The sequence below is a fragment of the Lactuca virosa genome, chromosome 6 (assembly GCF_052849685.1).
Source record: "Lactuca virosa cultivar CGN04683 chromosome 6, Lactuca_virosa_CGN04683_v6, whole genome shotgun sequence".
Lineage (NCBI taxonomy): Eukaryota > Viridiplantae > Streptophyta > Magnoliopsida > Asterales > Asteraceae > Lactuca > Lactuca virosa.
In genome coordinates, this window is record NC_136431.1 from 143,757,948 (window position 1) to 143,830,036 (window position 72,089).

At 36.6% G+C, this 72,089-nt stretch overlaps 1 protein-coding gene across 2 annotated transcripts; it reads right to left on the bottom strand.

Annotated features, from left to right (window-relative positions):
• Positions 1 to 6,707: 6,707 nt before the first annotated feature.
• Positions 6,708 to 13,032, bottom strand: LOC145120235 (type I inositol polyphosphate 5-phosphatase 2-like). Of its 2 annotated transcripts, XM_079056050.1 has the most exons (12): positions 12,912 to 13,032; positions 12,721 to 12,820; positions 12,080 to 12,175; positions 11,616 to 11,694; positions 11,397 to 11,501; positions 10,551 to 10,924; positions 10,147 to 10,378; positions 9,428 to 9,563; positions 8,315 to 8,499; positions 8,024 to 8,132; positions 7,629 to 7,777; positions 6,708 to 7,105 (listed from the first exon to the last, which is right to left on the bottom strand). In XM_079056050.1, the coding sequence occupies exons 1-12, from the start codon at positions 12,939 to 12,941 to the stop codon at positions 6,928 to 6,930; spliced, it is 1,773 nt and encodes a 590-aa protein (XP_078912176.1). In that variant the 5' UTR covers positions 12,942 to 13,032; the 3' UTR covers positions 6,708 to 6,927. The 2 variants fall into 2 exon arrangements, with proteins under 2 accessions (XP_078912176.1, XP_078912177.1); XM_079056051.1 differs by lacking the exons at positions 12,721 to 12,820; positions 12,912 to 13,032 and adding an exon at positions 12,254 to 12,676.
• Positions 13,033 to 72,089: the final 59,057 nt, after the last annotated feature.

Genomic DNA, 72,089 nt, shown 5'->3' on the forward strand with positions numbered 1-72,089 from the left:
ACATCTATCCGTACTTTCCTCAAGAACTGCCTCGACTCCACCAAGTCCCTACTACTACTGTTGATCTCATGCTAATCTCATCCTAGGCTCGCCCTAGGAAGTCGCCAACCCACTCTCCACCCTCAGCTGCATAAGAAGTCCCTGCTTTCTTCCCCTAACCAGCTTGCGAATACTATTACATATTACTCAGACTAGATAATTCTTCGAATGAGGGATCCTACCCTACAACGGTTGGACTCAAACAAGAGCTGCGAAATAGGGCTAGACCCAACCCTCTGAAATTATTTAGTCCTTGCAATATGTATATTAACATATTCATTTACTAGTTAGTGAAAGACAACTAGAACTCCTAAAAGCACATAGCAAGCAGCATTCGGACATTGAGTACACATAATCAAGTATGTACTACTCTGGCTATCATATCGACTGATCTGTACTAGCATACACTGCTAAGCTCATACTATCAGGCATAACCTAAACAGGCTATCCTACTACTGTCTACTCGGTACTAGCATGCAATTCTCATAAAGCTGGAACACATAAAGCAGGCACATAAGGCATCATTCCCAGATCCTTAGTCCTATTCTAGCATGCTGTTCTACTGAAACTGAAACTGATAATCATAACATAAACTTGTATGGGTACTTTGGGGAAAACTTACTTGAGCTCGGCCGGTCGCGCACATCACACACCTCGTTCTTTCTCGTAACTCTTTTTCCCAGTCTTTAGAAAATCGTTTCTTTATAAAAATCTTTTAATCCCTCGATTTGAGTCCAGACATCCCCCGAAGGTGTGTCCGAATCCCTCAAACCAGGGCTCTGATACCAACTTGTAACATCCCAAAATACGAGCCAAAAAAAATTTTCATTTTTGAAACATATACTTAGCAAACATTAGAAATAAAACATTCACTGATCATATCATTTCATAAAAATGTCGCGTGTCCGGAAACCATTTTATAAAAACATAATAATGTCAGAGTACAAATCCCAGAATAACTCATGATGTGGAAATCAATGTGTGTGTATGATGTGCCGCTACCGCGCCAGCTCTTTCCACTTCGACGAAGAGGTACCTGAAAACAAAACTATAAACTATAAGCACAAAGCTTAGTGAGTTCCCCCGTCATACCACCTACCATACAGTTACATAACATACATATATTGTCCGGCATATCTGGGTGCCCGACCTACCCCTTCGGTCCTCCCGACCGGATACTGTCTAGCATATCTGGGAGCTGGCCTCCCCTTCGGTCCTCTCGACCGGGTTCTGACTAGCATATCTGGGTGCTGGTCTCCCCTTCGGTCCTCTCGACCGGGTACTGTCTAACATATCTGGGAGCTGGCCTCCCCTTCGGTCCTCTCGACCGGGTACTGACTAGCATATCTGGGTGCTGGTCTCCCCTTCGGTCCTCTCGACCGGGTACTGGGGACTATTTCACCCCCTTACTACTACCACATAACACATTTATCACATAATCTATCTAGCATGGCTGGGCACGACCGCCCCTTCGACCCTATTGGCCGGTAATCTGGGGACTATCTCCCCCTACAGTCACTAGTACATAGCATCATGTCATTTTAGCACATAAACATATCACAGGTAGTAACAACCCTAGATGAATATCACAGAGACAATCATCTATCATGTAACTCCTACTGGTGGGCCGGCATTGTGGCCGTAGACCCACCGCTACTGGAAGGTAACTCACCTCAAAGTGGCTGCTAATCTGCGTGGGAACTGACTGACTTCTGCTGCTGCTGCTCCGGAAATCCTCCGGCTATAATTCCCACAAAAACACTCAGTCAAATACTGCTAACCGCCCTCAGGGTAAAATGACCATTTACCCCTAACTAAACCAAGAGTCAAAATCAAAGTCAACTTCCAGTTGACCCGACTCGCCGAGTTGGCTTGCCAACTAGCCGAGTCCCTATCCACTCGATTGACCATAATCTCGTCTCTACTCGTCGAGTTAGACATTGACTCGACGAGTTCCCTTCTAAACCGATGACCACTAGTCCTTCATCCTAGTCGCCGAGTTGTATGAACAACTCGCCGAGTCTGTTCTTGAGGCTCGCCGAGTCAGGGCATTGACTCGCCGAGTTCCTCCATGAGTGAGTCTGGCTTCCGACTCACTGAGTCACCCCCCCCCCCCATGACTCACGACTCCACTCAGCAACACGAAAAGGGGAAAACTCGAGGACTCGCGACTCGACTCGCCGAGTCGGCCACATGCCACTAATATATACTCGATTTTGCTTGGATCCGGCTCATTCCATACGTAGATCTAGGTTCCTAGGGCTTGATTAACACGTAAAGTTTCCAACTTTACGTGTAAATAAACACCAATGAAGGTTTTAGGGCTCAAAATGCACTAAAAGAGTAGATCTAGGGCTTTCATGCAATATGGCTTCATAAAGGCAGTGGATCCGAGCTCCTAGAGCTCAATCATGCCTAGATCTAAAGGTTGATCGGCTTATCACAGACCCTAGTTCATACCCAAGCTTGGAAATGGCTCAAGAAGGACTTTAATGGAGCTCTAAGGGACTATAAGCATGAGAACAGAGGGAAACTGAGTTATACCTCAAGGAAATCTCTGAAATAACACCAAGATGCCTGGCCTCCTTCCTCTCCTCTTGATCTACTCTCCTTTCTCTCTCAAAGTCTTCAAGAAATCACACCAAGCACTTCAAATTTCACAAGGAGCGATGTTAGAACGATATAGGGGGCTCTGAGGGTGAATGGGGGCGAGTTTGGGGCGCATAAGGTTGGTTTAAATAGGGTGCAAACCCTTGGAATTAGGGTTTCACCAGACAGCGGGGACTCGCCGAGTCGCCAACTTAAACGTGTTCCATGTCCCGGCTCTACTCGGCGAGTCGGGCCTACAACTCGCCGAGTCCAAGGCTAAAAATGCAAAATACTTAGATAAATTTACATACCAGGAACCAGGTGCTACAGAGCAAATAAATAGAAGTGTGCGTTAGGTGTGTTGTGTAACGAATAAACAATAAACACCTTGACTAGGTGTTTACGGCCAAACAAGGGGTATTTGGGCCGTAAACTCCCTTTTTCATGGACTCATGCATATAGCATGAGTTTACCCTCCGTTTCCCATTTTTCACTTCCAACTTCAAGAACACCAAGACTTCTCTCTCAAGTATCATATCATATTTCCGTCAAATCCGCCAAAATGTAAGTGTTTTCTTCCTAGATTCGTTCATATAACACTTTATCTAGTGTTTATACACGATTTCACCCATGAAATCTTGTCTTTTTCATAGATCTTCAAGTGTTCTTCAAAACACCAAGAACACCAAGAACACACACTAGTGTTCTTGGGCTCCAAACACTCTTTCGAGCTTCCTATAACTAAGTACACTTCTCCTATCAAGTTATTCACTTAGAATACATGTTAAACCCTTTAAGAACATCAAGATCCCCAAGAAAACATGTGTTTACGGTTTGGGGAGACCTCCCAAAACCGTAAACACCTTCAAAAGGTGTTTAAGTGCCCCTAACACCTTCCAATGCTTGTATAAGTGACTAGAACCTTGCATGCATAAGATAGAAACACCAAAACATGAAGGAAATGGACAAACATGAGTTTACGGCCGTAAACCCATGTGTTTACGACCGTAAACTCCCAAGGAGTGGTCCAAGGACCGTAAACTCCAAAGAAGGGTCATTTCGAGCCCTAGTCACTTCCAAAGCCCTTGATTCGAGTCTAGCTTAATTCCTTGAGTGGTTTAGGACCTTTGAACACCCAATGGCACCACTTCCATGAGTTTACGGCCGTAAACTCATGGGGAAGTGGTCCAGAAACCGTAAACACCCCTAAGGGCCACCATTTGAGGAGTAAACTCCAATGTGAGGCCATACTCTCTTTATATACAACCCTTAGTACTCCTAGCACTTGTAGCAAAGTGTTTTCATGTATTAGGATGTCTTTACTTGCATAATTAGTTATTAAATGACTAATTAGATACTTAAATGTATCACTACATGTTAAATAGGATCCGAGTGTGTGTACAAGTCCTCACTTGACACATAGCATCCTATACCATCTGTTCATCCGAATCACCCACGTCAGGTGAGTTCATACCCCTTAATCAACCTTTTAAATGATTTTAAATGCTTTTATGGGGGGGAATACAAGTTGAACTATAGGGTTATTATATCAATCACATGTGATTAATAACCGTATAGCAAATAGATTTTTGCATGTTAAATTGTTTTATCCAGCTTAAGGTTTTCAAATCTTGTTTTCAAATCTCTTTTAAAGTATGAAAATCCCTTTTTAGATCATTAAAGCTTTTCAAAAGTTTTACCAAAACTTCTTATATGCTTTTATATTGTAAAATGCATGCCTATATATGTATAGTTATATAAGTAATCTTTAAAGGACTTAGGAAGGCTAGCTCGCTTTAATTCCTTTTCTTTGTTTGGATGTGGCTTTAGGGTATCGGTTATCCGTCCGAAGGTCGTTTAAATATTAGTTATATATCATGTATACATATATGGTCATAAAAGTTCCATCAGTCATTTCACTCCCTTTGGGTAGCAAAGGCATCTAGATAACCTCTCAAGTAAACTATAATAGGTATAGTTTAGAAACCAACCATAACATTCATGAAGGAGAACTTAGTCATATCTATATTCTAAAACATATACTTTTTAGTAAAAGGAAAGGTTTATAGAATTCAAAACACGGGATACATCCTCATGACGCGGATTTCACCGTTGTCGAGCGGTAACCAGAGTCTCCTGGAGGGAGAGCGGGCATTGTGTGTATAGATCTATACGGGACAGACACTCCCACATCCTGACTGCTAGCTACAGTCCCGGCTGACCAAGCCAAGGGGTGACAAATGTCACATTCATTCCGACCCCAGCAGGTCGTCAAGTATTCGATTGTCAATCAGTATGGTTACGAGTATCTTTAGAGTTACCTTATAATTCATGGCTTAGGTAATAAGTGTCATCATGGTATTTTCTATATATAAAATTTTCATTATATATATATACCTTCCTAGTTATACACTAGGCCACATTTTAAAATCTTTAAACAGACCTACTTAGGATTAAAGGTTCTTTTAGACTTTGCGAGACGTATTTCTCATTCGATACCGTCTGGAGTCTGTATTTCATTCTTTTAGACTTTGCGAGACGTATTGCTCATTCGATACCGTCTGGAGTATGTATTTCATTCTTTTAGACTTTACGAGACGTATTGCTCATTCGATACTGTCTGGAGTCTGTATTTCATTCTTTTAGACTTTGCGAGACGTATTGTTCATTCGATACCGTCTGGAGTCCGTACTTCATTCTTTTAGACTTTTCGAGGCGTCCCGCCTGGAGTTTATGTTTTATTTACTTTTAACCAGCAGTGTTACTGTTGAGGTAAAAATATTATTTTTCCCCATTACTTTTGCTTGTGATTCGCTCACATATTCTTTAAAGTAAAAACTATATTTTGATAAAGATAGTTACCTTGGGGGAAATTACTCCTTAAACATAAAACAATAGGGTCTTGGTAGAAGACTACTTTTATTGGAAAATATAGGATTTTCTAAGAGGAATTCTAATACTCTATAACTTCTAAACCACCATCTTTTATGAGATTATTTTGAAGTAAAACACGTATTTATACCAATGTCATTAAATACTTATGAACTCACCAGCATTAAAATGTTGATACTCGCTTTCAAAATAACTTGTATTCTCAGGTCATCGATAGACAGGTACACTCCGGGAGCTTTTGCGAAGTCAGCCTTGTACCGAGCTGCATCTTATGTTATTCTCTGTATTTACTTTTGATGATGTTGTTAAATGTAACCTATGTAAAATTATTACTATTAATGCAATGGTTGTTGTACTTTGATTACTATATTGCATATGTTGTGATACTTGACATGACGTCCTCCACCCCAGAACGTTTCCGCCGTTCCGATTTTGGGGTGTGACAGATACCATGTTGATTAGTGTTTCTCGAATCGCATCCATTGCACTACATCAAGAGTATAAATATGATATAAAGAAGATAATAGGGTTATAGCTATGTGGGATAAATACAAAGGGTCATATAAGAAAAATACAAATACATTAAATAAAACGTCTAACTATATGGACTATAAGTGATTACCCTACTCAAGGTAATCATTTACTAAGAAAGTTATAGAAAATGAATTTCTACTTAAAGTTGGCAAATTATACTAATTTGTAGTTGGGCTTTCACAATTATTTCCGAAGACTCCATTGAACATGTGAAACAAAAGTAGTTAAGTTCAAGCACAAATTAGTGTAGCTTGGTAGATTCAAGACAAATTCCACAAAATCTTTCACCTGATTTTTAATAGTTTAGCCCAAAACAAGACAACATCATAAGTAGTTGAATACTTTAATGTTAAATTTAAGTTCCAAAATTGGTACAATATTTACAGAAATCTGGCGACTTTTTGTAATAATGTAAATGTCTTATTTCATGGTCCTTCGAGTTTAAATGTCAAGAATTCATGTTTAGCTTATTTTCTACTATATTTACTTGTTAAAAAAGAGGTTTGGTTATTTTTCTAGCAATTATAACTCTTAAGTTTCATCAAAGCATAATTATCACATTGAGCCGATTTACCCGCGATCAGAAACTCACGTATTGTAACTTTTAAGATTCAAAACTTTCACCATTTCAACAAAATATACCAATATAATTTTTTTTCTGTAATGTCAAGATTTTTATATAAAAGGAGTAAAGTTATGAGTTACTATATTATTACAAATACATTTCGTAATTAAGTGTAGAAGCACCTTCACATGAAATTTTTTGTAAAACCAACATCAATAATAATATCATCAATGAAAAAGAATTTAAACCTCCTTGGGATAATTTTAACTCTTCTGGGATAATTTTAACTCCTCCATGCATGATTATATTTATATTTGGATGAACGGAATAGTCAAATCAAGAGCTCGACGAATCTTTGTAGGGTCAAATACTTCAACCACAACTGAAAAAACTGATCTAACGGGCCGATGATCGGACATTTGTGAATCCAAACTATCATAACGAAGTTGTTCAATGCCTTTCCCCTTCCATAAAATACGATCACACCTGCATTTTATGAGTAAGATTCATTATGTTTTTCACTCGATAATAATATCCATTTTGAATTTTTCCAGACCTTTATGTGAATAGGAATATTATGTAATCACAACCAGCAAGATGTTGTTGTGTAGAAAGAGGGTGAAGTTTTATACTAAAATTTAGCTTATTTTTTAAATCTTATTTTATATTTATTTTAAATTTATATAAAATTTATTTTTTATTTCATAACAAACATAAAAAAAAACATACGTGGCTCCTTTATTAACAGGACGAATGGAATTTAATACCTTCAGCCATTTAGACATTGAGAAATCCACGGAAGGGTTTGCCACAATTAAAATTCAACTTTTGCTTAGGAAATTTGAAATATGATTGAACACAAATAATTTCAGTTTGTAGCTATAGAAAATGGCATAAGGATAGTCTAATTTTTTTTATTATTATTTTTAAGTTTCTCATAGCATGAGACATATTTAGCATTAAAAAAAGTTGTTTGGTTGACCTCAAAACTGTTAAAACGTTCACATACCATGCTGGTGTTCTTCTTTTCTCCCCTTCTTTAGGAATTTCACCTATATAGTGATCTGAATTGATTTCATACTTGTAAGTGGGTGGGAAGTTGATAACACCTTCCTTCCATCCCTCGAAGACACAGCCGCTTCTAAGCTCTTTGCATAGCTATCATTAACATTAAACTGTAACTATTTTGGATGACGAAGAGAACAAGGGCTTTCATGTATTTTGCACAGATTAAATACTGAAAGTGAGTCTTTGTTCCATCTTTTTAGATGTTATAGAAATTCGATATTTTGTCCCGTTACATTGCAATGCACATCAAAGGCAGTAGGTCGCCATGTTTTTTATCACTTAACAAACAAAAATGCCATATGCTATACTTTATAATCATGAATCTAATTAATTTACCTGATCATTGTATAACAGTTTCTCCCACTGCTTCAGGGCAACGAGTTTTCTGACGTCTGCATCTGCCATATTGATGCGATAATTCAAATCGCCAAACCAGAATATTTGGCTGTTTAATGGAGAAAAAACGACTTAGTATCAAAAGTATGAGCAATGAGGCTTTCTCGGTTAAGTCCTATTTTTTTTTTACAAATATACACTATTTTTTTCAATCTACATCATTTTCTAAAATATTACTTAAACCATTGTTTATCTAGACAACACTTGAAAGAAAAAAAAACATGGCCTTACTCATGAGATGGAATTGTTTTAGGTTGATCATGGTCTAATACCGATAAGAAATGAGTTCGTCTCAAGATCTCATTAACATCAGAGTTGCGCCTCCCATCATCCCCGTCCTTGTGTCCGGAGCTCAAATGAGAACAAACGAAACATATTCGTGTTTGATAAAGAGACATGCTAACGGAAATAGATCCCTGGATCCAAAACTTTTGATTACTTTCTTCTCAATAAGAAGGGTTAGATGCATAGCAATGTACACTTATTTATTTTTGTGTTATAGTATATTACTATATTACTTTCACTTCTTGGCATTACAACGTTACAACATTATACTCAAGGTTCTAAATAAAGTTAGGCGTAACTCGGCGACAATGTGAAGCCTCAAGTTTTTACGAGTTGCGGTGAACCATATCGATTGTAAGACATGACTTAAGGCGACAATTTTGTATATAATTAATATTTTTATATATATTTTCTACTATTGTTCATTCTTATATACATACACGACTTAAGGCGGTATTTTGTTAAAACTTGACGTCAAATAGAAGCCTTCAACCCATGACGAAGCTATGACGAGCTTTTAGAACCTTGATTATACTTTCATTTTTTTTCTTATTAAGACACTATGTGAGTTATCTATTAGAAAAAGACATTTTATTTTGAAAAATATACCTTTATAACATTGTATTTTTCCTTATTTTAATATAAAGACATTAAAGTGTTATAATTGTGTAGATTTTCTAAATAGCAATGAAAATAGCTTTAAATTTAAATGACATTGTTATAATTGTGTAGATTTTCTAAATTACAATGTATTAAGAGGTACACGTTGAAGTTTTTCAAATTATGACACTATACGTTGAAAATTCAAGAAGCATATGAATGTACTTTCAAATTTATTTTCTAATTAGGAGATTGAAAATTTTACCTAATTATAGGAGTGGTAATTATTTTGAATTTTTCTGCTACTACTCGATGTATTTATTAGAGTAGAATGTTGTAATAGAAGGAAAGGAAAGTAGGATGTTATAATAAAAAAATTAATTGAAGTACATTTTTATTTATTGTGCACACACAAAGACTTCTAATCATGGGTTGATTCAACAAGATGCACGAAATTACCTTATTTCCCATATAGCCCATAAGCCCGATGCCAATGGGCGTTACTTTTACATTACTGATATTCCTTCTCAACCTTCTCCGAACCCAAATCGAAAGGTATATACCAACCATCTGCTTACTCACGATTCGAACATACCTAATACATAACAAGTACTTTTGGTTTAGTTTGGTCTAGCACTATTAAGTTTAATCTGTCATATTACAAATTGATGCGTATCAAAGAGAGTTTAAATTAATTAAGATAATCATGCTTTATATATTCCGAAAAGGGAGATTGTTTCTTTTTTCATATAAAGGACAAAATAATAGGAAATACGGAAAAGCACTTACACCTTCACCATTTTACCAATTTAATCACATCACTATTTTCTATATTATAACATTGTACTCTTTAAACTGTTTCTAAAATGACCATTTTTATTGCTCAACCAATTTTGAGAAATGGTAAATACATTCCGTCATTTATTGACTTTGCCACAAAACTATTATTTTCTTTACTTTGGTTATTATGGTTAAAGTGATAAAATAGAACCGTTTATTAGCAAAATCGATATAATGGTGTATATATTTTTACAATTATATCAAAATAGGACAATGAGAAAGATGTTTTTCTTATTTATGTGTAACAATTCAATCTCTACCAAAAATAGTTGGACAACTAAATTCGATAATCCGGTGGAAATACAAAGTATTTTTTCCTACAAGGTTGAGAAACACACCTATCAATTTTTCCGCCACTTTTTGTCGGTGGATTTCCTTGTTCGACTTCTATTCTGTCCATGAGAGAATCATCTTCTTCCATCACTAGTCCGGATACATTATAGAGAGAATCAACAAGATCAGCCCTCTCTTGTTTCTCCGTCCAAAGCAAACCCACGTCGCACGAGCTATGACGCAACATTCTCAAACCCCCAAGATCAACCACATTACCTCGTGGACCGAAATTGTTAGCTGTCAAGTAGGAACAAGAATATTGTGGTTAGTTGTGCTAGCAAAAGTTAGTGTAGTATATATATTCCCTCTTAACTAGTATAAAGATACAAATACTTTGTAATTCAAATGAAGAATACAATTCAAATGATTTCGTTGTTGAAAGCTCTCTAATACTCAAAGTGTCACTTACATTCATGTGTGAACCAATCTTTACGAACTTGATCCGAGCTACTTAGCACTCTACGTAAGTTGTTACCCGAAAAACAAATATCATGTTTTCTATTTGGTGTGTATTCAGGCCAATCGAGGCCGTTGAATCCCGTTAGCCCGATCATTGAAGTAATCTCTTTCCTTTCGGGATCAGTTATTTCGGTTGACAGGAAATCCACATTGCTTTTGATCTCGGCAACAGGAGAGGTCGGGGCACTATAGCTTTTAGGTATGTATTCGAGTTCTTGTGATTTGTTAAGAGATTTTCGAATGACTGCCTCCCATTTTATAATCGGTGCTCGAGTCTCGGCTCCAAGCACATTCCCCGCGTTCAAAGGAACGACTTCTTGAAAACTGTTAACCGAAATTTTTGTTAGGGATTCTGGTTGCGAAAATTGTAACACAATAGTTTGTATTTTGTAAAAAAAAATAATAATAAAAAAAAATAAAAAAAATTTCGAACTCCTAATAAAAAAATGATATTAATTCCGATGCATCATGTGAATTAGATAACTTTTCTAATCCAAAATTCAATGTATTCTAAACATTGTCATTATCGATAACGACACAACAATATAACGTACAAATATGAAATTTGGCTACATTGGCATTGTCCTTTTCAACAATTTTATAATATTGGAAAAAACCAAAACTTGGTTATATTTTAATAAGTTGTTTCAATCAAAAGCACCGTGTGAACAAAAGATATAAATTTCATAAGAACGAAAAAAAAAACCTACAAAACTTCACAGCAACGTTACAAACTACCACTAATTAAAAACATAAGTTACCCGAAACCAAAATTACAACAATACCATTACTTTACCCGAGAATATATACGTCAGCCGGTTGGTGCATACTAAGCCAATCGTCGATATCAAGGCCATCAGGGGGAAGCTTTCCCGCAACATTCCAAGTCCCGATCATTAACCTACAAGACATGATGCATGTATGGGTGTTCCAATATAATATATATATACAAATATAAATTTTCAAGAATTGTGATTATGATGGAGAAGCAAATCTATCATATTTATAGCCAAACCTCAAATCTTTCGTTTTAATACAGTGAAGATCCTCTGATTTCCCCCTCTTGTGTTTTACCAATGGTTTTGCAGGTGTCACTACAAATATACAACCATTAAACCTGCTTAGAAAAGCCCTTAGCAACTATTAAGTACAAATTTTATTTGAAAATTCAATTACGGATGAACAACAATTTGGTCACATTAGGACCAGATTAATTAGGAACGGATTTGCAATGGATTCCAGGTGTATTGGATTAGCGAGAGGTTGGTACGGACAATCGACCCATTGGAAACGGAATTAATGACAGATGAGCAGATGGACCAATGCCAGCATTCTAATACTGAAGTAGCATTATTTTGCCTTTTGTTTTGTCATTATTTGAATATCTTATAATCTATAACATCTACTGCTTTACATTTGCTTTAGATTTTTATTTAATGATTAAAACAAATTATTTTACAAAAAAAACGACATAATTACCATTTGAAGTTTCACTCGAGCATGTAGACATGTTCCTCTCTATTCTAGTCGAATTCTCCTCGTTAAAACCCATATATTCGCGTTTATGAGAGGAACCTGCAAAACGTTCAAACCATGATAACTAAAAAGTAAGTCTCCTAGCTTTGTTACATAGGACAGAATGTGATTTGTTACCTATAACATGATTGCCACATGACATATTAAGTTGTACGACGTTTTAGAAGCATTAAAAATAATGGTACTAAGAATGATTTCAATGATATCTAAACTGGAACTTTTTTCCCATCTACTAAGGCTTAGGGGTATGTTACCATTCCACAACCGATCCACTAGGTTGTGGAAATTGTCTAACCAATCAAATGCATCGTCTCCGTCCATCTTCATAACCACTCCACAGCCGACTCACCGGTGCTTGGGGCGGTGTTCATACGGCTTATGGGCTACCACATAGGATCTCACGCATGGTTTGGAGCAGCATACCGGATAGCCTAAGATAGGACAAGGGCTCGCCTCACCCTCTCTTTTGTGAATATGACATAAATGACCTTCTCACCCTCATGAATATAGCCCTAGAAATCTTCTTAAGTCCGGATATTAAAGTCACTAGAAAAATTAAAGCTTTTTCATGATCCAAAACATACCATCATCTTCACTTTCGGTATCCATTTCGTCTTCACTAAAATCATTATTCTTTGGATGAATATTTAACCATTTTTTCATCACAATTGACGGCCAAAATGCCTACAAAAAGACGCATCCTTCAAACATAAAAATCAAAAAAATAATAAAATAATAAAATCAAGAAAAGCAATAAAGTTTTCTCGAAATATACCACAGATCGTTTCCCTCTTCGAACATGCATACTTCCAAAGAATTATCAAAGTCCCTGAAGAAAAAGATGTGAACTTTAAGAAACAGATGAATGTGAAGTTTATTTAAATGAATTCACGGTTCCAGAAGCCACGTTTATATAAATAATTGGTCCAACACAGAAACTCACAAAACTCCACTTGCAAGAAAAATCAATATTTTGGACCTCACTACAAAAACTTACATGAAACATCACAATCTTTTCAAATAACGACATAAAAACAGCCAAATAGTTCCAAGACATCATTTTCAAACACAACTTCAGATCGATGAGATAAACCAATGACTATTAAATACTCTTCGTGTTTCATTTAGAGATTTGCAGAAAACCACTAAATTAAGCTTTAAACATATTTAATCCAAGAAAAGTACAGTTTTTGTATTAAATATGTTTAATGAGATGAACAAAAACATAGATTAATATCTTACCAGTGGCGGAGCCAGGATTTTGTTGAAGGGTATGCCAAATAATCTACAAAATATGAATTAGTAGCAAAATACTTCAAATGATAACAAAATATAACAATGTATGCATTCTAAGTAAATTGTTCATTTAAGTTGCACACGGTGATCTCTTACATCATTAAAATCATCCAAAATTGAGCCTAATCTGAAACGTTTAGCGATATCTAATCTTTTTTGTTTTGCCCCCATTACTCAACGAAATTCATTAATCATAAATAATTCCAATTACAAACGTAATATTATATTCTTATTAAAAAAATAAATGTATATGTAGTGCAATAATACATATAATACAATAATACAAAAATACAAATAATTAATTAATAGCAACAACTAATAACCAAATTTATTAGGGATTGTTTTTATAACTTTGATGGTTTACGAATAAAAAAGAAAACTCAGAAGGTCATTTCCATAAATAAGATTCAAAGCATTTGAAAGATATTTAAGTATATGCTCAATATAGAGGAGCACAACAGTAAAACCCAAATATAAATATAAAAATAATAAGTATGAGCTCAAGATAGAGGATCATAATAGTGAAACTCAAATATAAAATATAAACATAATCTTCCATTGTAGTAATAATTTCAAGGGGTGGGGCATATGAAAACATTGTTACTTTTACTTAACGAAATTATATAGTATATATAAGACTTCAAATATGTGTAGGGTGGGCCAAGGCCAACCCTTGTACTCACATAACTATGCCCCTGTATCTTACTTGTGGTCCCTAATGTAGTTAATGCAAGATCACCAACCAAAACATTACTCAAATTATGATTTGGTTAGATGGAAAAATTTAGAACATGTTAAGAATGTATTAAATCAACTGGGCCAAACTCACTTGACAAAGACAAAATTGTACTTGACATAATATAATAACTACAAACAAAGGGTTATCGGCAACAACGTCGACCGTTGTATTTGTCAACAGGCTTTTCTTTGTATGATACTTAATTAAACTTCAAGGAGTGGATGACAAAAGCCTGGGCAAGGTTCATATGGAGCTCAACATGTTGTGAAAACAAGTTCTTCTCATCATTGGATTGCGGAAGAGAGAAATTCTATCGGTGTCTATTAAACTCATTTTTTTCCGCTCTCTTTTTTGTTCATCTATTCTCCATTGGCATGACCTCACTCCTTTTTTCCTTGAAATTAAATGGTAAATTAAGATACAACTTAGGTCATCTCCAATGGGAGTTTAATGAAGAGTTTAATGGTGAGTTTAATCTCATTAAACTCAAAATCCTCATTGTGGGAAAATGACTAGGATTCAATGCAATGGGAAGTTCAATCCCCATTGAACTCTACACTCTCTCTCCTCACACACACACAAATATATATATATATATATATATATATATATATATATATATATATATATTAAAATTATTTTTTATTTCAAACTTGTAATTTTTAAATTTTAATTAATGTTACTTTTAACCGTAGTTTTTAATTTGTAATTTCATGCTAATTAATTATCTAAAAAATTACAATAAGTAAAAAAAATGATAAATGATGTGGCAATCCATTAAATTGTATAGAGTTTAATGCAGTGTAGAGTTTAAAAAATAAAGTTTTATAATTAGTGGAATGTACATGTGTCAATCCATTGAACTCATAAGAGTTCAATGCATTGGAGCCTTATGTGGAGCTTAGGTGGAGCTTATATGGAGCCTAAGTGGCAATGACAAATGTAACACCATTCACTCCACTTTTATGTTAACTAGAAAGGTTACCCCCGCTACGCGGGGGCCAGAAGCTTTCAATGTTGTTTCCGAATTGATAAATATGACAGACATAGAAAGTGCAAGGATGAAAAGTCCGGGCTTTGCCCCGGACAAAAAATGTAAAAGTTTTGACTGCAAGGACCAGAAGTGTGAAAATGGCTAAAGAATTAAAGGGGTATGAATTAGCAACTTTTTAGAAAAGGGATCAAAGTTGTCAAACCGTTAAAGTTTTGTGGCCAAACTTTAAATATTAAAAGGTTCCAAAAAAGTGTAAAAATATTGATTGCAAGGACCAAAAGTATCAAAATGGGTAAAGAATAATGACCAAAGTTGCCAAAAAACATCCAAATTTAGTATTCCTAACTTCCAACAATAATACAGGGACCAATTCTGCCAAAAAAATGGGAAGTTGAATGGAACACAAACAAAAGGACATGAATAAATTAATTAAAGAAGTACAGGGACCGGATATGTAAATCAAGGGACCAAACTTGGACAAAATATCCCAAGTTTACTATTCCTTTCTTCCACAACTTTAATATATATATAATAATTAGCATATGTAGAGCATTTAGTCTTCAAATTAGCAGACAAATAACCATTTGTGATATGATTACATTTAAGCTATCAATGAACATTCAATCTCCAAATTAACACACGTTAAACCATTTATGACAGAGCTCTATGCCTTTATCCAAGTTAGAATATACATAACCTTCATGTTCCAAACTAGAAAGGTTACCCCCGCTACGCGGGGGCCAGAAGCTTTCAATGTTGTTTCTGAATTGATAAATATGACAGACATAGAAAGTGCAATGATGAAAAGTCCGGGCTTTGCCCCGGACAAAAAATGTAAAAGTTTTGACTGCAAGGACCAGAAGTGTGAAAATGGCTAAAGAATTAAAGGGGTAGGAATTAGCAACTTTTTAGAAAATGGATCAAAGTTGTCAAACCGTTAAAGTTTTGTGGTCAAACTTTAAATATTAAAAGGTTCCAAAAAAGTGTAAAAATATTGACTGCAAGGACCAAAAGTGTCAAAATGGGTAAAGAATAATGAGCAAAGTTGCCAAAAAAACATCCAAATTTAGTATTCATAACTTCCAACAATAATACAGGGACCAATTCTGCCAAAAAAATGGGAAGTTGAATGGAACACAAACAAAAGGACATGAATAAATTAATTAAAAAAGTACAGGGACCGGATATGTAAATCCAAGGACCAAACCTGGACAAAGTATGCCAACTTTACTATTCTTTTCTTCCACAACTTTAATATATATGGGGTACCCCGCTCCGCGGGGTTCGGTTACGACCAGGCTTTTAGTCTTTTAGTTTTTGGTTATGTATGTCGTATAGTCATAGGTAGTGTGTGGTTGTCGTGTTTGAGCATGGTTTTCGTCTTTTGATAATCGAATCAGTCAAGCCATATTCAAAATGAAAAGACGAAAACTATGCTGAAAACCAATTTTGAGAGAACTTTTTTTTCACAATATTAGATTTCCACTCTGCAAAACAAAGCACAAAATAACAACCTACTTTATTCAATCCATGAAATCTAGAAGCGAAAACTGAGTGTATTTATCAATCATGAGATTATAAAAAATGGAACAATGTACAATACATATTACATAATGTATAAATGTTTATAGCAAACCTACATATTGGTAGCAGTTCTCATTTCATGATCTTTCTCTCTTAATTATTAACCATACAAAAATGGAACCCCCTGTTTCCGCACCAAAGGGAGATGTGCTACCAATTGGGGTGTTATTTGCATTATTAGTGTGCCAAAAAACTGATGGAGAACAAAAGGGAGAACCGGATGACTGCTCGAATGATGTTAAAAAAAAATAGAAGCAAAGAAGATGCAATTTCATACTTCATACTGGATATTTCTCCTTGTAGGGAATTTGAAGTGCCATTTTCGATGTATAATCTAGAACAATAAATTGTAAAAAATGGAAAACTAAAACTTCACATGATATGTATATAATGGAATCTTAATATAAACGATTTTGTTGATTGAAAATATTTGTTACCTTCCTAAAAATTAAAAATGAATCATATGAGTATGAATATGGATAGCCCAAACATTTGACACGTGATGAGACCAGCCACATGAAAAAAGAAAAAAAATCAAATAATAATCTTTTTTTATATTTCATATGAAAATGTTATTATATTTTATCTAAATAAATATTGATAATGAACGACCCTCTAAAGCTTGAAATTAGAATTGATATGGGAAGATGAGCTGCAATATATGAACTACATTACTTTTACTTCCGCAAGAAAGTCATGCATATGATTCTAATTCAAAGACAATCATTTTTTTTTATGAATTTAGTCTTTGAATCTGCACCTCAATTTCACTCGGTCTTCCTATAAAAGAAAAATTAAACAAAACACAAAAGAATTTAAAAAAGCCCACTTATATTTTGAAGACAATTGCAAAATCTGTAATATGATTTATATTTTATCATAGGTGGGGTGGGATTTGTTTAACCCTTTGTAGCTTTGCTCCATTTGTGCATCAACAATGAGTAAAAAAAAATAACATCTTCAGGAGCTAAAATTTGACATTTTATGTGACCATCGTTCAACAGAAGAGTCACTTTAAATAAAGCATTGAAACTTTGTAACGTGATAGGAGCTTACTTTAATTATTTTAAGAAATTGAAAATATTATAATAATTATGGGCTGACAAATATACAGATACCAACACGCAAATTGTGGTCAATGGTTGAAAATTACACTATTATTTCAAAATTTTATAAGAAAATTACAGCTGCAAATTTTAAAAGGGATAAATTAGCTTTTACTGTGAAAACTATAAACCTTGCTATTGGTGTTTTCTTGCATCGTATTTTCAATATGACCAAAGTACCCCTTACAATCCAAACAAAGTATCAAAATCCAAACAAAGCATCAGAACATCCGTTAAGGCATTTTATTAGAAAAACTTGGGTCAAAAAATATTTCACCACGAAAGCATTAAAGGGGTACTTTGCTTACATGTCAAACAGACCTCTGAAATGCAATGAATAGGCTCCTGCCTTGCAATCAAGTACATATTTTGATTCTTCAGTTTCTTCACATAATCCGTAACACCAACAGTTTCAAATCCTCAGATCAACAATGAGCAACTCACGAATTTTAGGTCGCTTCAATAATGAAGGCGCATCCGAATCAATCTGGAAAATCAATTAAAGATTCCTATTACAGTTAACTTTAAATTTCTTGTGAAGCTATGTTTCTGAAGAATCACAAATGACTTTCTAAGCTTCAAGCCTAGCCATGAGTGAGTTACTTGCTCAGTCACAGATATATACATACACATCAAATTTGCATATGAATACACATAAGAAAAGCAAGTATTTGTTCATTATATTTACAACATCCCACTTTACTCTCTTTCTATGATGAAATGCTTGCACCTACTCTATGTCATTATATTCTTAGATACTAAAACATAACAGAGAAAAAATCAATAATTGATTGAGAAAGCATCCCCCCATCCCCCCCCCCCCCCCGGGCTAGTTAAACCTGATAAGTAATCAAGTTAAATAACATTTCAACAAAAAAAGTTTCATAATGATTAAAATGAATATAAGGGTCATTATGAAGCATAGCTTCATGCATTTCCCCAAACACCTAATATGCAACTGCAGACACACCCACATGGTATATAGAAAGCAAATGAAAATTTTTACCCACTCTTCTAATTACCGAACAGAACTGGAACCGGACATAGCATGGATTCCGGCACGAAATGTTGTCCTAATTTGATCAGAAGACCGACAAAAGAATCCAAGCCAAGAGAAACTTACATTTTGCCATTTGATATAGGAACACATAAGCATAGGCTTTCAGTCTTCAACATTGATAAGTTGAAACTCAATAAGTGACAGATTGACATCTTCCTTCACTTTAAAAGGAACTGCATCAGTAATTTCAACAGTTCCTTAAGAAATCAAATTATAGCAAAAATTGAAAACTACCAACCAATTTTACCTTGGAACACAGCGACCAATCTGAACAACAAAACAGTCTTTCGCCCCTGTCGCAGTCGATCTTCCCTTTGGAACCCTCCAATCCTTTGTTCATAAGCGAATTATCTGGAACTAAGAATTTCTTCTTCTTCGTCGTGAAGGTTTTGAATGTTCAAAATTCCCTATGGGTGCCGACAACGAAGGATGTGGTAGACCGAGAATTAGGGCTTCAAAGGTCAGATTTTTCAAAAAGAAAACCCAAATTGAGCATAGAATGAAAGGAAAATCGAACCTGGACCATGTGGTGGGCTGTGCACTACCCACCAACGCTGCTGATTTCAAAATCCTGAAAACATTCCTAAAATCAAATCCAAAACAAAGCTGTGAAATCGGAGGCTGAAATCGATTTACAACGGTGGGTAGCAAGCGGAATATGTGAGAGAAGATGGGGAAGCCGAACAAAGATTTTAGCCGATGACCAACCGATTAAGAGACCGATCGGTGGGTGACGATGGGTTAGCAACATGTCATACCTGCAATCGTGAGATGAGAAACGGAAGGGACGACTGAACGGCGTCCGACTCCACTGCGTCGTTCGAAAACGATTCCCGACCGTTCGCCAGTTGTAGCGTCTCCGTTGGTGTAGTCGGCGCCATGTCTGCCACGATTTCCAAAACGGGGCTCCGGTAACGATGAAAGAAGTGGTTTCCATGACCAAATTGGAGTGGTGGGCATAAGTAACGAAAGCAAAAGTAAAGAATAGTGGTGTAATCGAGAAGCTGAGGCAGATAAAGATAAGGCAGATTGCTAACACGTAACATGTGTCTAGTAAGAATATAAAGAATGACAAAAGACCACCAAAAGCAGAAAAAAATTGACCCTAGAGACGGATTAACACATCGAATGGAAGACAAACAAAAGTACAGGGGCCAGATATGTAAATGAAGGGACTAAACCTAGACAAAATGTGTCAAGTTTACTATTCTTTTTGTCCACAACTTTAATATATATATATATATATATATATATATATATATATATATATATATATAATAATTAAACCATTGACATATCAACGCCATCTTCATCAATCCCAAAAAAAAAAAATTTTTTGTTTTATGTCATGTGTCGGTTTTGTAATTATTTTTTATAAAATAAATATTTACACCAATAGAGCAAATTACTACAACGGACAACTACTTTAATATATATTACACATATTAGTCATTTATAATTTATAAAGTTGGTTCCAATATTATTAATAATATAATAATTGGTTATTAAAGTAATAAAATATAATTTAAAAATATAGTTTAGTAATATAAATGTAGTTCATTTATTTTAAATAAAAACGAATCTTAAAATTATAAAATAACATTAATATAATAAACGTGTTAAACATGTTTATAAAGTGGTACATTAAGTAAGTAACGTGTTAAATATAGATCTTTTTTAAGAATGTGGATCTAAATTATATATTGTTACATTTGGTGTGTGATATGTTATGGTTTTAACATGCTTATATAGTGGCAGGATAGGGTTAGGTGTGAGTTAGTATTAGACTACATTTATTTGTATTTCTCTTTGTATTCTTTGTGTAGTTTATATGTAATTCTTGTATGTATCTTTGTATTCTTTGTGGGGGTTATATGTAATTATTTGCACTATATAATGAGCATAACCACATGTCTTTTGACACGGAGATTCATTTACACATGGTATCAAGAGCCAACCTCTCCCTTTCCTCTCCCTCATTAAACTTTTGATTCCTCCTCTCCTCTTCTCTTCTTTTTGGTCTTCTTCTTCCCCTCTCACCGGAATTCCATAACCACCATCGCCTCATCATGTCAACATCCAACCCCAATGATACCACCCTTCCCATGAACACCATCCTTCACCTCATCACAATCCGCCTCTCCTCCACTAATTACCTTCTATGGGGAATCAAATAACCCCACTCCTCTCCTATCAACAACTTTTTGGCCATTTTGACGGCTCTTCTAATGCTCCGCCGTCAGCTATTACGGTTGATAACAAGACCACCGTGAACCCGGAGTTTGCGGAGTGGCAAGACGCGGACCAACACGTCCTCATTTTGCTTCAAGCATCTCTCACCGAAGAGGCATTTCTGAGGTGGTGGGTCTCTCCACCGCGCGTGCTGTTTGGACGGCCCTCGAGTCCGCCTACGGAAACTCTTCTATGGAGCGGGTTCAGAATCTTTGTGATCAACTCCGTCTCCTTTCTAAAGGTACCGCTTCTGTTTCAGATTATGGTCGTCATTTTAAGGCTATGAAATCTCTTGGTATGAGTTGAAACAGATGCTCATTAAAGAAAACTGTCCTACAGATGAGATACAAAACTAGAGCAAGAGCTCTGGAATCTTACTATATATGGGCAAGGATTATATCTCACAAACCCAACACCTACGACCATGTTAAAAAGTTGGCCATCAATCTAACAACCCAGTTAGTCGGCCAAGAAACTTTGTGCGAGAAAAAGACAAGGAGAATGCCTATGCGTCTCGACAAATCAAAATAAACAAGAACAAATACATTAACCATGACAATCGAAAATTTCAATGTAGAATTTGTAGGAATTCGATGTCACCTTTTCGAACAAAAATCTTGTGTTAAGAAAATGTTATTCGATTTCTTTTACCCAACAAAGAAGCCTTTAGAAACCATAGAGACAAACCCAGACGAAATCTGAAGATTTTGTATGGGTTTGAATTAAATAGTCTTATAATGTTTTATTTGGCTCCATTGTGCATCTCTTGTTTAAGTCTAACCGTTATAGTGCAATATCTTGCAGTCGAGAGACTGTTTAATTGTAGTGACATGTAATTAGATTCAGATAGAAGTAGTAAATTCACTGTGTGGTTGTGGAAAATGTTACAAAGGTCATTTGGAACATGACTAGATGTAAGCACGACATATCACCTACAAGCCAATGGTAAACTGAAAGACAATACGAACTGTAGAAGATATGCTCTAAACTTTGGTGATAGACTCTGGTAGCATATGGGATACTTATCTACCCATAGTTGAGTTTTCCTATAGGAATAGTTATGACATCAACATCAAGGCAGCATCTTTCGAGATTCTTTACAGACATAAATGTAAATTGTTAGTATGTTGGGAAGAAGTAGGTGATACCTAGCTAGCCAAGTAACATGCGGGTGATACACTGATTATTGGCCCCGAGATCATACATAAGACTCCAGATACTAGATAGAATCAAGGTTGTACATGATCGTCAAAAGAGATGCACTGATAAGAGAAGTAAGCGCTTAGAATTTTAAGTAAGAAATCGTGTTATATTGATAGTATCTCCTTAGAAAGGAATAATACTATTTGGAAAACAAGGCAAGCTAAAGCCACGATACATAGGACCCTTCGAAATTCTGACGAGAATTGGTCATGTAATGTATAGATTCAAATTGCCTCATGAACTCAACAATATACATGATACCTTTCATGTATCAAATCTTTTGAAGTGTTTGTCCGACGGCACACTTTCTATCCTTCTTGATAAAATATGGGTCAATTCTAAACTCCATTTCATGGAGGAACCTGTAGAAATCATGGATCAAGAGGTCAAGAGATTAAAACAGAATCATATTCCCATAGTGTGACAACCCGAAATTTTTATTCTGTACAACCACTCAATTCAATAGAAGTCAGAACAGTTTCTGCTAACTTTCAAGCTTTTTGGAATAAGTTTGAGTGTTTTTAAGTTAGTACTTCGGGAGATAACAGGAGAGAGGATGCCCTAGGGTTTATTGTGTAATAATAATGTCCCAAAACTCCAAGAGTTTAGAGTTTACGGCCTAAATAAAGGTGTCTACGGCCGTAAACCCTAAAAGGGGGTATAAATATGACACTTAGTCACTATTTACCACTTTTTCACATTTTCAAGATCCAAACTCAAATCCTCTCAAGTATCATCCAACTTTTCTTCTTGATCTTCAACTTTGTAAGTGTTTCTATCCCTAAAAAGTTGATATCTTACTTAATCTAGTGATCTTACATGATTCCATCCGTGAAATCATTCCAAAAGTGTAGATCTTCAAGTTTCACCAAGAACACCAAGAACACACACTAGTGTTCTTGGACTTTTAGCACCTTTTCAAGCTTCTACCTAGTAAGTACTTCTATCCTAGTGTATTATAAGACTTGTTACACTTCAAATCATCAAAAAAACACCCAAGAATCAAAGGATCAAAGGTGTTTACGGTCCAAGAACACCTTGGACCGTAAACCCTAACAAAGGGGCCAAAGTGGCCCTAGTCCCTTACCAAGCCTTGGAAACTAGCCTAGACCCCTTCCTTGATGTGCTTAGTACTTGAAAACATCAAAAGACCATAAACCATTTGGGTTTACGGTCGTAAACCCAAAGAGAAGTGGTCCAAGGACCGTAAACTCCCTAAAGGAGTGAAATGGTGCCCTAATCTCTTCCTAAGGCTTAAACATGAAGTAGGAATGCTTCTTATGATCTTAATGGATTCAAAACACAAAATGGTCAAAGTACCATGAGTTTACGGCCGTAAACGCATGGGTTTATGACCGTAAACTCAAGGGGTTGTGGTCACAAAACCGTACACTCCAAGAAAGTTTACCCTTGAACCCTAAACTCAATAGCAATGTCCTACAACACTTAGAAGCAATCCTTAGCACTTATAACACTTAAATAAGGTGTTTTACATGTCCTAGGATGTCTTAACTTTGTTAATTAGTTGTTTAAAGACTAATTGGATACATATATGTGTTATTATATGTTAACTAGGATCATTGTGTGTGTACAAGTCTTCACTTGACACCTAGCATCCTATACATTCCGTTCATCCAAACCACTCACTACAGGTGAGTTCATACCCCTTAACTAACCTTTTAAATGTTTTTAAATGCTTTTATGGGGGGGATACAAGTTGAACAATTCTAGTTATTATATCAATCACATGTGATTAATAACTACCAAACAAGTGGATTTCTTACTTTCAAACTGTGTTACCAAACTGTTTTACTTCAAACTGCTTTATAAACTCTTTTTCATATCAAATACTTTTATTAAACTCTTTTAACTTATATTCTGTGTATCTATGTAGATATAGTTATATAAGTAGGATTGAAAGGACTTAGGACAGATAGCTCACCTTACTTCCTGTTCCTTGTTTGGTTGTGGACTTAGGGTGTTCAGGTTATTTGTCCGAAGGTCGTTTGAATCCTAGTTATATATCATGTATATGTGTATAGATATAAAAGGTTACTTCATTCAGTTCAATACCTTTGGGTAGCAAAGGTACACAAACATGTTCATACATTCAAGCAACATTACTAGTAAACTATAATAGGTATAGTTTAGGGAGATACTAATACTATTACTAGAACAGAGAAACATACAATGAGTCAGTTCATACATGAGTCAATAACAAACAAACAATAGATACTATGATGAGAAACAAACAATAGATACTATGATGAGAAACAAACAATAGATACTATGATGAGAAACAAACAATAGAATACTATGATGAGAAACAAACAATACATGCTAGACAGGAAGAGAACACACAATACAGCTAGCACATACATATACTAGAACATTATTCCATTTATGTGAGCCACGTAACGGGGCATGGCACTACCTGTCATGACCGTTTTGTATCCAGAATCTCCTTAATTGGGGAGCGTATGAGTTTGTGTATAGATCTATACTGGATTGACTATCCTACACCTTGCTGCTCGCTACAGTGGGACTTGCAAGTCTACGGGTGCCAAATGTTATTTCTTACGATGTCTTACATCGTCGTTTTTCTATAGAGTCGATAGCAAGATACAGGCCGATCACATGGTACTTTAAATAACAATTGGTTTAAAGTAGTTAGTATAGCAGTAGTTACTTAATACAACACTACAGTACTATTTAATTTTCCCATTACATTTACTTTGTGATATTCACACAATAAACAATAATGTAAAAACTATATTTTTGGTTAATGATAGTCAGATTTGGGAAAATACACACTCTTACAAGAGACACACACACAGATACTAGATGCCTTGGTAGAAGGCTACTTTTAGTAGGAAACATAGGGTTTTCTAGGAGAGTTCAAACAATTACAAACTTATACAATTACAGACTTACAAACACTTTCATACAAACATAGACATTAATATACTTATGATCTCACCAGCTTTAAAGCTGATAAACTCTTTCAAAATAACTTGTATTCTCAGGTCACCAGTAGACATGTACCGGTGCCAGGTTTTGAGAAGATGGAGCTCATTCAAGACTCATCTATTATTTTGATGTATATTTTTGGTGTCTAACAACTTGATAGAACACACTTGTATGAAATTATATTATTAATGCAATGGATGATGTTGTTGCTTGTTTACTACTTTGCATTGTTGTGATACTGAACATGACGTCCTTCACCCCCGAACGTTTCCGCCGTTCCGGTTTTGGGGTGTGACACATAGTAATGTACGATGGAACTCGAGGCAAGGACCTGAGTTTACATGGGAAAGGAAATGTCAAATGAAGATCAAGTACCCTCAATTTTATGTTCAATACTGCTCTGGTAGAGAGCAATACAAGTTAAAATTTTGGGATGAAATTCTTTTAACAAGTGGAGAATGTGACAACTGTAGAAATTAGGTCATCGTTAAATGAACAGTGTTAACCTAATCACTATTGTAATAGACCTAATAGGTAATAAAGTTATCATTTTGTTGTTTATAGGGTATTATAATTTAAAATACATCCAAAATATCAATCAATTCTTCGATCTATATGAATCCCTAATAAGCGAACAATTTCAAACTTTCAATAACCTTGTTGTTATAAGTAGATGTATTTGATTGAAATTTAGTATTTGGATATTGGAACAATACAAGCAACATATATTGTAAAGTGTAACGTCCCATAATTCATAAGTCAAAATTTCATTTTTAAGTCAATCAAAGTCATCAAATATCCATATCAACCCAAAAAAAAGTATGTCAATGTGAAATAGTTGTCAGAGTACAATCCCAAAAATCATAAAAATGTTGAACAAGGGTGGATGTGCTACGATCAGGCCGGACCCTTCCCTTTTGATCCGGAAGTACCTGAAGCATAAACTTAAACTGTAAGCACAAAGCTTAGTGAGTTCCCCAAAATACAACACACAAAAAACACATAAATATAACAATACATGGCTGTGTCGGGTCCGTATCAACCATTGGATCCATATCAACCCCATATAATAGAAAATATTTGTGTCTGCTTTGTATCAACCCTCGGGTTCGTATCGACCCCGAGTCCATAATGACTCCGAGCCCAGATTAGCTTCATGCATAATTCATATAATCTTACCATTAATGATCACATAATCACATACATTGTACACATACAAATCAGTGGGCCACCATTGGTGCCTTCGACCCACTAGTGTGGTGAGAAGACTCACCTCAATTAAATATATTCGAAACACACATTTGAGCTGCTGCTACTATGGCTCCTCACATTGATCATAACCCAAAATCTATTCTAGTTAATAATCGGATTCTAACCCCATTAACGAATGTCCAGTTCATCCTTTAACTTACTATGGGAAAAAGAACATTTTTCCCTTCCCTTACATGAGCCAACTAGACTAGCCCATAACCCATAACGGCCCAAGGCCCAAAGATGGCCCAAAAGGTTTTCTGAGAGTATACTCGTCATACCCCTTACTAGTAACACCCAACATACAACTCGATCTCGAAAGGGTTACGGGGCCACCACTCATTATGCTCAGCGTACTCAGGAGTACACCCCACATAATCCCATGAAGTCCTAACTATCTTTTCATATCTTAATGCTTTAAGACTTAACGTCCAAGCTTCAAATCTTACCCAAATAAGCGTCTAAAATCATAAATTTGCAACCTTTATGCCTTTGCATGGCAAAAAGGATCCCAAAACCAAAACCTTAACTCATATAACCTTATAAAACTCCATAATCTTCCATGGATGAATACCAAGGACCAAACTTGCATTTTTAGGACACTAAATACTCTAAAATGCTTGAAAGGACGGCTCAAATGATCTGGAGTAGACAATAATCAAGAGGCCAAGGTTTTAGGACAAAAAGGTCATAACTTGCACCCTAACAAGATTGAGCAAGGAAAGCATCAAGATTTCAACTTTAAACCTCCTGAAGAGGCACAAGGATGAGAATAATCCAGATCCAAAAGCTTAAGTGCAAAACCACCTCTTCAAGGATCTTCCTTCACCACCAAGAACACTAAAACAAAACTCAAGAGCTTCAAAACATGCACCCAAGAATTAAGGTTTTAAGATGAGGGTTAAGAGGGATGGAGGCTGGAGGTAAGGAAAGTTTTGAGGCCATAAAGTTCTTTAAATATGGTCCAAACCCTAAAAATTAGGGTTTGAATCTTTGTGAGTACGGCCTGCGTACTCTTTCGTACGCACATCATACACAACAACCTCCTTGCCATCCACTTAATGAACTACGCTAGGTGTACCAAAAGGTACGCCCCGCGTAAGGATCATTTTTGCAACTAATTTTATATTTTAAAGTTAAAAATGAAAGATACCTGGAGCACGGGTGTTACAACTCTCCTCCACTTCAATCAAACTTCATATTCGAAGTCCGTTGCTGCAAATAATTCTGGGTAGTGCTCCATCATCTCAACCTCCGACTCACACGTCCACTACGAGGCTTTCCGGTGTTGCCACTGCACCTTTACCAGGTTCACCACTTTGTTGTGTAGAGTCTTGGTCTTCCTGTAGAGTATCACAATTTGCTTCTCCATATAGTTCAGGCGCTCATCGACCTGAATCTCATCCAAAGGAACCACCATAGAATCATCGGCTACACACCTTCACAACTGAGAGACATGGAAGGTGTTGTGGATATAAATGAGCTTATCAAGGAAATCCATCCAGTATGCAACCTTGCCTACTCGGGCGATAATCCTGAAGGGACCATTATGTTGGATTAGTGTCTAGGTCCATAACTATAATTGGTACATACTTGACCCGACCCGGCATGGTCCATTTGGGTTGCATGGCATCGAAACATTTGGATAGACCTTTTGTGAGAAGAGGATATTTGTGACATATTAATATATTATAAGTTCTAATATATTAATATGAAATCATATTATTTAATTAGTATTGATCAAGAATTAATTTGGAATTAATTTAGTGATCAAAAGAGACTAATTAAATATATGGGGATTGATTGTGTAAATCATTCATTCTTATATATGTGGGCTTATGATCCATGATTCCTTATGTTGGGTTTAACCCATGTGGTGACCCATGGATACTCCATGGAGGTTAAAACCCATGGAGCATGAGGAATGGGTAAAGTAATGGGTTACATGGTGTAACCCTAATGTGCCCACTATATAAAGACCCCACTGGTTGGTGAAATCGGCACTAGTACATACACAAGAGGGCAAGCCGATTTCTAAGAGTCAAGTATCTCTTCTCATGGTTATTCCAAATGTTGATGATGTTGTGTGAACCATTTGAGGTGTCACACTTGGGGCACTAGGCTCTTAAGCTCCATGGAATCAAGCTACAAGAAAGAGGTATGTATTCTATCTAGTTTTGTTATCCTAGTACATATGATTGTATGCTAGTTAGAGTAATACCTTGGAAAATTGATATTTGCATGTATAATAGAGAAAACATAGATGCAAGGTATTTAGGGTTGCACGTACACCTTAGGAGTGTTAGAATGCTCAAAATCCAACAGTGGTATCAGAGCCTAGGCTTGTTTTCAAGTTATACATGCTGAAATAGCTTAAAAATTGAAAATTCTGGCTTCCTGGGCACTGGACTCGCCGAGTCCACTGATGGACTCGCCCAGTTCATGAAGAAATTCATCCTACTCGTCGAGTAGGTTCATACACTCGACGAGTAGAAGCCGCTGACAGCATATTTTTGACTTTTAAGGCTGGAATTGGTCTAGAATCATTACCTTAAACTGTTTTGGACTTATAAAACCTATTTTTGATGTGGTAATGATTATGGTAAACATATTTCAAAGTTGTTATCAAAGTTTCAAGTTTTATATATGTTTATATGATTCTTGAAAATTGTTGATATGGATTGTTCATGTTTGTGAGTTTTGGTAGATCATAGGAATTATGTGCAAATTGTTTGTTAGTGTAATTCTTGATCTTAATGACATTGTATGGACTCCATAACTTGTCCTCAAGTTATGGATTACCAAGTTTTTTTGTGTCACCTTGTTTTATGAGTTAATTTAGATTAATGAAAAAATTATGTGTTAGTTGTTTTCAATCCAAATTGATCTAAAAGTAGTTCATAAAATGTGGTTTTGTAACTTGTCCTCAAGTTATATGAAAAGTCACGTTTATGAATCTTAAAACTCATAATAGTGCCATAGGTTACAAAATGAAGAGTCTTTTTCTCATAAATAATTTTATGGACTTCATAACTTGTCCTCAAGTTATGGATGTTCAAGAGTCTCTTCATTAAAGTTTTTAAAAACTTTAATTAAACTCATAAGTTATGAAAATCCAAGAGTTTTGAATAGTTTCAATACTTGCCCTCAAGTTTTGGAATTTGTAAAGCTTTGCTTATGAATGCTTTAATTCCAAATTAAACCCTAGAATTTTAAAAATTTAAAGTTCAACCCTTATACTATTATTATAATTTTAATTATATAGATATGTATAAGATAAAGTCAATCTTACCGTTAGTAAGCCTCATTCACGAAGCCGGTCTATAAGGGGGTATAAGGTTATTGCCTATAAAATGGCAGTTTAATGGGTGTCCACTCTCACCCACCGTTTCCTTGACTGGTGGAGGGTCGTTAGCTGAACGGGTAGGATAAGGACTATAATTCTCCCTTCATTAAAAGTATAATGATAAATACTAAGTAACTAAACACTTATAAATTCCCAATCTTAGTTACTTAGGAAAATGTGAAAAGGTTCTAACCCATGAAATTGCACTTTGCACCTTTGTTAAGTCGTTAGTGGAGCGTGTGTGGTTAACCGACACACTAACATGGGACTGACAATGTGTGGCAAAGGGTAACTTAATGTTTATCATAGATTGGTGGAGCGCGTGTGGTTAACTGGCACATCAGTTAGGTGATAATGTTAAGGGTACCAAGTTAATTTGCATGGTTATTCACACCTTGTTTGTGATCCTCGGCATCCCAGTCACAAAATTGAGAGGGCACAATCGAGATTCAAACATGCCATTGAAAGTGAAATGTATCTTAAAAGATCTAGGAGTTTCAAATCCAATTAAAACTTAATTATATTTCGTTTTCATGGTGGAAATTGGTAAATCGTCATTTACCTACCTTCAAATATTTTATAACTTGGATTACGACATCCCTCTTCTAGTTATAAATAGTTTGGTGGGTCCTAACCTTAATATTTAATATTGGGTGTTATATTAAGGACTTTAAATCAACTAACTTAGATTTCTCCCATTATAAATGTCTAGTTTAGACAGCTATGGTCTTCCCAAATCTTTAAGAACAAGCTTTCCTAATGAAGATGATATCACAAATGGCAATCAAGGTGAAAGATGTCACACCCCGCTAAAGCGGAAACGCAAGATATGACAGCGATAACGGTTTCATTGCAAAAGATAAAGATACATCATCATAGCAGTATTTAAAAGTTTACAACCCATAGCTTAAAAGAAACAAAGTACAAGTTTTTCCAAAACAACATTGTTCAAAATATAACTTCATAATAGCTTCAACACGATGCAGCATGCTCTATGATGATAAATCTTTACACCCACTTACTAATTATTTCCTGAAAAAGCATGTAAAACGAGCGTCAACTATGAAAATAGTTGGTGAGTTCACAAGTATATAAAATCGTGCTTGAAATAAGGTTTTTCGTAATTATAAGTACATTGCTTTAATGATAAACCAAGTTGATTGCTATTAATGAATACAAGTTTATTGCTATAACGAGAAACGAGTTTGTATATGTATGAGCAAACAATGAGTCTCAACCAAACCTATGACTGAAGCCCTATCGAGATCTATGCTTATCGTTCCATAGATGAATATGGTATCATGCACTCCAGCAATAGGGCGAGTGAGGAGTTGTCAATTCCTAATAGCGCTATCCATAATGACCATTGGCTCAAAGAGTTAATGGTTAGAGATAAGGGAAGGGCCTTAGTACGATAAGTTCTCATGTTCCGTGTTGCATAGACATACATAAAGAAACATAACAATACAATAGCAATCGTGTTTGATACAATTCATTTTAAATACAACATGCAAATAATAGTTTTTCTGGACATGCTTTTCCACCCCAAAACATAAAAACTGAAAATAGGGGAGTGCGTGAATACTCACAATGTTTCGAGTAGGTACAAGTGGTACTTCGGAATGCACCAACGTCTTACTACCGGGATCCTACGACATCAAACACACACTAGTGAGTTTCCATGTCGAAATCTAATGCTAATATACTAAATTCTACATATAGTAAAATGCCAATTTATGTTTTAGTATTTGATTTTATATTAATTGGTTACACATTTTCTGAAATAATGAAATTCTACAAATCGTGCGATTAATTACAACATTGGAATATAAATTTTCCAAATTTTTAAGTCCTTATTACATCATAAATTCACGGAAATAGCATTCAAAGGATAAAAATTATCAAACTTTTTATTTAACTGTTATTACACAATACTAAGCTGGGAAAATTATAAAAATGGATTTCCAAGCTGTTTAATTATATTTTATGATTTTTGAGCATTTATTCCAATAAAAATTAAAATAAATAGAAAACAGTTTCCAAAATTACCCAAACTTTTTATTTAACTGTTATTATACATAAATAGGCTGGGAAAAATATAAAAGATATTTTTCAGTGGGTATTTCTATTTTTCCTTGTTTTATTCCTTTAAATAATCTTTAATTGAAGAAACAATATTAAACAGTTAAAATAAATTACCAAAAATTTTTGTAACATCATTTACAGTATAAATAACCTGAGAAAAATATTAAAAGTAGTCTTCATATTATATAATCCGGTTTTGGGTATTTATGTGTATTTAAGTGTAATTAACTTTAGAAATTAAGAGAAAAATAGTTTACAGTGGAGAAAAATCCTTAAAATTTTTATGTAACCTCCTACTGTAAAACATGATGTTCTGGTAAAATTTCATGAATTTTGGATAATCAGAACTATTTTTCCTATTTTTAAACCATTATAATTACCAAAAATTGGGAAAAATAGCAAGGCATGATGAAAAATTCTGAAATTATGTTTCTGAGTCACCCACCACAGGTAAGGGCTGCGAAAATTGTTAGATACAATTTTCACACTCTCTAAAGTGGTTTTGTGATTTATTATACCGAAACAAAAAGAAAATCGGAAATCATACCAAACAGCAACAAAAATCGATGACTTTTAGTGAGGGGTCATTATTCACCATAGGGGTCATCCATGAATTTATTCCGGATTTATAGACCTCTGGAAGTATTTTAGGTGATTTATGCCCTTGTTTTCTTGCAATAATTTTAATAAATCAAAGAAATGATAAAAGCTTTTGGTATTTTACAGATTATCACATGCATGTGAGGGCTTTCAAAAGGAAAAATGTTCGAAATTTATTCAGAAGGGAAATAGGGGTATTGAACCCAAACAAGTTAAGAAATGTTGCATGCAATGGTGCATGAGATATAAATGTGGCTGAAGTTTATGAATTTATGTAGCCCATTCAGTGGGGTTTTAAGCCGCGAAATTTCAACCATCATTCACTGCATATGTTAAGTTTCTAAAGTATTTTTCCCCATATTTATGGTTGGGTTTAAGGCCATTGATAAGGCAAGGCAAAAATGGTGATCATAGAAAAATAGCTGTTTGCGCAACCATTTTGTAAAAATTGCCAAAAATCGGATATTTAATATTTTACAGTAAGACCAGTTGGGTTTGAAAGTTAACTCATGAAATTATCCCATACAAAAAGAATATCATGATTTGGTTAAGAAATGACCGAGTTATGGTCGTTCAAAGTTGAACAAAGTAATCTGGTAGATTGCATGTTTGCTTTGAGTGCATCCTTAGGGCATTTTGACAAGAACATCATGCATGCCTTTGATAAGGTCCGATTTCTAGCACATGCATGGAGTGAATGAGCATCCAAGATGTACTAGAAATGGTTTAAATGCTTTTGATCATGCAAGAACACAAAAGAAATGGAGAAGAAGATGTAATACTTGTTTTTGAAGTCACATGAACATATGTGCATCATTTTCACTCCTTGCATGGGTTTGATCCCGGATTTTCACCATTTCAAACACATGCATTGTTATGGTGAGAATCTACAAACCACAAGGGAAAAATAAAGATTTCTAGCCATGGAAAGGCATAGAATCCGAAAAGAAGAGAAAACTAAGAAGAAGAGGAAGTAGAATCATGAAACTATGGAAGAAGATGTTGTTGTTTACCTTGGTTTTGATCTTGAGGGAAGTAAGAACACTTCAAGGTCTTCTAAATCTCGAAATTTGGCAGAGGAATGGGAGGATTTTCGTGAGTTAGAGAGAGAGAGGAAGAGAGTTTGTGTGTGTTAGGAGGGTGGAGTGTGAGAGAGTGAAGAGAGAAGAGGTAGAGTGAGGGAGAAGTTCTAATGATTGAGTTTTGGGAAGAGGGAGCATGGGGAGAGGAGAATGGCTGGCTCTATCATGCATTAGGCCTCCTCTCTCCTAATTTCAAATTTTATAACATTCCCTCCAATAATTTTATAAAAACCCTAATTTTTATAAAAATATTTATTAAGCAATTCTTGATTTATTTGTAAAAATCTTGTTTTTAACTAATAAATTATGATTATTGCATGGTAATTTATATTTCTATTTCATTGGTATAATCCATAATTTGATTAATAAAATTTGATATTTGGAAGTTTATAGCCAAATTTTCTTTAAGATTTATAAATTTGGATTTTGGGCTCTTTAGGGTTTTTGGAATATTGTTTGATGTTCATCATCATAATGAAGTATAATTAGAATATTTTTTTTTAGGGTTTTATACCCTTTTTCAATTATAACAAAGCTTGAAAGTTTCATTCAAATTATAGCATTGGCATTTCCTATTGTAGTTAAGCAACTTACTAGAATCGTAAGTGTCAAGTATATTAGTCCTAGGTCTTAGATGGATCCTAGTTTATGCAAGATTTTGACCTAATTTATACTACTAGGCCATGGCATGATGTGCATGAATGGTTATTATAAAGATGCATGACTCCGAGAATGACCTGAATTGACAGTTGTCACAGTATCCCCCACTTAAAAAGAATTTCGTCCCGAAATTCATTCTATGTCATCGCTTGTCATCGCATGGGAAAAGTTGTGGATACTTTTCCTTCATGAAGTCCTCACGCTCCCAGGTGTACTCCGGCCCGCGTTTTGAGTTCCATCGAACTTTCACAATTGGAATCTTACTCCGCTTAAGTTGTTTTACCTCCCTGCCAAGGATTTCTATCGGTTCCTCAACGAAGTTTAGCTTATCATTGATCTTAATTTCCTCTAGGGGTACTATCAATGTTTCGTCGGCTAGACATTTCTTAAGGTTGGAGACGTGGAATGTGTCATGAATGGCGCTTAATTCTTGGGGCAACTGGAGTTTATAAGCTACCGGACCAATCCTTTCAATGACTTCAAAGGGTCCAACATATCTCGGGCTTAGTTTTCCTTTCTTACCAAAACGCACAAGCCCTTTCCAAGGCGACACTTTTAAAAGTACCTTGTCTCCTACTTGGAATTCTAATGGTTTACGACGATTATCCGCATAACTTTTCTGACGATCTCTAGCAGCTTTAAGCCTATCCTTGATGATAGCAATCTTGTCAGATGTTTCCTGGATAAGTTCGACTTTAGTCAACTGTCTGTCTCCGATTTCTGTCCAGCATAAGGGCGAACGACACTTGCGTCCATACAATGCTTCATATGGAGCACATTGGATACTTGTGTGGTAACTGTTATTGTAGGAAAACTCAATTAGAGGCAAATGAGTATCCCAATTTCCTTTGAACTCAATGACACACGCTCGTAGCATGTCTTCCAATGTTTGTATTATTCTCTCTGTTTGCCCATCTGTCTGAGGGTGGTAAGCTGTGCTCAAATCTATCTTGGTTCCTAGTGCCTTCTGTAACATCCACCAAAATCGAGATGTAAAACGACTATCTCTATCAGAAATGATAGATAGGGGGTAGACCGGGCAATTCCTCCGGAAACACCTCGGGATAGTTTTGAACCACTGGAATCTCCTTGAGTTGCTTAGCTTCAGGTTCTCTTTCTAGCACGTGGGCCATGAATGCAACACAATTCCTTTTCAGGTACTTGTGAACCTTCACGCTTGATACTATGTTTAAACTTCTTCCTGGCTTCTCACCGTGTATGATAAGGGTTTCTCCATTAGGGAGAGGCACTCTAATGACTTTCTCGTAACAACCAATGTCCGCTCTATTTTTGGATAACCAATCCATCCCTACTATCACATCAAAACTACCTAGCTCTATAGGAATTAGGTCAGTGCTAAAGAGTTTATCAGCTAAATTCAGAGTACAGCCAGGAATTATTTCATTAGCCCTAATTTCATACCCATCAGCAAGTTCGATAGCATAAGCATTCCTCATCTTTCTCGATTTCAAGCCAATTAACAGTCTAAATGCTAAAGAAACAAAACTCCTATCTGCTCCCGCATCGAATATTACTGATGCAAAATGGTTGTTCAGGAGAAACGTACCTGTTATCACTTCATGGTTCTGACGAGCTTCTTCTGCACCAATCACAAAGGCTACACCTCTTGGCCGTCCAATTTGATTTCCTTGGAAGTTTTGCCTGGCTTGGCCTTGTCCATTGTTACCAGGTCCATTGTTCAGTTTGGGACATGCTCTACGGAGATGATCAGTACTCCCGCACTCGTAACATGCCCTTTTTCCATCCTTATTCAGCTTACAATACTTCGGGTAATGGCCTGTCTGTTTACAGTTTTGGCACACTGGGCAAGCTCCCTTGTGATGGAAGTTACACTTATTGCACTTCGGAAGCGGCCCTGAGTACTGCTTTCGCTCCTGCACTTCTCGTTCTTGAGTTTTCACTGGTTCTTGCTCCTGGGCTCTTACCATAAAGTTTCTTGAGACTTTCTGCTTCCTCCCTGACTTGCCTCCATACTTCTTCTCTCCCTGATCTGCTGGCTTCCTCTTGCTACTAGAGCTTTCCTTTGTTAATGCTCCCATCCTTATCACATCATTGGTTAGTCGATTTTCTAGGCTTACTGCACTTTGAATAGTAGTTGGGTTTGCTGAGGTAACCATTCCCCGAATCTCTGGTGCCAGACCCCAGATGTAACGATCTATCCGTTTCTCCTCAGGAGTAACCATGTGAGGTACCAGTTTTGCTAGTTCATGAAATCGGACTGTGTACTTCTCTATTTGGGTTCCAACCATAGAATGGTTCTAGAATTCAGATTCAAGCTTCTGAAGTTCATCCTTGGGACAATACTCCTCTATCAGAAGCTTCTTTAGGTTTTCCCAAGTTAGCTGATATGCCGCTGTACGGCCTCGGGTTTGCACTAGAGTATTCCACCAGGTTAATGCCCTATCTTGGAATAGGCAAGATGCATACTCAACTTTGTTGCGCTCGAGGCATTTGCTAATGTGAAGGACCGACTCCATGCTGTCAATCCATTTCAGCAACCCGACCGCACCTTCCTTTCCATGGAACTCCTTAGGTTTACAGGCCATAAAGGACTTATAGTTGCATTCTCTTTCATTTTTTCCCCGGTTTCCTCCACTACTTCCTTGGTTAGCATTAAGTCTCGCAGTTACTTGAGTGACAATGTTTGGGATTGCTGCCATGAGTTGTTGTGCTACCACTTGAGCAACATCGGGTGTTTCGTTCTGTGGGCGCCCGCGATTAGGCCTTCCTGACATGGTTCTAAGACACAAGAGAAGAAATACGTATAAATACATAAAATAATGTATAATATTTAGTTCACTACTATTTTGAAAACCGTAAGTGTTGTCAAATTAATGGTTTGCATTAATACTAGGCATATAGATTTTAGAAAGGAAAGAAAAGAAAAATCTTTTTATTCAACTATTGACTAAATAAGTTCTAGGGTTTGACCTCATAGTAAAAGTTTTCAAACATAAAATAAACTTCTTCATTACCATTTGAAATAGTCTTAAAACCAAAACAATACATCAATCCCAAAATAAAGTTTTAATGTCTTTTCCCAAAAGATACCCAACATGGGTTTTCATTTCATGACACAATAAAATACTAAAATCAGAACCAAGTACGAATCGCTATCCCAACAAGAAACATCCACACCACAATCAGTAATAGCCCAACAAGCACATAACATGCGGTCATCATACGACCTGCCACTCGTCTAGCAGCACTAGCAGTGTCAGCAGTCTCCATCGAATGCTGAAACAGGATTTCCATCCTTGTCAACACTTCATCCAAAACTTCCCGATGCTCAGCTATCACAGCAAGACTGTGATGTAGGCCCGCTGCCATCGAATGCATCCTTCGGGACTCCTCCGGGGTCATACCTGACTGCCTGACAGGTATCCCTATAACTCGCTGAGGTGGGGGTGCTCTCGGTCCTGCCATGCTGGGTCCTACCCGACTGGTTCCTGCCGTGCCAAGTCCTGCTGTACTGGTTGCTATCCTTCCCGGGATAGGGACACTCTTCCTTGCTGTCCTCCGAATACGAAGCCCATAAAGTGGTGGTTGTGGCAACACTGATGTAGGTGATGCCTCGCGTCGTTGACTCGGGGCGTTGTCATTGCTGATCTCCACCGAGTTCCCTGTATCTTCCGTATCCTCTGATGGGTCTTCTTCTACCGAGGCGGGGGGATTACGTCGAGGGATAATAGTGACGTAGCCGGACTCATCGCTGAGGCGGTAGCGTGAGAAGATGACGATGTCGACATAGTGGACTGAGACATAGATTCAATGAGATATGAAATAAATGACAATGCATGGCTATAATATGCAATGCTTACACACACCAAAATTAACCTTTTTGAATTTTTGAAATAAAGTTTTCTCAAGAATTTTGTTGAACATATTCCCATTATAATTAGCTCAAGCTTTGTATAAATCTTTCCTTAATTAAACATAGGTGATCAGGCTATGTTTAATCGAGGTCCAATAATACAACTCTCGACCTAATTATACTAGTAATATGTTTGATGTAAAAAGAATTTCTTTGTAAGTTTTAGTTATAGGTTGTGTTTTCTTAAAAAAAAAACCGATGTTCTCTATAACTTTAGCTCTGATACCACTTCTGTCACACCCCGCTAAAGCGGAAACGCAAGATATGACAGCGATAACGGTTTCATTGCAAAAGATAAAGATACATCATCATAGCAGTATTTAAAAGTTTACAACCCATAGCTTAAAAGAAACAAAGTACAAGTTTTTCCAAAACAACATTGTTCAAAATATAACTTCATAATAGCTTCAACACGATGCAGCATGCTCTATGATGATAAATCTTTACACCCACTTACTAATTATTTCCTGAAAAAGCATGTAAAACGAGCGTCAACTATGAAAATAGTTGGTGAGTTCACAAGTATATAAAATCGTGCTTGAAATAAGGTTTTTCGTAATTACAAGTACATTGCTTTAATGATAAACCAAGTTGATTGCTATTAATGAATACAAGTTTATTGCTATAACGAGAAACGAGTTTGTATGTGTATGAGCAAACAATGAGTCTCAACCAAACCTATGACTGAAGCCCTATCGAGATCTATGCTTATCGTTCCATAGATGAATATGGTATCATGCACTCCAGCAATAGGGCGAGTGAGGAGTTGTCAATTCCTAATAGCGCTATCCATAATGACCATTGGCTCAAAGAGTTAATGGTTAGAGATAAGGGAAGGGCCTTAGTACGATAAGTTCTCATGTTCCGTGTTGCATAGACATACATAAAGAAACATAGCAATACAATAGCAATCGTGTTTGATACAATTCATTTTAAATACAACATGCAAATAATAGTTTTTCTGGACATGCTTTTCCACCCCAAAACATAAAAATTGAAAATAGGGGAGTGCGTGAATACTCACAATGTTTCGAGTAGGTACAAGTGGTACTTCGGAATGCACCAACGTCTTACTACCGGGATCCTACGACATCAAACACACACTAGTGAGTTTCCATGTCGAAATCTAATGCTAATATACTAAATTCTACATATAGTAAAATGCCAATTTATGTTTTAGCATTTGATTTTATATTAATTGGTTACACATTTTCTGAAATAATGAAATTCTACAAATCGTGCGATTAATTACAACATTGGAATATAAATTTTCCAAATTTTTAAGTCCTTATTACATCATAAATTCACGGAAATAGCATTCAAAGGATAAAAATTATCAAACTTTTTATTTAACTGTTATTACACAATACTAAGCTGGGAAAATTATAAAAATGGATTTCCAAGCTGTTTAATTATATTTTATGATTTTTGAGCATTTATTCCAATAAAAATTGAAATAAATAGAAAACAGTTTCCAAAATTACCCAAACTTTTTATTTAACTGTTATTATACATAAATAGGCTGGGAAAAATATAAAAGATATTTTTCAGTGGGTATTTCTATTTTTCCTTGTTTTATTCCTTTAAATAATCTTTAATTGAAGAAACAATATTAAACAGTTAAAATAAATTACCAAAAAATTTTGTAACATCATTTACAATATAAATAACCTGAGAAAAATATTAAAAGTGGTATTCATATTATATAATCCGGTTTTGGGTATTTATGTGTATTTAAGTGTAATTAACTTTAGAAATTAAGAGAAAAATAGTTTACAGTGGAGAAAAATCCTTAAACTTTTTATGTAACCTCCTACTGTAAAACATGATGTTCTGGTAAATGTTCATGAATTTTGGATAATCTGAACTATTTTTCCTATTTTTAAACCATTATAATTACCAAAAGTTGGGAAAAATAGCAAGGCATGATGAAAAATTCTGAAATTATGTTTCTGAGTCACCCACCACAGGTAAGGGCTGCGAAAATTGTTAGATACAATTTTCACACTCTCTAAAGTGGTTTTGTGATTTATTATACCCAAACAAAAAGAAAATCGGAAATCATACCAAACAGCAACAAAAATCGATGAAATTTAGTGAGGGGTCATTATTCACCATAGGGGTCATCCATGAATTTATTACGGATTTATAGACCTCTGGAAGTATTTTAGGTGATTTATGCCCTTGTTTTCTTGCAATAATTTTAATAAATCAAAGAAATGATAAAAGCTTTTGGTATTTTACAGATTATCACATGCATGTGAAGGCTTTCAAAAGGAAAAATGTTCGAAATTTATTCAGAAGGGAAATAGGGGTATTGAACCCAAACAAGTTAAGAAATGTTGCATGCAATGGTGCATGAGATATAAATGTGGCTGAAGTTTATGAATTTATGTAGCCCATTCAGTGGGGTTTTAAGCCGCGAAATTTCAACCATCATTCACTGCATATGTTAAGTTTCTAAAGTATTTTTCCCCAGATTTATGGTTGGGTTTAAGGCCATTGATAATGCAAGGCAAAAATGGTGATCATAGAAAAAGAGCTGTTTGCGCAACCATTTTGTAAAAATTGCCAAAAATCGGATATTTAATATTTTACATAAGACCAGTTGGGTTTGAAAGTTAACTCATGAAATTATCCCATACAAAAAGAATATCATGATTTGGTTAAGAAATGACCGAGTTATGGTCGTTCAAAGTTGAACAAAGTAATCTGGCAGATTGCATGTTTGCTTTGAGTGCATCCTTAGGGCATTTTGACAAGAACATCATGCATGCCTTTGATAAGGTCCGATTTCTAGCACATGCATGGAGTGAATGAGCATCCAAGATGTATTAGAAATGGTTTAAATGCTTTTGATCATGCAAGAAGACAAAAGAAATGGAGAAGAAGATGTAATACTTGTTTTTGAAGTCACATGAACATATGTGCATCATTTTCACTCCTTGCATGGGTTTGATCCCGGATTTTCACCATTTCAAACACATGCATTGTGTTATGGTGAGAATCTACAAACCACAAGGGAAAAATAAAGATTTCTAGCCATGGAAAGGCATAGAATCCGAAAAGAAGAGAAAACTAAGAAGAAGAGGAAGTAGAATCATGAAACTATGGAAGAAGATGTTGTTGTTTACCTTGGTTTTGATCTTGAGGGAAGTAAGAACACTTCAAGGTCTTCTAAATCTCGAAATTTGGCAGAGGAATGGGAGGATTTTCGTGAGTTAGAGAGAGAGAGAGAGGAAGAGAGTTTGTGTGTGTTAGGAGGGTGGAGTGTGAGAGAGTGAAGAGAGAAGAGGTAGAGTGAGGGAGAAGTTCTAATGATTGAGTTTTAGGAAGAGGGAGCATGGGGAGAGGAGAATGGCTGGCTCTATCATGCATTAGGCCTCCTCTCTCCTAATTTCAAATTTTATAACATTCCCTCCAATAATTTTATAAAAACCCTAATTTTTATAAAAATATTTATTAAGCAATTCTTGATTTATTTGTAAAAATCTTGTTTTTAACTAATAAATTATGATTATTGCATGATAATTTATATTTCTATTTCATTGGTATAATCCATAATTTGATTAATAAAATTTGATATTTGGAAGTTTATAGCCAAATTTTATAAAGTTTTTAAGCTTTAAGATTTATAAATTTGGATTTTGGGCTCTTTAGGGTTTTTGGAATATTGTTTGATGTTCATCATCATAATGAAGTATAATTAGAATATTTTAATTTATTTTTAGGGTTTTATACCCTTTTTCAATTATAACAAAGCTTGAAAGTTTCATTCAAATTATAGCATTGACATTTCCTATTGTAGTTAAGCAACTTACTAGAATCGTAAGTGTCAAGTATATTAGTCCTAGGTCTTAGATGGATCCTAGTTTATGCAAGATTTTGACCTAATTTATACTACTAGGCCATGGCATGATGTGCATGAATGGTTATTATAAAGATGCATGACTCCGAGAATGACCTGAATTGACAGTTGTCACAAAAGATCAATCCCTTTGTTGTACATTAATGGGACTGGAAATCATACTTCACTTCCTCCGCCTCCTCCAATAATTCTCCCTATCCCAGAAGTTTCAAAACTTGAAAAATTCTAAGTCACTCAATCCCTATTGTCAAGCAAAGACTATATGTGCTTACATCTTGGATCTATGTTTTCTCTATTATACATACAATTATGAACATCCAAGGTATTATCCTAATCTAGCATACAAAATAATAAATATAACAAGATAGAATACATACCTCTTTGATGTAGAATGTCTTCATGAAGCTTGAGTGCCTAGTGCCCCAAGTGTGACACCTCAAATGGTTCACACAACACCAAATACACTTGGAATAACTTGAGAGAAACTTGAACACTCCTTGAAATCGTCTAGCCCTCACACTCACACATTAGTGCACGATTTCTTGAGCCATGGGATTCTTTTATATGGTGGCTATTAGGGTTACACCATGTAACTCATAACTTTACCCATTCCTTATGCTCCATGGATTTTAACCTCCATGGAGTATCCATGGGTCACCCCATGGACTTAGTCCAACATAAGGAATCTTGGATCACAAGCCCACATATATAAGAATGAATGATTTACACAATCAACCCATATATTTAATTAGTCTCCTTTTGATCACTTAATTAATTCCAAATTAACTCTTGATCAATACTAATTAAATAACCTTATTAATATATTAGAACTTATAATATATTAACCAACCTTAAGTGTTATTTCTCTCATTATAGTCTATCCAAATGCATGATGCCATGCAACCCAAATGGACCATGCCGGGTCGGGTCAAGTCTTACCAATTATAGTTATGGACTTAGACATTAATCCAACAGTTAAGTCACATATTGGCAAGCCGGGAGAGTCGGGTGTCGAAGTCTCGAGGTTACTGGCTGTTGACTTGGTTCTTCAGTCACTCCCTGATGACAAATCACGACATGACCCTTATCGATCTTACCTATTTGCTTGTTGCTGCAAAATCAGCAATGATTTGGAGCACTGGTAAAACAAATTAGACTGGAAGATCTACTTCCCAAACCTATTTGGACATTGACAATGGTGACATTGGAAGTCCAGAAAAGCTTTCTCTTCCTAATGGAATGGGATCGGCCATGGTCAAATCGTTTGACTCAATGGTAAAGAGAAAGGCTAATTCTGGACAATCAAGTGTACCATTTCCAAAGAGTCCATATGTTTCTTTTGCCAAGAGAAGGGGCATTGGTTGCGAAGCTACCGAATTTACCTGAAAGTTTATAAGGATGGTAAAAGTCAAAAAGGTTTGACTTTGCTTCAGGTTAAAGTCCTTTATATAACTCTATGAAGTCTCTTTTGGAGATTCTTAATACATGATGTAATGTAATTACATTTTGATGTTTTGAAGAATCAAAGGAAACCTAAAGAAAGAGTATGCTGATTCTGATCGCGAGGATGGATTTCGATCGCAAGGTTCAGTGATCAGAATTTTGAGCTGCTACTTAAGAGTTATGATATATTGCTTAGGAATAGACAAGAACATGTTTTTCATATGTATTTGCATTGTAAGGATAAGTTTTTTTTTTCCGCAAGTTTTAAAATAAAAGAAAAAAGTTTTGATTTGATTTATTTAAAGTATCCTTTCAATGGCATTTGTGAAAAAAATTGTTGTTTATATGTTTCCATTGATAAGCAATATCGGAAAATGGATTTGATTCTTTCATTTGTGGTAGTGTCATAATTTACCAAATAAGGAAAGATTCTCATCACCCAAGTTTCGGTTGGATAGAAACTTGGAATCATGCAATAGTATGATGAGTGAGAATTTTCATTTTTGGGAAATTAAGACTAATTCCTTGTTCACATGTGTGTGAGTCAAGTGAAGGACTGAAGGATTGGGTACACTAGGTCGTGCGCTGGTCAGGTCCACCACAAAGGTCGATAAGATTATTCGTCATGATTTACTAAAGTTTAGTAAATATGGTTATACTTACAAGTTTAAGTGTAATTCTGAAACATTGGAAAAGTTTCAATGTATGGTAGAACGGATAAGAAGAATCAAATTAGGCAGAAAGATAAAAGTTTCTCCAATCTGAAGAGATGGGAGAGTACTTGAGTATCTTGTTTTATGATTATCTTGGTGATTATAAAACCATATCACAATTGATCCTCTAAAGACATCTTAGTGCATTTGTTTGGCTAAGGCGAGGAATCATGAATTGTTGAAATGGTTAAATCAAAAGATAAATCATACTTCGTTCCAAAAATCAAGTCTTAGAGTCATATTCTAAGATTGTAACTTGAGTGACATAATCGTTAGAAAGTTTATAACACTTATCAAATGTAGAGTAAGATGTTTCCTCTTCTTGTACATTTGAAGTTGGTTAGTTGTGATGTTTTGGATAAAACAAAGACCAACTAAGACCAATTGGATGAAGTGTTTAACTTGATAAGAATCTGCACTAACTCTTGAATATTTGTTTTGTCAAGGAATGGTTCTTGACAAAGGGAATCTTATATGTCAAGAGGACAGTGGGAGTCTTAAAAGATATTGAGATACTTTCAAGAACTAATCAAGAGTATTGTTAATCACTAGCCCACGACTTGAGGTTTGTAACCTATCGTGTTGACATATTCTTATTTATGTGTCTATTCCAGTTAAAAGTTGACTTTGCATATGAGTTGTATGAGTTCTCAATTGGTTGCATAACAACCTGGAAGCAAGGGTAGGCCCTTGGGCTGCCGGGTGGCAAGAAATTAAGATTGAACAAGTTCAGTCCATATGAGTTTGGATTTGTCACTAACCTTGTCGTATGATTATGGTTTTGACAAATTCACATGGATAGGAACACATGCACCATAAAAATCTAAGTGTCATTAGGTTTCTCTCCGATTCATGAAAATGATGGTGAGGAAACGCTTTCACTAAGTAGATTTTAAGTAGATAGCAATTGTGATATTTGCATTCTCAAAGTCATTAGTGGAGCGCGTGTGGTTAACCGGTACACTAACATGGACTTGTGAGAATGGCAAAAGGTCTAAACATTATGATTACGACATCCCTCTTCATAATTGTTTAGACACACATGTGAGCTATCTAAGGAAAGGTGTATCATTTTGATAAAGTTTTATCAAATCATCTCGTATCGGAAATCTAAACTTTGGTAAGATAGTCAATAAAAGTATTGATTTCTAGAACTCCAGTTGATTTCTGAGTACATGTCAAAGCTAGTGGGAGCATAAGTGTTATGCTAATAATCATCATGCAAGTGGGAGTATGATAATTATATTAAGTGTTTCAAGTTAGCAATGTTAATTATAGAAAACAAAAGTTTCAATTCGCTTTGAAAAGTTGTTTTGCTATAATTAAGGGAGAGGATTTATACTTCATTCCAATTCTAAAAGCTTAGATTGAGATTTTAATCAACTTTAGTCAAGGATATATATATATATGAATGTTATGTTGGAATGGTTCAACATAAGGAAATTCTATATATGTTGCATTCACAAAACTCGATTATGATTACGGCATCCCTCTTCATAGTTCGAATTTTGAGAACATGGCAAATAAAATTTTTATAGCATGAATCGGGTCCCATATGCTTCGGGTATAGGATCGATAACATGTGCTATAATATTTATCCATTCTAAATTTTCCAAATGCCTAGGGCATTAATAAGGAAAAAGGAATAGAACTGGATTTGACTAAAATGATTCAGCAATTGTCGAGGACAATTTGAGGTTTACCAAAGATTGGTTGCTCATGGACAATTGGAAATATAGAGATAGGACCATATTGACATATTCTGAAAGGAGACAACTCTTGTTCAGAAGTGATAGTCAAAATGGGAATATGGAATTTTCTCCATAGGTGGTAGTTATTCTTTGGATCTGTGTAAGAATAGAGAACTTAATGCAAGAAGGGTGTTCAAAGGAATGTACTTTGAATGTGAGACTTTGTTTCCATGGAATTACTCTCCATTGGAATACTTTGTAATGTCTGTTGCCAAGTCTTTGTGACTTGTGTGCATATTCATTGCAAGGGGATCATTGCATTTAAGTTTAGAATCTAATAGATTATAGTAAATGGCAAGAGTTTGGTATTCTTACATTACAATAAGGATTGGGATTGTGAAATGAGCATCATTGAAATATTGTCAATCGATCTGTTTCACAAAGTAAGGATCATTAGACAAACATAGTGTGCATACTCGGAGTATGGAATAGCTATTGTTTGGACAAACATAGTGTGCATGCTTGGAGTATGGCATGACTATTGTTTTATTCAAGTATCAAGTTGATAAATCCAAACATTATACAAAGAATAATGAGTAATCAAGATGGTGCTTAGATAAAAGGTGTTTTATTTACACTCAAAGTGTTGGGGCCATATAGGATTAGTATTATTCTTGTGTTTCACTTTGCATGTTTTGACTTCCAGAATAACTAGGTCATTCTTCCCGAATGACTAAGTTATTCAAACCATCCACAGTCGGTCATATGTTGGAAGTAGATATGAATCAAGACTGTCGTGAAGCTGGTTTGTAGATGTCCAAGGTAGTGGACATAGCAAGAGTTGCTGCAACATTCATGAGTGCTCATAAGTTCTGAGTATTGGATTAAACCCACACTTATTTGACTCACTTCATGGATTTTTATCACGAGTGAATCATGAGACGATAATATCTTATATTCTTCAAACCTAGAGATATGAGTTGTTGACTATGAGTTGGTTATACATTGATTGCACGAAAACACATTGGTAACTCGATGTTATAAAACGTGCCTTTGTGTATGATTCAAAAAGTAGTTAGTACAAACATATGAGTCAAATTTTATCCATTCCTTTTACCCTTAAAGGGATAAAAGTGATATTTGTGGGCCCCTCGATGATTTAGTGATGACACCCTAAGTGCTTGGCCAAGCCTGGACTGATTTGATTTGTTCAATTAGTCGGTCGTCATAAATTAAAAATCGTGAAACAACAAATGGACAGAGAGAATTATTATAATCCATGTCTCAGTCCATATGATTTCTAGAATGGAGGAATATATGATCACTTATCTAATGGACGTGTCATTGATTTGTTCAGAGTTCGACAGCGGCTTTTAAGAGCTACGATTGCTAGTTGGGTTATGAAGTCATACTTTCAATAATAGTTATTAGACTTATCCAAGTGGGAGACTGTTGGATTAGTGTCTAAGTCCATAATTATAATTGGTACATACTTGACCCGACCCGGCATGGTACATTTAGGTTGCATGGCATCGGAACATTTGGATAGACCTTTTGTGAGAAGAGGATATTTGTGACATATTAATATATTATAAGTTCTAATATATTAATATGAAATCATATTATTTAATTAGTATTGATCAAGAATTAATTAGTATTTAATTAGTATTGATCAAATATGGGTAGGTGTGGAAGGTAGTATGGGCCCGTACTACTGAAAGCACAGGACCCATACGCGTATCAAGGAAGTCACAACCCCTAGGGTTTTGGTTGGGAGATAGTTTCCAGGCTATTATGAGGAATGTCTAATGCCTTCTTGATGAATTTCAGTATGTTGGTTACGAGGCGTGTCGTGACTGGACCGGATCGGGATCAAGACAGGGTGAGCAGGAGGCCCCAGTGGCACCTGAGATTATCGGCCATGGGGAGCCAGTGTTGACAGAGGATCAGGTCAGGGAGATCATCCGCGAGGAGGTGGTCGAGATTGTCCGGGGTCAGATCCCGGAGTTGTTTGGGACTATTAAGTCCGCTATGAGGGAGTACTTCGATGATCGTTATGCAGCTCTTACTGAGATGGCTGCCATGGCAGCTACAACGACTGTAACAGCCACAGGGGGAGGAGCCGGTCGGGGCTTCCAGTACCGGGACTTCGATAATACGAAGCCCCCTACCTTTGACGGAGTTAAGTTTGCGATTGTTTCGATGAGGTGGTTGTCGGACGTGGAGGGATGTTTCTTCACGTGTTCGTGCCCTGCTGAGCAGAGGGTGAGGTGTGCTCTGAACCTTTTGAGGCTCGGGGCGAAGGATTGGTGGAGGTTGACTACGGGATCATATTCTGACACGCAGCGGGCTGTGGTTACTTGGGATCAGTTCCGAGACATGTTCAGTACTCGTTATGTTCAGCGGGTAGAGCGGGAGAGATTGGCTCAGGAGTTTTTCGAGCTTAGACAGGATTCAGAGTCGGTGACGGAGATCACCAGGATGTTTACGGAGAGGGTGATGTTCTGCCCTGAGTTTGCTTCGGAGCAGGCTCAGATGACCCGGTATCTGAGCATGCTCAAGAGGGACATCAGACGGTTTGTGTCCACACAGAGATGTGATACTTTGTTGGAGTTGCAGGATGTCGCCAAGTGACACGAGTTAGAGATTGAGCTCCAGCTGAGGGAGCAGAGGCAGGCCCCGGTGCAGTCACAGCCTGCGCCGAAACGGATGAGGGCTGTTGATTATCGTCAGGAAAGTCAGAGGAGTCGCACTTGTGGGAAGTGTAGTAAGGTACATGATGGAGTTTTTCGATTTTCTTCTGGGTGCCACAAGTGTGGCAAGGAGGGCCATATAGCCAGGGATTGTAGGCAGCAGGCTCCAGCTTCCGGAGTCCGACTTTGTTATCATTGTGATCAGATGGGCCATATGAAGGCCCTGTGTCCTTTCTTGGCTGCCAGGCCAGTGCAGGTCCCAGCACCAGCCACTTTGAGACTTACTGACGGGGGTCAGGGTCCAGCAGAGCCACCGAAGGCTCCAGGGCGTGCTTATCAGCTTGTGGCCAAGGAGATCGGGACAGCGACAGAGGTGACAGCCGGTATGTCTTTTCGTCCTATATCTTGTTCATGTTACTATGAGTTTTTTGTTTCCTGCATAGGTTATTAGGGCATGGTAGATGATAGTGAGAACTTATTATTGAGAAATTATAGAGGGGTAGTATCTGTTGATGCATTCAAGAGAGAGGAAGGTTATGATCCAGAGATTCGGAATCATCAGCGGGAACTCGGAGCCCTTGAACTTCGTTGTCTCGAGTTGGGACGATTGAGTCACGTACCAGCTTCGCCGCCAGTAGACAGTAGTTAGTGCCCTAAGTGGGGGATAATTGGAAATTCTCGGATGGGGCGTGGTTTGGAAGGATGTCGCCTGACGCAGTTGGGATGTCGGTTACGGGAAGGGGTGCGATGAGGCATTCTAGTTATGGTAAGAACCCTGTATGTATGGTGGATCTTTGAGCGAGCAGTGAGGATACTGTTGGGTTTTGAGCATTCTAACACTCCTATGGTGTACATGCAACCCTATAAACCTTGGATCTATGTTTTCTCTATTATACATGCAAATATTAACTATTCCAAGGTTTCATCCTAACTAGCATATTATGAAGCACCTATACTACAAAGTTCTAGTTAGATGACATACCTTTTGATGTAGCTTGATGTCTTCAAGCTTTAAGAGCTTAGCCCCAATAGTGTGGAAGCCTCAAATGGAATCACAAATCACCAAAACACCTTGGAAGAACTTGAGAGAATATATATGCACACTAAAATCGGCCCACTCTTATTTTCACACACTTGTGCCAATTTTGTGAGCCAAGGACCCCTTTATATATTATGGAGGATTAGGGTTACATCCATGTAAACCCTAATACCCATGACCTTTCATTTATATAGGATCCATGGGTTAAAAGCTCCATGGACCATCCATGAAAGCTTAGCCCAACCTAAATGAACTTGGCCCATTCCATATATATATAAGAGTCCATATTTAATTAGTTCTTTTTGATCACTTAATTAATTCTAAATTAATTCTTGATCAATACTAATTAAATAATATGATTCCACACTAATATATTAGAACTTATAATATATTAATATAAATCATAAATATACTATTCTCAAAAGACTATCCATATAAATTGTGCCGGTGAAGTGCAACCCAAATGGACCATGCCGGGTCGGGTCAAGTACATACCAAATATAGTTATGGACTTAGACATTAATCCAACAGTCTCCCACTTGGATAAGTCTAAAACTATTATTGAGTATGACTTCAAAACCTAACTGGCAATCGTAGCTCTTAAAGCCGCTGTTGAACTCTGACCTTGTCAATGACTTGTCCATTAGATAAGGGATCATATATTCCTCCATTCTAGATATCATATGGACTGAGACATGGATTATAATCATTCTCTCTGTCCATTTGTTGTTTCCCGATTTTTGATTTATGATGACTGACTGATTGAAAAAATCAAATCAGTCCTGGCTTGGCCAAACACTCACATGTGTCATCGCTAAATCATCGAGGGGCCACAGATATCGCTTTTATCCCGAAGGTAAAAGGATTGGATAAACTTCGACTCATATGGCTTGTTCTACTACTTGTTGAATCATACACAAAGGCACGTTTTATAACATCGAGTTACCAATGCGTTTTCGTGCAATCAATGTATAACCAACTCATAGTAACAACTCATATCTCTAGGTTTTAAGAATATAAGATATTATCGTCTCATGATCACTCGTGATAAAATCCATGAAGTGATTCAAATGAGCGTGGGTTGAATCCAATACTCAGAACTTATGAGCACTCATGAGTGTTGTAGCACCACTTTGTCCACTAACTTGGACCTCTACAAACCAACCCATGACAGTCTTGATTCATATCTACTTCCAACATATGACCGACTGTGGATGGTTTGAATAACTTAATCATTCAGGAAGAGCGACTTAGTTATTCTGGAAGTCAAAACATGCAAAGTGAAACACAAGAATAAATGAATCAAATATGGTATCAAACCCTATGAATATAAATAAACACTTTTATTTATCACCATACTGATTACTCATTATTCGTTGTTTCGGTTTTATCAACTTTATACTTGAATTAAAAACAGTAGTTGTCCCATGCTCCAAGCATGTACACTTTGTTTTTCTTAAACAATAGCTTTGCCATACACCAAGTATGCACTCTATGTTTGTCTATGATCCTTACTTTGTGAAATAAACCAAAAATGTGAGAATTTCAAATTCCTATCATTTATCGAAATCTGTTTAGATTTTAAACTTATATGCACTGACCCTCTTGTAATGAATATGTACAAAGTCACAAAGACTTGTCAACAGTCATTATAAGGTATTCCAATGGAGATCAACTCCATGGAAACTAAGTCTCATATTCAAAGTACATTGCTTTGGACATGCTTCTTGCATTAAGTTTTCTAATCTTACACAGATAACTTCCACCTATGGAGACAACTCCATATTCTCATTTTGACTATCACTTCTGAATAAGAGATGCCTCTTTTCAGAATATGTCAATATGGTCCTTCCAAAATTAGCACTATACTTCCAACTGTCCCTGAGCAACCAATCTTTGATAAACCTCAGATTGTCCTCGACAATTGCTTAATCATTTTAGTCATATCCAATTCTAGACCTTTTCCCTTCTTAATGCCTCTGGGCATTTGGAAAAATTTATAAATGACAAATATTATAGCACATGCAATCGATCCTGTACCCAAAGCAAACGGTACACGATTCATGATGTCTCACATAAAGACATGATTCTAGACCAGTCTTTTGCTACAATATTTTTATTTGCCATGTTTTCAAAATTTGACTATGAAGAGGGATGTCGTAATCATAATCGAATTTTGAGAACGCAATATATAGAATTTCCTTAAGTTGAACCAATCCAACATGCAATTCATATATATATTCTTGACTAAAGATGATTAAGGTCTCAATCTAAGCCTTCAGAACTGAAATGAAGTATATCCTCTCCCTTAATTATAGCAAAACAACTTTTTCAATCCCTGCAGCCTCACGAATTGAAACTTTTGTTTTCTATAATTAACATTGCTAACTTGCAACACTAACAATAATTATCATGCTCCCACTAACATGATGATTATTAGCATAACACTTATGCTCCCACTAGCTTTGACATGTACTCAGAAATCAGCTGGACTTCTAGAAATCAATACTTTATTGACTTTCTTACCAAAGTTCAGATTTCTGATACGAGATGATTTGATAAAACTTTATCAAAATCATACACCTTTCCTTAGATAGCATGCATGTGTGTCTAAACAATTTCAGAACTATGAAAAAGGATGCCGTAATCATAGTCTCAATTGTTTAGACCTTTTGCCATCTGCTTCAAATCTACTTGGTGGAAGTGTTTCCTCACCATCATTTTCATGAATCGGAGAGAAACCTTATGACCCTTAGATTTTATGGTGTATGTGTTCTTATCCATGTGAATCGTCAAAACCATAGTCACAAGACAAGGATAATGACAAATCCAAACTCATATGGACTGAACTTATGCAATCTTAACTTCTTGCCACCTGGCAGTACAGGGCCTGCCATTGCTTCCAAGTTGTTATGCAACCAATCGAGAACTTTCAGAACTCCTATGCAAAGCCAACTTTAACTGGAATGGGCATAGAATATGTCAACACGATAGGTTATAAACCTCAAGTCGTGTGCTAGTGAAGAACCTCAGGTTTTATTCTTGATTAGTTCTTGAAATTCTTTTTAGGATATTTAAGACTCCTACTATCCTCTTGACATATAAGACTATCTTGCCAAATATTCAAGAGATAGTGCGGATTCTTTATCAAGACAAACACTTCACACAATTGGCCTTAGTTGGCCTTTGTTTTATCCAAAACATCACAACTTACCAATTTCAAATGTACAAGAGTAGGACACTTTTACTCTTACATTTGACAAGTGTTTTAAACCTTTCTTTAAGATATGTCACTCAAGTTACAATCTTGGAGTATGACTCTAAGAATTGTTTTGGAACGAAGTATGACTCATCTTCCTGATCTAACCATTTCAACAATTCATGACTCCTCTTCTTAGTCATAAGAATGCACTAAGATGACCTTTAGAGGACTAATTGTGATATGATTTCTAAATCATTAAGATGATCACAAACATGATACTAAAGTACTCTCCCATCTTTTCAGATTTGAGAAACTTTTATCTTTCTGCCTAATTTGATTCTTCCCATTCGTTCTACCATACATTGAGACTTTTCCAATGTTTCAGAATTATACTTAAACTTGTAAGTATAACCATATTTACTAAACTTTAGTAAATCAAATAGTCTTAACGAGCTTTGTGGTGGACATGACCAGTGCACAAGAATGTGTACTCGATCCCTTTAGTCCTTCACTTGACTCACACATCCATGTGAACAAGTAATTAGTCTTGATTTTCCAATGCTTGAAAGTTCTCATTCATCATACTATTCAACTTGCATGATTCCAAGTTTCGGTCCAATTGAAACTTGGGTGATGAGGAACTATCCTGATTTGGTAAATTTAGACACTACCACAAATGAAAGAATCAAATCCATTTTCCAATATTGCTGTCAGTGGAATCATATAAGCAACAATTTTCAAAAAATGCCATTGTAAGGATACTTCAAATAAATAAAATTAAACAATTTTCTTTTATTTTAAAACTTTGCGGAAAAACTTATCCTTACAATCCACATGGAAAATTGTTGTTATCTATTCCTTAGCAATATATCATAACTTCTTAAGCAACTGCTCAAAATTCTGATGCGATCGAAATCCACCTTTGCGATCAGAATCAGCATATATTTCCTTTGGCAAAATAAACATATGGACCCTTTGGTAATGGGACTATCTCAGACTTAGCCTTTCTCTTTACCATTTGGTCAACCGGGTTGACTATGGCCAATCCCTTTCCATTGGGAAGAGAATGCTTTTTCTGGATTTCCAGTGTCACCATTGTCACTGTCCATAAAGTTTTTGGGAAGTTTATCTTCTAATCAAATTTGCTTTACTATCGTTCCAAATCATTGCTGATTCAGCAGCACCAAGCAAATAGATATGATCATTAAGGTTCATGTCATAGTCTGTTTCATAGTAGTGACTTAGAAAGTGATTGAACATCCAACTTTCTCAAGACTTTGACACCCAACTCTCCCGGCTTGTCAATATGTGACTTCATCTCTAAGATGTGATCACACATAGACCTTGCTTGCCATTAGGGCTTGAGTGACCTTGAACTTGTGGGTTAAGGAGAATAATTGGAGGAGGTGGAGGAAGAGAAGTATGAATTCCATGAGCCAAACTCGGGAAGTCATATTCATTAGGAAAGCTTGGTTTGGGAAGATCATTGTTGTCTAAACCAAACATCAACAATGGGAGAAATTCACGTAAAGTTGATTTAAGTCCTTAATATAACACCCAATATGATATATTAAGGCTAGGACCCAACAAACTATTTTATAACTTGGAAGAGGGATGCCGTAATCCAAGCTATAAAATATTTGAAGGTAGGTGAATGACGATTCACCAATTTCTACCATGATAAACGAAATGTATTATTAGATTTTAATTGGTTTTGAAACTCCTAGATTCTTTTGAGATTCATTGAACTTTTCAATGACATGTTTCAATCTCGAGTGTGCCCTTCAGGTTTTGTGACTGGGATGCCGAGGATCACAAAACAAGGTGTGAAGTAACCATGCAAATATACTTGGTACCCTTAATATTTACCCCTCAATCGATGTGTCGGTTAACCACACACGCTCCAACGATACTATGATAAACATTAAGTTACCCTTTGCCTACCTTGTTAAGTCCAGGTTAGTGTGCCGGTTAACCACACACGCTCCACTAACAGCTTAAACAAAGTGCAAAGTGTAATTTCATGGATTAGCACCTTATTCACATTTTCCTAAGTAACTAAGATTGGGAATTTATAAGTGTTTAGTTACTTAGTATTTATCATTATACTTATAATGAAGGGAGAATTATAGTCCTTGTCCTACCTGTTCGGCTAACGACCCTCCACCGGTCAAGGAAGCGGTGAGTGAGAGTGGACACCCATTAAACTGCCATTTTATAGGCAGTAACCTTATACCCCCCTTATAGACCGGCTTCGTGAATGAGGCCTACTAATGGTAAGACGACTTGCTCTTATACATATAATATATTAAACTTTTAATATTATAATAGTATAAGGGTGTATTTTAGACATTTAAAATACTTGGTGGTTTAATCTATTAATTAAACTAGACTTTTAATTTAATTAAACTCAAACCATATATTTATGGATTTAATAATACTCTTTTAATTAAACGCTTTAATTAACTATTAATAAAGTCCATAAGAGTTAATTTGAACTATTCAACAAAACATCATAATTTCAATTATTAAACTCAAAATTAAAACCATTTAATTAATTGTTTAAGTTATGAACCCAAGAGTTTTAGAATTCAATTCTTTTTTTCATAAAAAACTTTTCTCAAATTCCAAAACTTGAGGGCAAGTTTTGTAATTCTTGAAAACCTTTGGATTCCATAACTTATGGAATTAATGGTGTTTTATGATGAAACTTTCCATGTTCCATAACTTAAGAACAAGTTATGGAATTCTTTAAAACATTAACACCAAATTTTGTAACTCCATAAAAACTTTGAATCAATTTTTTTTAAAAAAAAAAAAAACTTTCATATCCATAACTTATGGAAGTTTCAAAAACCCTTAAGATCACAACTTTAAAAAAAACTTTTGAGCTCCAAAATTTTATGAAAAAATATGTAACTCCTTAAAACATTTAGATCAAACTTTTAAAACTAATAAAATAATCATATCATTTTATCTTTTACTAAATTTGACCTAATTCAACTCATATAACAAATGATTCAAATTTTTACAAATAATTCTTTTTTTCAAAACACGTAATTATCTTAAAATTTGACAAACGTCATATTTTTTTTTCTTTTTTTTCAACTTGAAAATAAAACATTTGTATCAATATAACAGAAAACAACCTATGGCTCTGATACCACTGTTGGGTTTTGAGCATTCTAACACTCCTATGGTGTACATGCAACCCTATAAACCTTGGATCTATGTTTTCTCTATTATACATGCAAATATTAACTATTCCAAGGTTTCATCCTAACTAGCATATTATGAAGCACCGATACTACAAAGTTCTAGTTAGATGACATACCTTTTGATGTAGCTTGATGTCTTCAAGCTTTAAGAGCTTAGCCCCAATAGTGTGGAAGCCTCAAATGGAATCACAAATCACCAAAACACCTTGGAAGAACTTGAGAGAATATGTATGCACACTAAAATCGGCCCACTCTTATTTTCACACACTTGTGCCAATTTTGTGAGCCAAGGACCCCTTTATATATTATGGAGGATTAGGGTTACATCCATGTAAACCCTAATACCCATGACCTTTCATTTACATAGGATCCATGGGTTAAAAGCTCCATGGACCATCCATTAAAGCTTAGCCCAACCTAAATGAACTTGGCCCATTCCATATATATAAGAGTCCATATTTAATTAGTTCTTTTTGATCACTTAATTAATTCTAAATTAATTCTTGATCAATACTAATTAAATAATATGATTCCATATTAATATATTAGAACTTATAATATATTAATATAAATCATAAGTATACTATTCTCAAAAGACTATCCATGTAAATTGTGCCAGTAAAGTGCAACCCAAATGGACCATGCCGGGTCGGGTCAAGTACATACCAAATATAGTTATGGACTTAGACATTAATCCAACAGATACTGCTATGCTATGACAATCAATGGGGTTGTTCCCAAGTGTCGAAAATGTTGAGGAGCATGCGGAAGACTCTTTATGGATTGTAGGTTATGCAATCAGTTTCTGAGTATATATATACGTGTTATGGGATAGGGACGTGCTCCACAAGTGGATGATGAGAGTGAGGTTCCGATATTTCGGCACCGACTGATGATGTGAAATTATGGTTCAGGTCTCCTGGGAAGAGGAGAAGGTGAGTAACTCCAGATTGGAGGTTTGGACAGAGGAGGTAGAAATAGCGGAGTTGATAGACTCGGGAGCAGTCTAGACCGACGCTGAGAACCGTGTGAGGATATTCTAGTCATAGGTTGTGGACCTGGAGATCGCGAGAGTAATGTCCCCTGTCATGGTACGTTTGGAGTAGACGTGATGTCGAGATTTGAGTGAGTACACTCGGTTGTGTCGAATAAGAGTAGATTGAGGGATATGCAAGGTTGGATCCTTGGGCTTCAGGTATGGTTGTAGGCAGGGGTTATGTGAGTAGTGGTATTCCAATCTAGGGTATTCCATCATGAGGATGACCGGACCCTATGATTGATTGGACCTGGTGTGTTTGGTATTCCAACCCGAGGGTTGATTGGGCCAAACATGCGTGAGAATGCGAGGGTATACCATCCTTGGGATGACTGGACCCGTTATAGGCGTACCTGGTATTCCAGCCCAAGGCTGATTGGGCTAGGTACAAATGGTTAAGTGATATAGCTGGTTGATTCATGGGAGTTGCTAGAAGCTGAAGGATGTAGTATCATGTCATTGTAAAAAGGGGAATAGATTCGGGATGGGAATAGCATTCATTCCCTATTGCAGGTTATCCGGGTTATCGCCAATTTTGGGTGGAGGACAGGTGGACTAGTTTTATAGCAGAGCTCAGTGGATTATTGTGGTGTCTAACTTTCGCAAGTCTCGAAGGTGTGTTCATGTCAGGAAGGTGGCAGTATCATCGGGTGATACTGGATTGATGTGTTCTGACATTAAGTAGAAAAGGTCGGTGGTCGGCCGGGAGTATTGGCAAGGATACCACACGAGAAGAAGTTATTTTAAAAGGGGTACAGTGGTAGGGTCTGGAAGGACCTAAGTTGATTGGGAAATCGGAATCTGCGATGCAAGAGGTATATTCAGAATCGTATACTGCAGTAGGCTTCGAGGACGAAGCCTAATTTAAGTGGGGGAGAGTTGTAACATCCCAAAATTTAGAAGTATGATTGAAGGATTTAAGTGTAAATTGAAGGAGGTACTCGACGAGTAGGTATGCTTACTCGTCGAGTCGGAGCAGGTTCTGGTCGCGAGTTAAGTGACCTACTCGCCGAGTCGACAGCTGGACTCGACGAGTTGGTGCTGAAAAGAGAAAACCCTAATCTTAAGGTTTGCACCCTATTTAAAGGACTTTATGTCCTCCCTTCAGCCTCCTTAATGCCCTTGAGAGTCAATAAACCCTAAAAATCCTGTGAGCTTCCATTGTTAAAGAGATTTGAGCTTTAGAGGAGTAATATTGAGAAAGGAGCTTGAAGATCAAGAGGCTAGCATCAAGGGATTTGTGTAGATCCAAAATCCACTTCAGCTTGGGCACATTTTGGAGGTAACAAGCTGTTACCATGACTCTATTGCATGTACATCTGTTCAAGAATGAGATTTGGGGCCCTTTTTGCATGTTAAGGATCTATTTCGGGTTAGGGGTCTAGATCTGAGGTTGCTACTTCAGATCTAGACTTGTCTTGGTCCAGAAACTCACAAAGTATCAGCCTTTGGCTTGTTGGTGAAGCATCATTGTCTTAAGCCTTAGCCCTAGAGTGATTTGGGCTTATAGCTCCTTGGTTTCACGTAAATTTTGCAACTTTACGTGGGAGTTATGCCCTAGAAGAGTGGATCTACAGTTTGGAGCCCCTGCATGGCTCGAAAAGCCTCTGTATGAATAAAGGACTGAAGGGACTCGGCGAGTCTCTTCTTGGACTCGGCGAGTCTATTGAAGATAGGCATGAACTCGACGAGTTGGAGGAACAACTCGGCGAGTCTGTTGAAGATTGACGTGAACTCGGCGAGTCTGTTCTTGGACTCGGCGAGTCAGAACACAAAACCCCAACCTCTTCTGGTTAAGACTCAGATCAGTGAGTTGAGTGGTGACTCAGTGAGTTGGACATGGAGTGACTCGGCGAGTCGAGTCATGATATGAGAGTTTTCAGAAGTTGGGAACTCGGCGAGTCACCGGGTTGACTCGGCGAGTAGGGTCAATCAGGAAAGTTGACCATGGCCAGGACTTTGACTTTGACCAGTTTGACCTTCAAAGGGTATTATGGTAATTTGGATATTTATGTCAATGGATCGTTGATGGCCATAGGTGTTGGAGTTTGGGGCGGTGCTTCGGGATTGTGCTCTCGTGGTTCGGTTTGGCAGTTTCAAGGTGAGTTATCCTCACAATACCCAAGGGTCTAAGGCACCAAGGCCGGCCCTTTGATTTGTTATTTGAGTTAGTTACTGCTGTGATATATTAGTTGGTATCCTGGTAGATTGGATGGCTTTATGATAGTATGTTCTGTTAGTTGGCATCCTGGTAGATAGGATGGCTATATGATGGTATGCTCTGTTAGATCGGTATTCTGGTAGATTGGATGAGGCTATGCTTAGTGACCTGTAGTTGGTCTTACTGTCTGTATGTTGGTAGGAGATTACCTGTTATATGTGCATGTGTTGAGTAGTAGTAGAGGGTATTCCATCCCGGTAGGATGATAGGGCCCTAGTATGTTGTCTTGTAGACTGTTATATGGTTATTTGATAAGTGTACATGGTTGCTAGTATGTGGGCATTCCAACCCGGTGGTTGAGGGCCAGGAGTATTCCATCCCGGTAGGATGATTGGACTCATAGTAGGTAGGCATTTCAACCTGATGGTTGAGGGCCTGGGGTATTCCATCCCGAGGGATGATTGGACCCATAGTAGTTAGTGTATGTATAGTAGGTGGGCATTCCAACCCGATGGTTGAGGGCTAGGAGTATTCCATCCCGGTAGGATGATTGGACTCATAGTAGGTGGACATTCCAACCTGATGGTTGAGGGCCTGGGGTATTCCACCCTGAGGGATGATTGAACCCATAATAGTTATTGTATGTATAGGTGTGTGGGCATTCCAACCCGATGGTTGTGGGCCAAGAGTATTCCATCCCGAGGATGATTGGACTCATAGTATGTTGGCATTCCAACCCGACGGTTGAGGGCCTGGGGTATTCCATCCCGAGGGATGATTGGACCCATAGTAGTTATTGTATGTATAGGTGTGTGGGCATTCCAACCCGATGGTTGTGGGCCGAGAGTATTCCATCCCGAGGATGATTGGACTCGTAGTATGTTGGCATTCCAACCCGACGGTTGAGGGCCTGGGGTATTCCAACCTGATGGTTGATTGGACCCATAGTATGTTGTTCATTGCTGTATTTGTATGATTATGTGTGTACGGGTATTTTAGGGGAACTCACTAAGCTGTCGAGCTTACGGTTTCAGTTTATTGTTTCAGGTACATCAGGTGATCGTGGCAAGGCAAAGGCGTGATCGTACCGCTCCTCATATTTTATGATTTTGTGATTTGGTTCTGGGGATACTCTGATATTTAAACTATTTTGAAAACAAGTTTTAATAACTCAATGGTTTTTGAATGGGTTAAAATGTTTTAAATTGGCTTGAATTTTATGGGTGTTACATGAACTCACCAACTTAATTGTTGACACGTTTTCGAAACTACTTGTATTTCTCAGGGAATTAGTAATACAGGTAACCATCAGCTTTGGAGAAGGAACGCTAAGGCGTCTGTTATCAAAATATTTAAATCATCATATTTGTAATATTCTTTTGAAACATGTATTACATGCAACGATGTAACTTTTATTATATTTATGATGGTTGGGTTATTTTCTTTACAAATATTCAACTGTTATGATACTACGTGAAGTCACCCACCCCCGAATGTTTCCGCCATTCTGGTTTGGGGGTGTGACACTCTTATTACATGATGTGACTAGGTCGCATTTTGATGTTTTGTACAATCGAAAATGAAGAGGAAGCTTAGAAGAAGAGTATGCTGAATTTGATCGTGAAGATGGATTTCGATCGCATGATTCGAATATCAAAATTTTGAGCTGCTGCTTAAGAGTTATGATAGATTGATTAGGAATAGATAACAACATAGTTTTCATATGTATTTGCATTGTAAAGATAAGTTTTTCCGCAATTTTAAAATAAAATTTTTGATTTTATTTATTTTAAGTATCCTTACAATGAGATTTGTGAAAATTGTTGTTTATATGATTCCATTGATAGCAATATTGGAAAATGGATTTGATTCATTCGTTTGTGGTAGTGTCATAATTTACCAAATAAGGAAGGATTCTTATCACCCAAGTTTCAGTTGGATAGAAACTTGGAATCATGCAACTTGTATTGTATGATTAATGAGAATTTTCATATTTGGGAAATTAAGACTAATTCATTGTTCACATGTATATGTGAGTCAAGTGAAGGACTAGCAGATCGGGTACACTTGGTTTTGCGTTGATCAAGTCCACCACAAATAACGATAAGGCTATTCATCATGATTTACTAAAGTTTAGTAAATATGGTTGTGCTTACAAGTTTAGGTATAATTCTGAAACATTGGAAAAGTTTCAATGTATGGCAGGACGAATGAGAAGAATCAAATTAGGCAGAAAGATAAAAGTTTCTCCATTCTGAAAAGGTGGGAGAGTACTTCAGTATCACGTTTTATGATAATCTTAATGATTATGAAAAACCATATCACAATTGATCCTCTAAGGACATCTTAGTGCAATTGTTTGACTAAGAAGAGGAATCATGAATTGTTGAAATTGGTTAAATCAAAAGATGAATCATACTTCATTCCAAAATTGAGACTTAGAGATCGATCCTTGAGTAACATAATGTTAAGAAGGTTTAAAACACTTATCAAATGTAGAGTAAAATGTTTTGTACCCTTGTACATTTGAAATTGGTGAGTTGTGATGTTTTGGATAAAACAAAGACCAACTAAGGACAATTGTGTGAAGTGTTTGTCTTGTTAAGAATCGGCACTAACTCTTGAATATTTGATTTGTCAAGGAATGGTTCTTGAAAAGAGAATCTTATATGTCAAGAGGTCAGTGGGAGTCTTAAAGATCTTGAAAAGTTTCAAGAACTAATCAAGGGTATTGTTTATCACTAGCACACGACTTGAGGTTTATAGCCTATCTTGTTGACATATTCTTGTTTCTGTGCCCATTCCAGTTAAAGTTGACTATGCATCTGAGTTCTATGAGTTCTCAGTTGTTTGCATAACTACTTGGAAGCAATGGTAGGCCCTTGTGCTGCCAGGTGGCAAGAAGTTAAGATTGAACAAGTTCAGTCCATATGAGTTTGGATTTGTCACTAACCTCCTCTTGTGGTTATGTTTTTGACAAATTCATATGGGTAGGAACACATACACCATAAAATCTAAGTGTCATAAGGTTTCTCTTCAATTCATGAAAATGATGGTGTGGAAACGCTTTCACTAAGTAGATTTTAAGGAGATAGAAATTGTGATATTTTCATTCTCAAATTCAATTATGATTATGGCATACCTTTTCATAATTCGAATTGTGAGCAATTGCAAAGGTCTAAACATTTGAGACTATGATTACGGCATCCCTTTTCATAGTTCTAAAATTGTTTAGACACACATGTGAGCTATCTAAGGAAAGGTGTATGATTTTGGGAAGCTTAGATAAAGTCTTATCGAAGCATCTCATATCAGAAACCTGAACTTTGGTAATGAAAGTCAATAAAGTATTGATTTCTAGAAGTCCAGCTGATTTCTGGATACATGTCAAAGCTAGTGGGAGCATAAGTGCTATGCTGATAAGAAGATAATTATTATGTTAGTGGGAGCATGATTATTATGTTAAGTGTTGCAAGTTAGCAATGTTAATTATAGAAAACAAAAGTTTCAATTTGCAAAGTTGCAGGGTTTGAAAAGTTGTTTTGCTATAATTAAGGGAGAGGAAATTATACTTCATTCCAATTCTAAAAGCTTAAATTGAGATTTTAATAGAATTTAGTCAAGTATATATATGAATGTTATGTTGGAATGATTCAACATAACGAAATTCGATATATGGAAATATTAATTGCGTTCCCAATATTCGATTATGATTACAACATCCCTCTTCACAGTCCGAATTTTGAGAACATGGCTAATAGAAAAAATTATAGCAAAAGACTGGTCTAGGATCATTTCTTTATGTGAGACATTATGAATCGTATCCCATATGCTTCGGGTATAGGATCGATTGCATATGCTATAATATTTCTATGTGTTCTGAATTTTCTAAATGCCTAGGGCATTAAGAGGGAAAAAGGACCAGAACTGTATATGACTAAAATGATTAAGCAATTGTCAAGGACAATCTGAGGCTTACCAAAGATTGGTTACTCATGGACAGTTGGAAGTATACTGTTAGTTTTGGAAGGACCATATTGACATATTTTGAAAAGAGGCAACTCTTGTTCAGAAGTGATAGTCAAAATGGGAATATGGAAATGTTTCCATAAGTGGAATTTATTCTTTAAATCTGTGTAAGATTAGAAAACTTAATGCAAGAAGGATGTTCAAAGGAATGTACTTTGAATGTGAGACTTCTTTACCATGGAATTGCTCTCCATTGGAATACTTTGTGATGTATGTTTCCAAGTCTTGATGACTTTTGTGCATAGTCATTACAAGAGGATCATTGCATATAAGTTTAGAATCTAATAGACTGGCAAAGAATCTTGTATTCTTACATTTGTCATAAGGATTTGGAATTGTGAAATGAGCATCATTGAAATGTTTTCAATTGATCTATTCCATAAAGAAAGGACCATAGGTAAACATAGTGTGCATGCTTGTAGCATGGGACAACTATTTTTTTAGTTCAAGTATTAAGTTGATTATTTGAATCATTATACAATGAATAATGAGTAATCAATATGGCTCAAAAGTTTTGGGGCCATATAAGATTAGTATTATTCTTGTGTTTCACTTTGCATGTTTTGACTTCCCGAATAACAAGGTTATTCAAACCGTCCACAATCGATCATACTTTGGAAGTAGGTATTGAGGCAAGACTATCATGAATGGGTCTGTAGTATGTATAGATGTTTTAGACATAGCTGCAGTATTTACGAGTGCTCCTGGAATAAGATTCGAGTATTGGATTAAACCCATCTTCATTTGAATCACTTCATGGATTTTATCACGAGTAATCATGAGACGATAATATCTTATATTCTTCAAACGGAGATGTGTGAGTTGTAGTTGCAAGTCGGTTGCACATTGACATATGTAAACGCACCAGTAACTTGGATATTATAAAACATATCGTTGTGTGTAATTTGATGAGTGAGTACAAGCGAGCATTTGGGTCGAGGTTTATCCGTTCCATTTACCCCATGTGGATAAAAGCGATATATGTGGGCCCCTCGATGATGTAGTGATGACAACCCTAAGTGCTCGGTCGGGCCTGAACTGATTTGATTTGTTCAATTAGCCGGTTGTCATAAATTAGAAATCGGGAAACAATAGGTGGACAGAGAGAATGATTATAATCCATGTCTCAGTCCATATGATATCTAGAATGGAGGAATATATGATCCCTTATCTAATGGAAACGTCATTGACTAGGTCAGAGTTCGACAACAGCTTTTAAGAGCTACGATTGCTAGTCGGGATTTTGGAGTCATATTTGCAATAATAGTTTTAGACTTATCCAAGTGGGAGACTGTTGGATTAGATGTCTAAGCCCATAACTATTATTGGTATGTACTCGAGCCGAGAGTAGCATCGTCCATTTGGGTTGCACAACATCAGGACAATTATAAGTTCTAATATATTCATATGAAATCATATGATTTAATTAGTATTGATCAAGAATTAGTTTGGAATTAATTTAGTGATCAAAAGAGACTAATTAAATCTATGGGTACTAATTATGGTAATTGGTTATATTTATATTTGTTGGGCTTGTGATCCATAGTGGACTAAGTTTATGTATGGATACATAAAGAGTTGGGCCACATGAACCATGGATCATAAAACCCATGGGTATCGATTTGGGTTATACCCATGACTCTTGGAATCCTACCTATAAATATAAGCTCCATAACCTAAAATGGCCATACTTCTAGTTCTTGGAGTTCATGGAGGTGTTTTTGGTGCATGGAAATTCTCTCTCAAGAGTCACCTTTGTCCTAGGTGAGTTATGATTCCATTTGAGGTGCAACACTTGGGGTACTAAGTTCATAAAGGCCAAATTCTTCCTAGCAACATCAACAACATCAAGAGGTATGTCTAAAACTTGTCTTATTATACATATGTTATTTGTACACTAGTTGTAGGATTAAAGCTTTGGAAACCATATGCATGTATAATTAGAGAAAACATAGATCTAAAGATTTTAGGGTTGTATGTGCACCATAGGATGTTGTAGTATACTAAAACCCATCACATATATACTCTCAGCAATCGGTATGAAGTGCGCACTATTGGTCAATCTATCAACAATGACACAGATCGAATCAACTCCGCGTGTCGACCTTGGTAGCTTTGTGATAAAAGCCATGGTGACCTTTTCCCATTTTCGCATGGGAATGGGTAACGGCTTCATCTTTCCGTGGTTCATTGATGATTGGCCTTGAATTTTCGGCAAGTCAGGAACCGCTCCACAAACCATGCTATTTCCCTTTTTATACAGGGCCACCAATAACTCAACTTCAAATCCCTATACAACTTTTTGGCCCCTGTATGGATCGAAAAATTTGACTTATGAGCATCCTCGAGTAAATTTTTCCTCACCCTACTAGTAGTTGGAACCCACATTTTGCCACACTGAGTCAACAAGCCCCGACCATCTCTGACAAATAAAGGAATCTGACCCCTGATCCGCTCGGCCTTCTAAATTTCCTTTTTAAATCCTTCCACCCGAGCCTTCTTGATCATATCCAACAGAGGCGAAATAATAACCATCCTCAAACATAAATCCCCGATATGAGCACTCACTGCCTTACGACTCAGCGCATCTGTTACAACATTGGCCTTTCCACGGTGGTACACGATTTCATAATCATAATCATTTACCACATCGAACCACCTTCACTGCCTCATATTCAAGTTCGGTTGATCAATCAGGTACCTCAAGCTCTTGTGGTCAATGTATATAGTACACCTGACCCCATACAGATAGTGCCTCCAAATATTAAGGGAAAAAACTATAGCCCCCAGCTCCAAGTCATACATAGGATAATTCGCCTCATGAGGCTTCAAACTGCCTCAAAGCGTAGGCGATCACATGTCATCTCTACATGAGGACAGCTCCCAAACCCGATATAGATGCATCACAATAGACTACAAAATCATCCATACCCTCGGGAAGCATGAGAATCAGGGCCTCGCGTAATCTCTACCTCAGCGTCTCAAAAGCCAACTGTTGATCGGGCACCCACCGAAAAGTAACATTCTTCATCGTCAAGCGGTTCAATAGCATAGCAATCTTGTAGAAATCCTGGATAATCTCCGATAATACCCCACGAGACCTAGAAAACTCTAAATATTAAGTGGCATCCTCGGAACCTCCCACCACATTACGGCCTCGATCTTGGCCGGATCGACCAATATACCCTTCTGGTTGACAATGTGCCCCAAGAAATGCACCCCGTGCAACCAAAACTCACATATAGAGAACTTGGAATACAGCCTCTCCTTACTCAAGGTCTCCAATACCTCCCGTAAATGATCCTCGTGCTACTCCTTGGTCTTGGAGTAGACCATAATATCATCAATAAACATGATCACCGACCGATCCAACATCGGTATGAATACTAATTTCATGAGATCCATGAATGTCGTTGGTGTGTTGGTGAGCCCGAATGGCATCACCATGAACTCATAATGACCATAATGAGTCCTGGAAGTCGTTTTCTACACATCATCATCCCAGACCCTCATCTGATGATAACCTAATCGCTAATAAACCTTGGAAAACCAAGATGCACCCTGAACCTGGTCAAATAAAATAAGCCATTGATCCTCGGAAGTGGGTAACGGTTCTTCACCGTTAGCTTATTCAACTCCCGGTAGTTAATGCACATCTTGTGTGAACCATCCTTCTTCTTCACGAACATGAGCGGTTCCCCCAAGGGGAACTACTCGGTCGAATAAATCCTTTTTCTTGCAGCTCCTGAAGCTATGTAGACAACTCATGCATCTATGGTGGCGTAAAACGATACAATTCCTTGGCTATTGGGACCGCACCAGGGACTAAATCAATCTAGAACCTAACCTGCCTCTTAATAGACACTTCTGGAAAATCCTCGGGGAACACATCCAGGAAATCCCAAACAATCACCTCCTTCAATTTCTTCGCGCCCCCAATCCGAGTATCCGCCACATAGGCGAGAAACCTGGACAACCATGCTAAAGATATCTCTTGGCCCATACAACAGAACATAGAGTCGGCCCACGCGAAGTACCCTCGCCAAGAATAACTAGTTCTGCCCCACTTGGGGTTCGAACTCTCACCAGCTGACGCTCACAGTCAATCATGGCCCTATTGTGACCCAAGCAATCCATCCCAATGATAACCTTCGACCCTCGTAGAGGAATTTGTAACAACCGCAGATTCGGGCTAGTTAATTAAGATATAATAAGCGTTAAAAATGATTTTTTTTATAAAAGATTGTCTAGGATAAATAATCTTACCCAAAGTAATAGTTATCGTCAAAAAATTTAACGTATTTGATTTAATAAAGAAGAATTATGTGAATGTTATGTGTTTCATGATTATTATAATATAAAAAAAATAGGAAAAATCAGCCGAATCGACCGTAAATCGTAAAAATAAGTGCGCTAAAACATATATATATATATATATATATATATATATATATATATATATATATATATATATATATATATATATATATATATTATTTAGAAAGTACACGTCTGTCCGATCCCGAAAATATAAATTTCGTAGAAATTCGACTCCGTATGAATTAGATATGATATTTATAAGATATAAAAATCAGACGCGAACAAGGAATGTGTGACGTAAAAAGCTACGAAGAGAATGATTGACTTTTAGCTAAACCCACCAAAAAGAAAATCGTAGTACTCTTTAAAATAAGAATTTTTAGGAAAACAACGCCAAAAAACGGGGTCTGTACGAGAAAGTTATGATTTTAGCAAAATCATTTAATTAAATATGGACGAAAAATAAAGTTAAAATTAGCCGACGGAGTCAAAATGAAAGTTGTAGATATCGTCGATAGCTACGTGTGGATATAAAGAACATCAAAAACGGAGTTCATGTGAATGAGTTATAATATATAATAGCGTATTTACGTATTAAAATAAAGTATAATCCATATATATATATATATATATATATATATATATATATATATATATATATATATATATACACACATATCATTAGAAATGTACCGACGATGCGGTCGTTATAAGACTAGTGTTGAGTACTTTTGACATTAGTGTAACACTCCAAATTGGGTATTACTAATTAGACCCTTGAAAAAGGAAAAGATGCCACAAAAGGTCCCTTAGTACGAGGGGCGTACTCCAGGAGTACGCTTAGCGTACTAAAGATGCATGATCGCGGAAGGTGGTCGCGTACGCAGGGCGTACATGGAGGTACGCGGGGCGTACGCGACAGAGGGTCAAAACCCTAATTCTCAGACTTGACACCTATTTAAACACCCTTAAGCCTCTTGGACCAAACCCTAGTCAACCTCCATAGTCTTATTTCGCCCTTCTACACCAGAGATACCTTGTGAGAGTGTTTTTGAGCTTAAGGAGTGTATTTGTGGCCATTTTAGTCTCCATTCAAGACGAAGGAGTTGCTAAGCAAGCTTGGAGTGGCATTGGGCTTCAAGAATATGCATCTAGCTCTCCTTGAAGAGCTTCTCGAGGAATAAAGCTTTGATCTTGCCATCTTAATCATTAGATCTAGTTAGGGTTTTCTATTTTGTCCCTTTAGTTGGTTTTGGACATTCTCTTTAGAGTTGAGCAACTCCAGAGGTTGAAATGGTTAGATCTGAAGTTTGTGAGCATGCTAGATGCATAAAGGTGTTAGCTTGAAGAGTATCTAGACTCCATGCATGAGTTTGAAGCTTTCTATGAAGTCCTAATGTGACGAATGAAGTTTTTAAGTCCCATATAGCATGCAAGGGCATAAAGTTACCAACTTTATTCCCTTGGACGTCTTAATGAGCTCAGATCCGTTATTCGATGTTAGAACATCGAGTATTAAGCACTTAATGGAAGAATTTGCTTAATCTGTTGGTACGCGGGGCGTAAGTTAGAGTATGCAGCACATACAACTCAGGAACTTAGTATGTTATCTGTTATGATTTGATTTTGAATATGAGTATCACATGCTACTTACGGCTAGGGGAGATGCATTTATATGTTGTATGAGCTGGTAGACTTGCATACTAGTGCTGAGTAGTCAGCAATAGATTGGCCTGATATGTGATGCTTGTAGCCTTGGGGATACTGGACGCCATGCTAGAATGAGAATGATTATTGGTATTGATAACTGCTAAGTGTATGTTTTAAAAATTATATACGGTTAGGATCTTATAGCCTCAGAATAATTGGTTTGGCTCGTTTCCTGTTCTGTGTACAACTTGCATGCATAATGCAGTTGACAGTGAGAGTGGATGTGGAGAGCATGGGTTGTGGTACATGGACTGAATGTCCGATGATAGTTTCGCTGGTTGGAGAGTGCCTTAGGGAGAGCCTCAGATGAGATTAGTGACAGGTGTTACCTGCTTGCGGATTGTACGGGTGGATAGACTGACTTGTCTAGTGTACGCTGCTTAGATTTACCGATTACCTGAATGTTGCTTTCTTTATGATTTGTAGGACTCATATTAATGTGAGTTAGCTATTAAGTGAATATGCTAAGTCACATGTAGCACATAATGGATAATCTCAGAGTGATGGACTTGACCCTATTGCGCAGCTCTCGTATGAGTCCAACCGTTCTGGGGATGAGTCTTTTACTTGAAGGATTACCTGATCTCTACTACATGTGGCTATATTCACGAGGTAGCTAGTTGACATTAATGGGAATCTTTCAGCAGCTAAGGGAAGGTGAGGTTGGGAACCTAGGAAAGCCTAGGATATGCTCCGGTGAGTTTAGTGGGGCGGTTCGGTGAAGTTGGGAACCTAGGGGGAGCCTAGGGGGTGCTACGGTAGATATTGTGTTGCTTTTTAGCAGACATTTAGTATATCAGTGGAGTAAGTGACTTAGAGGATTCAGGAGGATTGCTTAGGAAAGTATGTATAGGTGTGGAAGGTAGTATTGGGCCCGTACTACTGAAAGCACAGGATCCGTACTCGAATCGGTGAGAGTCTTGGAGAATCTGAGAAGGTTAGGGGAAAGGAATTATTGATTACGCTCCGATCGGGAGGATATTTGTCATTCGGGTTGAGGATGGGTACACATAAGGAAGGACCAGAGTTTGGTCACGGCTCCGGTGGTGAGCCAGTGAGTAGAAGGACTGCTAGGATTTTGAGTTCGCCTAGGATCTCTTGTATCAGGCGGCAAGGATTGATTGTGCGATTTATTGCGCTTTAGAATTGGAGGCTATGTATTGGGAGTAGTTTGTAGTCGGTTTAGAGTAGATTTTGCTCCATCTATTCCAGTTTAAGCCATTGACGATTGAGCTCGTAAGTGTGTCAGGGTGCGAGACCCTGAATGATTTGGATCCCAGAGTCGAGGGCGGAAAATTGATTAGGAGTACCTCGATGAGAGAGGTTCGGGTCAGGTGAATTTAGTGGAGGATCTCGGGCAGAGACCCAAGAGTTCGGATCAACTTTTGACAGGCCAGCAGGGTCGGGATTCAGTGCAACGCTTGTGGAAACTGCACGATGGAGTTTCGTTTCAGGGGTTTGGATTGTCATTGGGATCGGAAGGAAGTGTTACACTATGTCCTCAGGATGGTCGAGGTAACACAGGAGGAGGTGGTTAGGATTCCTTCAGATGTTTGCGGATATGCTATCTTTTTCCACTTTAGGTGAATATCAGGAATTTGCATCGCTTTGGAATTGTGATAAGTTAGATCTCGAGTCGGTTCTATGTTATTGTCAGAGTTAGCAAAGGTTGTCAGATGCCATTCAGCATGCCGAGGAGTCTTTGAGAAATCTTCTGTTGAGAGAAAAACTTAGAGACACACTTGAGCAAATGTTAGAACAAGTAGATTGCGGAATAGTTAATCTCGAAGGATCTAAAAGCTCAACAATAATATAAATAAGTTATAGTTAGATAGTTAGAGAGTTAGTTGCGGAAAACTAAAGAAATAGAAATGACAACAATTGTTATATCAAGTATACACATAAGTTGATTCATAACGAGGAATGCATTCAAACCAAGTTAATAAGGAAGATCAAACTTAGTGATTACGTCACAGAAGACTTGCTCCGAAGAGAGATTATATTCAGATGAATTCTGGTAAGATTGAAGTAGAAAGAGATGAGTAATAGAGAGATAGAAAAGATAACTTCAGAAATGTGTATTCGGATAGAATGCATAAGTTATCGGTATTGAATACAGGAGAATGAGCTCTTATTTATAGAGACTCATGAAGAGCACTAGATTACATCTCTATGAGTAGCCATGCAAGGCATACTGGACAATAGAGTGTATTACAATAAAGATAAGTAAAGTAATCTAGCTAAGTGACTGCGGTAGGTAGACTCCGGTTGCGGTTGTTGATGAACAAGATTTGACTGCGGGTGCTGAGCTGTTGCGGTAGCTGAAGTGGCTGCGGTAGCTAAGTTCAAGAGGGTCACTTTTATGATTCAACAATTTCCCCCTAAGTGACCTCTTTAACTTCGGTTCAGCTATCAAGTTTGAGGAACTTGATCAGGATCCACCAAAACCTCCTGATGTTTTCCAGCCAAGTGATTCTCCTTAGGATTTCGAATTTGACTTCTGCGGTAGTATGCTTTGATCTTTCAACTCCGACTCCGCAGATGTCAAGTTGCTTCTTGGTCAGGCGATGCATGGCAGTCATAGGAATGAAGTATTTGACATTATCAGTCTTCCTTTTGAAAATGACTCCAAGTTCAGGAAAGTTGGTTGCGCCTAAGGATCTTTCTTGAAAGCCTTCGGTAGGCATAGGCGCAGGTTCGAGTGGTGGCAGATAAATTTTTTTTGGC

What these genes read in the sequence shown, in the direction of transcription:
- LOC145120235 (XM_079056050.1), bottom strand. Translation starts at nt 12,941, where the DNA reads ATGCATGTTCGAAGAGGGAAACGATCTGTG. An exon ending in TACCGAAAGTGAAGATGATG is followed by an intron (nt 12,176 to 12,720) that starts GTATGTTTTGGA and finishes AACGTTTTGCAG; the next exon opens with GTTCCTCTCATAAACGCGAA. An exon ending in AGTGGCGGAAAAATTGATAG is followed by an intron (nt 9,564 to 10,146) that starts GTGTGTTTCTCA and finishes GTTATGTATTAG; the next exon opens with GTATGTTCGAATCGTGAGTA.